Source organism: Sphaeramia orbicularis, chromosome 1 (assembly GCF_902148855.1).
Source record: "Sphaeramia orbicularis chromosome 1, fSphaOr1.1, whole genome shotgun sequence".
Lineage (NCBI taxonomy): Eukaryota > Metazoa > Chordata > Actinopteri > Kurtiformes > Apogonidae > Sphaeramia > Sphaeramia orbicularis.
The window spans coordinates 34,553,961-34,626,049 of record NC_043957.1 but is presented as its reverse complement, the minus strand read 5'-3'; the positions used below and the strand labels follow the sequence as shown (position 1 = coordinate 34,626,049).

At 35.6% G+C, this 72,089-nt stretch overlaps 4 protein-coding genes across 4 annotated transcripts; 2 read left to right on the top strand and 2 right to left on the bottom strand.

Annotated features, from left to right (window-relative positions):
- Window positions 1–656: 656 nt before the first annotated feature.
- On the bottom strand, window positions 657–8,319 carry ftr84 (finTRIM family, member 84). Its single transcript, XM_030135087.1, has 7 exons — window positions 7,635–8,319; window positions 5,899–5,994; window positions 4,807–5,040; window positions 4,503–4,659; window positions 3,750–3,806; window positions 3,606–3,659; window positions 657–1,237 (listed from the first exon to the last, which is right to left on the bottom strand). Exons 1-7 carry the CDS (start codon window positions 8,205–8,207, stop codon window positions 699–701), a joined length of 1,710 nt encoding a protein of 569 aa, XP_029990947.1. The 5' UTR covers window positions 8,208–8,319; the 3' UTR covers window positions 657–698.
- Window positions 8,320–19,359: 11,040 nt separating this feature from the next.
- Window positions 19,360–24,919, top strand: tppp2 (tubulin polymerization-promoting protein family member 2). The gene is made up of 4 exons (XM_030149261.1): window positions 19,360–19,566; window positions 21,842–22,033; window positions 24,338–24,491; window positions 24,576–24,919. The coding sequence occupies exons 2-4, from the start codon at window positions 21,843–21,845 to the stop codon at window positions 24,765–24,767; spliced, it is 537 nt and encodes a 178-aa protein (XP_030005121.1). The 5' UTR covers window positions 19,360–19,566; window position 21,842; the 3' UTR covers window positions 24,768–24,919.
- Window positions 24,920–39,389: 14,470 nt separating this feature from the next.
- LOC115429631 (cerebellin-3-like) lies at window positions 39,390–45,797 on the top strand. Its single transcript, XM_030149248.1, has 5 exons — window positions 39,390–39,460; window positions 40,095–40,200; window positions 42,014–42,193; window positions 45,143–45,274; window positions 45,404–45,797. Exons 2-5 carry the CDS (start codon window positions 40,107–40,109, stop codon window positions 45,703–45,705), a joined length of 708 nt encoding a protein of 235 aa, XP_030005108.1. The 5' UTR covers window positions 39,390–39,460; window positions 40,095–40,106; the 3' UTR covers window positions 45,706–45,797.
- A 16,646-nt stretch (window positions 45,798–62,443) lies between these two features.
- Window positions 62,444–65,075, bottom strand: LOC115427366 (NAD(P)(+)--arginine ADP-ribosyltransferase 2-like). Its single transcript, XM_030145899.1, has 3 exons — window positions 65,042–65,075; window positions 64,779–64,894; window positions 62,444–63,257 (listed from the first exon to the last, which is right to left on the bottom strand). The coding sequence occupies exons 2-3, from the start codon at window positions 64,851–64,853 to the stop codon at window positions 62,511–62,513; spliced, it is 822 nt and encodes a 273-aa protein (XP_030001759.1). The 5' UTR covers window positions 64,854–64,894; window positions 65,042–65,075; the 3' UTR covers window positions 62,444–62,510.
- Between the last annotated feature and the right edge of the window lie 7,014 nt (window positions 65,076–72,089).

The window sequence follows — 72,089 nt, the reverse complement described above, 5'->3', positions numbered from 1 at the left end:
ATCACTTTTTTTCTTAATATTAAACAAACACATTAACACAGTAGTTCCCAACCTTTTTTGGCTCGTGACCCCATTTTAACATCACACATTTGTGGCGACCCCAGAACAGAGACATTTTTTTTGTTGCTCAAATTTATTTGTTTTTGATCATGTAATAGTTTGCTATACTGCGTTGCAAATAAAGTTAATTTTAGACGACATTTACTCTATATAATGTATATTATTAAGGATGGAGGCAGAAAAGCCAGGTGTAGATTACTGCACAAAGTGAGAATTGGATTTTCCTTGGTCAAGATATGTACAGTCAGTCCAGCTTGGATTTACAAGGCTGACAATTAATACTGAACAAACAAGAACTCAAACTATGAATTATGAAAGAGCTGCAGCATCTGAAACTGACCACAATGAACATTTGAAAGATAAACAGTACCACAGTGCTTCAGTTTCAGCTTCACAGTTTGTCATTTCTTTTATGGATTGGGATTGTTTCTGTCAACTCACCATATATTTTTTATTTGTAAGTTTTTCAAATTTTTTATCAATTACTAGACATTTCAGGCAACCCCATTTGAATTCCAGGCGACCCCATGTGGGGTCCCGACCCCAAGGTTGAAAAACACTGCATTAACACATTTACTGAATATTCTGATTACTGATGCTACTGGTGCTACCTCTGCCAGTATCCCTATGTGTTAATGCTAGTTTGATAAAGGATTCTTCAGCTGGCAAAGGGAAACAGAGGAGCCCACACCAAACCCAGCAAACAAAGGTTCACTAAACTGGGCTTTGAATCTGTGAATAAGCTCCATGGTGTCTGACACTGAGTAAAACGCCAACGTGTTGCCTGCATAGTCCAGGTACACACCAACCCGTGAAGCCCTGGGAGCATCAGGAAGGTCACGATCTGTTTTGTTGTGCCAGGCAGAGTAGCCCGAGTCTGAGCACAGCAGACTCCATGACTTGTCGTTGTAGCCCAGCAGACTGTGGGAGTTCTTCCCCTTTCGACTGATGCTCCTGTAGGCCACCCCAGCGGAGAACTCCCCGCTCCACTCGGCCTCCCAGTAAAACCTGAAACCGGTCAGAGGCTCCTTGCACAGGACCTGGGAAAAGCCATCAAAGCGGTCTGGATGGTCCGGGTAAAACTGGACGGTTTTCTTCCGGGTGACCCTCTGGTTCCCGTCGGACAGAACCAGCTCTTTGTAGACGGTGTTTGGATCAAAGGACATCTTGCAGGAGTCTGTGACAAAATATACACTTCTTAATGGGTATTCTGTTCAAAGAAATTTACTCAGCATGTCAAAGTGTTATTATTTCCTTTTCTAGGTAGTACTTGTGATGAAGTATAGTGCACCATTATTGTTAGTATTTCACTAAATTCTCTTGTCAAATTAAAAAATTACCTTTTTCAGGCACTGAAATATTAATTACTGTGAAGTCCACATATCAGTATGTGACTGACTACAGCTGACCTCAGTGCCAGTCAGCTGATTCTTTTCTGTGCATCCTATTGGTTAATCTCATTGAAGATGCCAGATTTAAACTGTTGAACTCTGACCGCCACTTCAGCCTGTTGGCTTACTAGGTCTACTTCACACTATCCACCTTCACCTTTAACTTCATTCTGTATCTGATGTAATCGTCCCGTGCACAAGCGTCAAACTCTGGTCCTTGAGGGCCGGTATTGAGGTTTTGAACATACGTCACATGATCACGTGTTTTGCTGTTTACAACGCCATATTGGTAGGCGAGCTTTCCTTGGATCGTACAACGTGTTAAACGATGGACCTGCTAAACTCGTGTGTGCCGTTTATTACTTAGCTTTCACCAATTATAAATTAGGCAGAAATACCGCTGGGTTCCATTGGTGGCAGAGGTGGTTTTGTTCTGTTTATAGTTATTACCGCAGTTAGCGTAGCTTCTCAGTATAGTTAGCCTGCTTGCCTATTGCGCTTAGCGGCATGGAAAAAAAGAATTGTCATCATGTGGTACAGTGCTGAAGACCCCTTTAAACCTACCAGGAGGGCTTCCCCTGGCCTATCACCCTATAAAGAGAGAGTGATTGTGGATCTACCTGCTCCCTTTGCCGGAGATGGCAGCCAGAGTTTCCTCAGCTGGGTGAAGCAGCTGGAAGTGGCAGTCGGAGCTACAGCGGGCGACACCGGTGAGTTCAGCGGGGAGCTGGTGACAATACTCCCCACCTGTCTGTGCAAATCTGCTTTTCTACTATGGGACAGCCTTCCTGATGCGGCCAAGTCAAATTATGCGGCCGTGAAAGAGAAGATGGGATCGGCTTTTGGACAGAGACAGTTAATGGACCGTTTTAGAGCTAACATATCACGAGTTCCGGGGGAGAGTCTGGAGGTGTACACGGCTGATGCGAGCCGGCTGGTAGCTACTACTACTACTACTAGGGCTCTTGCGATGGGGTGGGTGTCCCGTCCCGGTGCGTTGAGCCGACCAGGTGAACCAATGTTTTCCATCGCTGGCGGTCTTGTGCCAGCTGCTCTGCGTCCTCCATGGTAACTCCATATTGTTGGAGGTCGCCTGCAATGACGTTGAGCCATCGGGTGCGGGGCTTGCCTGGTAGCTGGTACTCGTGTTTTTGCCTCCGAGTTGCACGCGTATCACTGTTGTTAGTAAACATTGAAACTCATCTATGGTGCCTTTATCACAAGCAGACATACTTGCAAATAACAAAACACGCAAACGCAAGTCCAAAGAAAAACACGATATAAAGCAACAGTTCTGACTTTCTGGATCCAGATAGCGTGCCTACCAATATGGCGGTGTAAACAACAATCACATGACCAGTGATGTCAGCTGCAAGTCCTCACTCCTACGTGTTCTCGATATTTCCCTCTTCCATCACACCTGGTTCAATTAATGATCACCTCATCATCAAGCTCTGCAGAAGCCTGATAACGATATAATGGCTTCCAGGTGTGATGGAAGAGGGAAATATCTACAACATGCAGGATACCGGCCCTTGAGGACCGGAGTTTGACACCCCTGGTCTAGTGCTTTAAGACAGAGGGTTCCGGTTCTGGCTCCATTCTGGAGTCTCAGAACCTTGGTGCTTTCTGTAGAACCAGAACCACATTCACACCAGAATGTGGGCTGGTTACGGAATCAAAGTAGGAGGATGTTTCTCCCTTGTCTTTGTCAAATCCCCACTTGTCGTCACAACCGCGAGGAAGAACCAACTTCCTTTGATTCCATCTGAGAAACAAATTTTCAGCTTCCGACCCATGCAGCTGCCATTTCAAAATTAGGTTTGGGAACTAAAATAAATGTCCTGTGTTGTCATTGCGGCCTGCTGTGTTCTTTTTCCTATGGAGGGTCTGGTTGCTGCGCTCCCTGCCTTGTCTTCCCTGTACACTCATGGAAGAATCAGGAAAGTGTGCATTTCCTGCTTTGATTTCCATCATCTGCACATGGAAGGGCAGGAAGCTTCCAGAAAGTGATGAAAGTGATTCTGACTGAACTGTGTTAATGAACAGTAAACTGGCAGACAATAATAACAGATTACACTTTCAATTCCAAACCATCACCCACTGCCCACCTTATTACAATACAGTGCTGTTAAATAGATGCATCATACTCACATCTCAAGAAGTCTGTTCTGGTTTTTGGCTCCTGAAAGTCAACTCTGGAAGGAACTGTTTGGATATGAAATGTCAAACACATTGTGTAATAAACTGGCTTTTGTTACTAAACTCTATATTTGTGTTTTTTAAGAATTCATTTACCTTTCAGCCGTTTGTCTCCATTTCTTGGCAGGAGTATGTAGACGGGGGTTTCACTCACTGTTGAAGTGATACAATGTTAACTTACGACAAGTGGTTCCCAACCTTTTTTGGGTCATGACCCCATTTTAACATCACAAATTTCTGGCGACCCCAGACATTCAAAACAGAGACTCGTTTTTTTTTTTTTTTTGCTAAAATGAATTTGTTTTTGATCATGTAATAGTTTGCTATACTATGTTGCAAATAAACGTTAATTTTTGACAACATTTAGTCTATATAATGTATATTATTATGGATGGAGGCAGAAAAGCCAGGTGTAGATTACTGCACAAAGTGAGAATTTAATTTTCCTTGGTCAGGATATGTACAGTCAGTCCAGCTTGGATTTACAAGGCTGACAATTAATACTGAACAAACAAGAACTCAAACTATGAATTATGAAAGAGCTGCAGCATCTGAAACTGACCACAATGAACATTTGAAAGATAAACAGAACCACAGTGGTTCAGTTTCAGCTTCACAATTTGTCATGTCTTTCATGGATTGGGATTGTCTCTGTCAACTCAATATAATATTTATTAGTAAGTAGGGTTTGTTTTTTTTTTTGTTTTTTTTTGTCAATTTCAAGAAATTTCAGGTGACCCCATTTGAATTTCAGGCGACCCTACATGGGGACCCGACCCCAAGGTTGAAAAACACTGGGTTACTATGATGTGATGACAGGATGTTTAGTGACTACCCTCTGGAACAAACCTGTTTTGGAGATCTTGCTCAGTTCCTTCTTACAGATGTCATCCAGATGTTCCTTCATCTCTGTGGCTGTCTTGCTCATCTCACCAAAGGAGAACTGAGGGTTGATGAGAACTTTGGGCACCATGGCCTCAGGAGGAACACAAAGGGTTGGAAAATTCTGTTCGCAAGAAACATGAAATGTCATGTCAGAAACAAAACAATGATTATCTCTTATGATTAAAAACATGGATATCACAAAAAGGACTGACGGTATCGGACTGCGTATTCTGCATGGACTTTCTGTATGTGTGTGATCATTCATTACCTGTAGAAAGTGAATGTTGTCCTCTGTTTCAAGGATCTGCCTCAGCTCAGCATCTCTGCGCTGTAGCTCCAGTATCTCCTGCTCCAGTCGGTCCACGTAGCCCTCGGCCTGTGACATCGCTGCCTGCATGTTGGCCGTTATCATCTGATGGATTTCAGCCTTCCAGCGCTCCACCGCCTGGAGCATTTCATGGAATGTCTTATCACTTTCTGCCTGCGCTCTTTGGGCACAGCTCTAAAAGAAACAAACAAAAGAAAAAAAGCACAGTCTGTGAGAAGCTTTAAACATTATTATATCACCGCCAGATGGAGCCAAACACAGGTTTTTTAAAGTACACACAGTGACTTTGAGCTTTTCTGGAATATATAAAAACAATGACTGATGTCTATGTGCACTGGTCGACAAGTAAAATGCTTCCAGAATAAAAGTAATGAAACTTAACCCATTTTGTCAAAAATGCTGGTTGGCTGTAGTTTTCAACATAAAGTCTTGAGTCAAAATGTGAAATTAATAAGTAATGATTATCTCAAAACTACTGATCTACTTCAAATCACTGCACATTATAATATATTCACTTCACTGGTTCTTCCTAGTGAAAGATTTATGAATCTATTGTATAAATGTATATAAACTAATATATATGTGTGATAACACTATCATATAGTTAGTTAGTTTATACTTCTTCCTACTCCTTTTTGACCATGCAAAATACAGACTTGTATGTACTTGAAGATAGATTCTGTTCACATAAATATTATTTTGTTTTTGTCTTAATTTACTTTGTTTTGTTTTATTTTGCTTATTTGCACATTGGAAATAAATAAATAAGTAAATAAACAAACAAACAAACAAACAAACAAACATTGAAAACATCAGCTAACCAGCACTTTTGTCATTGTCATTTTTTTCCGATTCATATGTAAGATTTACAACTTTAATCTCTGAGGCAGATAATTTCTGAAAAATAAATAAATAAATAAACAATAATAATGTAGGCCAGTGATATCTTTTGTATCTTAACTGGTGCATTTGTCATTCTAAATTGTCTGAGGTCTGAATGTGAGAATGACTTTTCTTTTTTCTTTGTCTTACTTTGAGAACATCCACATTGTGCTTGAGTTCCTGCAGCTCCTTCATCCTCTCCTGGATAATGTGCTGGACCTCAGACTGGGTCACCACCAGGACTTTCTGATAAATCAAAATGATATACAGTTATTTCAGAGTATATCAGTGTGGACGTTGTAAAGAATGATTTTTCCTTCAAAAATAATAAAAAACAAAACAAAAAAACCCAAAACAAAACAAAAACTTTACAGTGCTTTACAATATGCCAGAAACACAAGAGGATATTTTAAACAGTGGAGACTTAATTAACTGAGAACAGATGCAAATGCAATTATTATTATTATTATTATTATTATTATTATTATTATTATTATTATTATTTGATGATCTGAGTGTTATCTTTCACAGATTCATTTCTACGTTGACTGAAGAACAGACTAATGTGTTAGTCAATAACTGCTATCGCTTTCTTGATCAGATACTACAGTTGTTAAGGTGCCACCTGTACGCTGGCATGGCACTTTTATTGTCTATAAATAATAAGAGGAAACATCCTTTTGTCGTCCTGTGATAATTAAGGTGGATCATCATTATCTTGTAATAACTATTCTCATTTCCACAAGGTCAAACAACTGTCAGTACATGACAAAACAACCTTTGTTATTTAACCCTCCGGTATCCCGTCCAGCTAAGCCCTTACTAAGCACCAAGTGTGCCATTTTGGCACACTTGTGGAATAATGTCCAAAAAAATTTCATACAGTTTGTTTTTAATTCTTTTACACTTTTTTCTATTTCATCAATTTGAGCCGTAAATAAAAATACCAAATACTCCAAAACTGTCACATTTTTAACCCTTTAAATGCCGTGTTTGTAATGTAAACAATCCATTTTTTTGGATGCAAAAAACACAAAAAATTAATATTTTTCAATATACTACATAAAAAGTGGATTACATTTTATTTGATTTTTGCAGCCTGGCATATGTCAACGATTAACTCCAACATTGGTTAATTTGTATTATTATTTTTGGCGCTAGGTCAAATGTACAATAATACTAGCATCTGTCACCAAGTGTGCCAAAAAGGCACACCTATAAATCAAACTATTAAATATTATAAATTGATTTATTTTTCTGCTCTAATTTGATTTTATTTTTGTAAATCAAAGTCAGCCCTAATCATACATATCAAATGATTATTCATTTTACATTTTTTAAACCTTTTAAACGATCTCTTTTCATCATGATATCACTACATTTTTTGATGCAAAAAACACAAAATATGTTTGTTTTTTTCAAAATACTAGATAAAAATTGGATTAAATATTATTTGATTTTTGTAGCCTGGCATATGTCAATGATTAACAGCAACATTAACAACGTTAATAAATTAATTTAGACCCTCACCTCTCAAATGAAGCCCAGATATCAGTAAAAGCAGGATTTATGCTTACGGATCAAAAACAGTGGTTATAATGGAAGAAATAGTGCGTTTTAGGCACACTTGGGAGACAGATGCTAGTCTTGTCATTTTCTTTTGTTTCAATGTGCAAATTTTAATTGGTGGCCAGAATTTTAAAGATCATGCAAAAATGAACAACTTTTGAATTCTAACTGTATTTAAATTGTGAAAAATAATATGAAGTTTTTTAACACGTAGTGCAAAGTGTGCCTAAAAAGTGCACCCGGATACCGGAGGGTTAATGATCAAATGAGTAACTTGTGATCCCGAGCAGCTGCTCTAGGCATCAGTACATAATGACCTGTTTCTCAATGCGTTCTTCTTCTGCTGAGGTGATGTTGTGGCTGCGGTGTTCTCTGACCGTACACAACACACAGATACACATCTGGTCTGAGCGACAGAACAACTCCAGGCCTTTTTCGTGCTGAGGGCAGATCTTCCTGTCCAGGTGTCCTGTCTCATCCACCAGCTTGTGCCTCTTAAACGTGGACGACTCATAATGTGGCTTGACGTGCGTTTCGCAGTAGTAGGCCAGGCACATGAGACATGACTTGACAGCCTTTTGGCGACGGCCGACACAAAAATCGCAGAAGGATTCTCGGTGCATGTATGGAAATGGAGTGAGCTCCGGAAGCTGGCGCCTCGGCTCGTGGTTGACATCTGGGAGGTTGCGTCTGAGCACCGGCCGTGGGGTGAAGGTGGCACGGCACTGTGGGCAGGAGTAGACACCCATGTGGTCAAACTGGTCCCAGTAGATCTTGATGCACTCCAAGCAGTAGGTGTCACCACAGGGGATGGTGACCGGGTCCCTCATCACATCCACACACAGTGGACAGAACGTATCAGGTGGTAAAGGGAAACCAGACTCAGCCATGTTGATGAACGCAATAAAAAACTACAAATCCAAACAATTTGGTCACTTGGTGTCACTGGAGGATGAGTAAATATCTAGTCAAGGTCCAATAACATGTTCCTGTAAACCTTCAGCTGCCTTTCAAACAGAGGAGTCTGCTCTCATCAGGTATTTAAAGGGAAGCCTTTGTTTCTACTATAAACAAAAAATGTGATATTTCCCAGAGAACCCGGTTCCAGCATGTGGGTGAAAGTACTGAGGTCTGCAGCCATGACACAGTCTGCTTAACAAGCAGGAATGTCTGGTAAACAGACACCAAAGGTCAACCTGTCAGCAAAATGAAACGCTTTATCAAAACTGTGGTTTTAAAGAATAGGTTTAATCATCTCTGACTTATATTAGCTGATGTTGGAAAGTTCAAGAAGAGGAGGGTAAACGTTCCTTAACCTATAAAGACCCAGTGCTAACTTTTATTTCACTTCCAAAATGAATTTTTCTCACTATTGAACCTTTCTTAAGTGATTTATCACCATTTATTATATTATCTTCTGTTTGTTTTTTTTCCCCAGTGAAAATCAGGTATTTTTCTGTATTTAATTTACTGATGATGTGGATCAGGGGTGTCAAACTCATTTGAGTTCAGGGGACACATTCAGGTAAATTTGATCTGCAGTGGGCCAAACCAGTAAAATAATAACAAAATTATATATATAATGTCAACTCCAAACTATGTTTTAGACCAAAAAAAAGTTGATTTACATTATGAAAAGGTTTACATCTGCAAACGATCTTTTCAAAAGATGTGAATAACACGAACAAACTGAAAAAATAAGTGTAATTTTAACAATATTCTGCCTCAGTTTATCATTTACATGCATACGTTATAACTTACAGATCACAGTGGATCTACAAAGACACAAAACATTTAATAACAGACAGAATCTTGTTAAGATTGTACTTACTTCTCTTAAGACATTTCAGGTTGTTCATATTTGTTCAGGTTATTCACATTTTTTGTGAAAATATACTTAGTTTTAGTGTAAATACATGAAAATATTTACATTTACAAAGGGAAAAGTTTCGAATTGGCATTATTTATATGTTATTATGATAGTATTTTACTGGCCCTGCCCACTTGAGATTGAATTGGTCTGAATGTGGAACCTGAACTAAAAGGATTGTTAATATCTTCAGTGTAATTTTTGCATTTCACAAATTCATCCCAAGGGCCGGACTGGACCCTTTGGTGGGCCGGATTTGGCCCCCGGGCCGCATGTTTGACACCTGTGATGTAGATGTTCATAAAAGCTCAGATTAAATGTTAACATGTTCTTTTAATGGAAGCTCTAAGGATGAGTCTGGATTCAGATTGGTCTCAAAGTTGACAAAATTTATTCAAATCACAAATAAGGTGGACACTCAGCGCTGAGGACTCAAAGCCAAATGCGCCCCGAACATTACATGAAATATACATTTATTGACCCAATGGGTGGGCTCACCCGTACAAATGGGTTGGTCTTTAACTTAGCGTCATCTAAAGAGATCAAACAGACGTGGGGCCTTAACTCTCAGTAAACGTATGCCAACAATCAGTTTACCCTTATCACCTATATTTGACAACACTTTGTGTGTGAATGTGTCTTTAGAAGTGTATGTAGAAGAAGATCAGAACCTACTTAACTCTTGTGCAGACAGATGGTTCCTATCTTAACAAGCTTAACCTAGTGACACTTTCAGACATTCCATTTTAAATATATTAATAAGGTTTTCCCAGGATCATTTCTGGTCCTGCCTCTCTCCTGCCTCCATCGTCAACACTCACTTATCCTCAGCTGCATCCATGTGTCTCCCCCTACTTCCCCCCTTCTCCCCCAGTCTCTATCGCTCTCTCTTTTTCTCTTCCTTTACTCTCTCTATTTAACCCTAACTGGTCAAGGCAGATGGCCATCCTCCAGGAGTCTGGGTCTGCTCCAGGTTTCTGCTGTTAAAAGGAAGTTTTTCCTTCCACTGTCACCAGTCACAAGTGCTTTTGTAACTACTAGACTTGACTATTGTAATGCACTTTATGCCGGGCTGAGTGAAAATGCACTTTCCCGACTGCAGCTGGTCCAAAATGCTGCAGCTTGGCTTTTAACAGGGACACGGAAACATCAACATATTTCACCGGTTTTAGCTTCACTCAATTGGTTACCAGTGCGTTTTAGAGTTGATTTTAAAATTCTTTTATTTGTTTTTAAATGTTTGAATGGCCTTGCCCCCTCCTACCTGTCTGACCTGATCCACCCCTACACCCCCCCTCGTGCTCTCAGGTCAGCAGATCAGCTGCAGCTTGTGGTTCCAAAAACTAAAAAGAAGCTTTGTGGGGATCATGCCTTTTCTGTTGTCACCCCAAAGTTGTGGAACCAGTTGCCCTTAGTTGTTAGACAGGCTCAGTCTGTACCTGTCTTTAAATCACATCTAAAAATGCACTATTTCTCATTGGCTTTTAATCAGTGAGTGACATGTCTGTTTTTTTGTGGGGTTTTTTATGCTGTTCTTAACAGATTTTAATTTGTGTTTGTTTTTATGATGGTTGTATTTTGTAGTTCTAAGCCCACTTAACACCCTGTGTTATCACTAGTTTTATTTACTTATTTAATCCCTTGTTTTATGTTTGGTGTACGGCACTTTGGCCTGCTGTAAAGTTCTTAAAGTGCTTTATAAATAAAGTTGGTATGGTATGGTATGGTATGGTATGGTATGGTATGGTATGGTATGGTATGGTATGGTTTGCTCCTGGAGGATTCTGCGGGTTTCTGTAAACTGGTTTAGAGTCTGATTTCGACCAACTCTATATAAAGTGTCAGGAGATAACTTTTGTTGTGATCGGCCGCTATATAAATAAAATTTGATTGATTGATTGATTAGTTTTCCCCTGAAAGTCACTTTGGAAAAAAGCGTCTGCCAAATGCATAAATGTAAATGTAGTGATAACATACTTAAACTACAACAGAGTACTAGTACATAAATCCTGGTCACAAAGAACTCACTATTCACATTATTGAAGTAAAACAGATTAAACAAAAGAATCCTATGTTAAAACAAGAACTACTTAATATTAAAACAATTCATCCTAAAACTTCAATATCTAAAGTAAAATATGTTTCAAGAAAAAGAGAAAACTGAAGGAAAAAGTGACTTTTTCAGCAAATATATAAATAACTGAGTATGAACCCAGTGTCTCCATCCACTGTCATTGATCCAACTCCATGGGTTTTACTGGTGAATCAATGTTGTAGAAGATGACGGTGTTTCCACGGTGAACATCCAAATGGGTCATATCTGATGACAATGAAAAGATGACAAACTGTATTTTACACCAAATATTTACATGGATTGATAGGATTAGTGGATCAACAGGTATTAAACAGTTTAGATCAGTAGATGGTTTCAGGATCAGCAGCCGTTTGGGTCTTAATAGGTTAAAATAAAAAGGATTTGACCCCTGTTAACATTCATATTTCTTTACAAAATGTAACATCACAGCACATGCACTTTACAAAGACTTTACTATTTCTTCCAACCATCATTTATTCGATACTTAAGCCCAAGTGCATTTTCTAAAGGGGACACAAAGTCCTTCACAGCTTTCAACTTTCCATTTGACCAAGCACTGAATTTCATGGAGGTACGTGATGTCAAAACAACCTGTCCTCGTTTACCCTGTAAACACAACAAAAGCGTTGGTATCATTATGAGGTTACTGACATTTCAAGTAGATGACAATGTCCCAGAGGAAAGGAGAGAAAAAAAATACATACCAAACTTCAGTTCATTTGTATTTATGTATAATGTAAAGGTGACGTTCTGAACATCATTAGAAAGAAATGTAACCCTCTAAGACTGAGACCAGCACCTGTGGACTGAAAGGATATATATGTTTTTTAAATAACACTGATAATACTTTTCTGACCCACTAATCCATACATATACTTTAAAACAGTAAAGTGCAGTTCCTCAGTTTTTCAGTGATATTACAGAAGTCTTATCTGGACATGTGAATGTGTGTAATACCTAACATTGTGCATTTCCTACTATGAACTCTATTACTGTATTACTTATATTCTCTATGAACTCTATAATGGCTGTTTTGTGCTTCCTTAAGGTTAGATGCCAGTAATTTATTAAGTAATCTAAAACATTTACATTCAATCTTCTTAAACAAACAAACAAACAAACAAACAAATAAATAAATTGCAATACTTTCTCTCTGACTTCCATAACAATTATCTCATTGTGACACTATTATTATTTTTCAAGAAAATTGTGGCTTTAACCCTTTCATGCATGAATTATAAGAGCCTTAATCAAGATTTTTATTTGTGAGTGTTTTTATTCCTCGAGGCATTAAAAAAAAACAGTGCGATTGAAATAGTTTTTATGAACCCATTTTTCATGGAGTTGCAAAAATGTCCACTCAGCTGGACACCATGCATTAAATTTTTGAAGCAAAGAAACGTATTTACTGATAAACTGTGTGAAAACTATGAAATGAAAGCATGTTTAATGCTGGTAATCTGATGTTTTCTCATCTTTTATCATATACTAATACTAGTCATTACTCACTTCATGGAGATAATATGCAAAAAAAAAAAAAAAAAAAACACACACAAAAAAAACACAAAAACCTATTAATTACAGTTTAATAACAATAACAGGCAATTGATTTACTCTCAAACATGTTAGTGCAGATCAGGTTTATCAAGAACAGCAAAGGTACAGTAATGGTATGAATTGCAGTGTATGGGATGGTGCATGCACTGCAAAAATCTGAATCTTACCAAGTGTATTTATCTCATTTCTAGTCATAATATCTCATCACACTTAAAATAAGATATAATCACCTATAGAGTAACATTTTTTCCCCTTAATTCAAGCAAGAAAGTCTGCCAATGGAAAAAGCAAAAATTATCTTGGCAAGATTTCTTGAAATAAGATTTTGCAGATCTATTGTCTAAAAAAAAGTTCTTATATCTCACTGAAAAGTTCCTCTATAGGTGATTGTGTCTTATTTTAAGTGTGATGAGATATTTGGACTAGAAATGAGAAAAATACACTTGGTCAGATTTAGATTTTTGCAGTGTGAGCGTCCACTGTGTTGACTGATATAGAACTAAAACAACTAAATCCATGAATATACAAGAGAATAGCTGTCCACTGTAGTGACCACTATGTATGAAAGGGTTAAATGAACCAGGTGAGATGAGGTTTGACTCTTGATTCTAATTAATACAATAGAAATATTACATAAATAAAATAGTATAGGTCAGGTACGACAAAAAACATTCTCTGAGGGTCATCAGAAAAAGGTTATTTAGAATTATTATGATTATTAAAATATAATCTGTCTAATCTAGATCAGATCATTGTATTTATATTGCATAATGATTAAAACTAATGTGCTATTATTCTGTTTACAGTGAAACACATGTGTATTGTATTATATAAGAGTACAACACTGGAAATGGAATCCATTGTCAAAGAATTATGCATCCCAACATTTATTCTGCCAAAAACATATTTCATGCTCAAAAAACATTAAAGATTGTTTGATTGATCGATAGCTCAGTGAATCATAGCTCAGGAAATATGTTACTTTTTGTAGACAAGCCACAAACTAAGAAAATAGGTCAAAACGTCAGATAATTAAACATCTTGAAACTGAAATCATTTAATAAATTAGTTACAACATATTTATTTAGTTTGGAGAATATGTTCTATTCCTTCCTCTGTAGATTTAACAGAATTAAATATGAAAAGTGATTTAACAATATATTTTTCCAGCATTTGGACATTTATTCCAAATGCTGTAAATATATATAATATATATTTTTCTTTTATGAATAGTTATTTATATTTTTAAAAATACTTTTGATGCTCTTTTTCTTTGCATGCCATTTTTTGAATGCCACTTTGTTTTGGTTGTTTTAATTTCCTACTTAAGTTATTCTGTTTCAATTTTTATGCTTATACTTTTATACTTGTCTTAAATTCTCATGGCATTCAGTGTGGACGGCAAAGTAAGATTTTCATTGCACAGGGAAACCTGTTTCTTTACTGTACGCATGATAATAAAATTCTTTGAATTTATTCATGTACACTGACAGTCAATAGAAACTTTGTGGTAGAAATGTCTGCATATTTCTAATTGTAGGGGGGTTGTAATTATTAATTGTGGATTTATTGATGACTTAGTGCTCGGGTAGTTGAGATAATGATGAGTTGTCATGTTGTCGCGGTTCATTGCACATGGGTTGGTCTCTTTGCAAAAGTGGACCAAATACACATTGAGCAATACTCAGTGGGTATCTGCACAATTTGAGGATTGGTTTTGAAGGCCTATATAAAGGCCCAAAAAAGGCCACCACTGTTAGTCCAGTGAACAGCATCATGCCATGTCTATCACGTGAACAACATCTCCAGGCACTGGGTATGGTGGAGGCCGGTTTGAGCTCCAGTGATATAACCAGGCCTATGTACGGGCTGTTCCCAACCCACAATCAGAAACCTGGTTGAACGCCACAACACGACAGGCTCTGCTGATGATAGACCGCATCCAGGGTGAGAGAGAGTGACAACTCCTGACCAGGACCGCTACTGTTGTGACTTTGTGTTTGGCAGGTGCCATTTTCTTTTGTTAAGTTTTTTGTTTTGAAATTATTGTTGAAACTTTTGAATTTTATTTCTGTATGCCAATAACCTAAACAAATGATTCATATGAAAAAATTCCAGTATAGGGTTTCAAAATAAAAATTATGTCGAAAAATATGGTCTCAAAGTTTTCATTGACTGTGAGTGTATATCAGACTTTCAATCCCAAGTGAGTGGAAACTCCTTTGTTTCATAAAAGATGCTTTCAAGAGTGATTTATAGTTTTATATATATATATATATATATATATATATATATATATATATATATATATATATATATATATATATATGTTAGGGATGCACTAATACCGATACGAGTATCGGCATCGGCTCTGATACTCAGTGTGTGTACTCGTACTCGTAAAATATATCCGATACAAATGCACTGATACCACTTACGGCCGTGTGACATTCACAGTTCAGTAAAGCAGGTACGAGGAGGAGGAATAATGTGTGTGGAGTGTGAAGAGTGTGGAGATTTTTCAAAATAAATGAGTAAAATGAGTAAAAGTAACGCTGACTGCAAGTAACGTTAAAGACACAGACAGATACGGACCCAGCGTTCTGTCCGTCCTCTGCGTACATTCCATCCGTTTTCCAGGCGCTGGCGGATGAGTACCCAGAATGAGAATACCAGCGGGAGTACAGAGTGGTGCGGACCACTGCCAGAGGAAGTGAAAACGAAACTTATCACTCATTTCTCTTTTCTCTACCTGCTGAAGCTTTGCTTTTAAACCTTACCAGTGAAAACGCTGCAATATTAGTATCACATTAGTGTTACCTCTGTCGTCTCCATGTTTGTTATTACTGACTTTCTTCTTCTTCTTCTCAAAAAACTTTGCTCTTCTTCGTGGTATTTGTCCAGTATGGTTAATTAAGAGCGGCGCCCCCTGGTGGATTAATTGAGAAACACTCATTCCAACACATTAAATGTCAGTAGCAGCACTTTGTACCAGTCAGACTAATGACAACGACAATAAAGCACATTTACAAAAGGAACTAAGAACTGGAATGGGATTATTAAGTACTCATATCGGTACTTGGTATCGGCAAGTACTCAAATGTAAGTACTCTTACTTGTACTCATACTTGGTCTGGAAAAAAGTGGTGTCGGTGCATCCCTTACATATATATATATATATATATATATATATATATATATATATATATATATATGTATATATATATATATATATATATATATATATATATATATATATATATATATATATATATATATTTAACCCCTTGAAAATGTAAATGAGTTTACTAAGTGTAATTTAGTTCTAACATGTTCATTTTTGTGTGAAATCATGACGTTATGCAGATGTAATTGCTTTGTGTGGCCACAGGAGGGCACCTCATGTATGCTTGGTGGAAAAAAAAATCCTCCGGTAGTACGGCATTGCATGTTGGGAAGAAGAGACGCTAAGCTAGGTCAAGTACAGAAGCTACCACGAGATACTTACGAGGAAGATAAAAAAGTTTATGAGAGACTGTTTTATAGTCATGGTTACAAGTCTGTGTTTTGAGTTTCACAAGGAAGCGCCTGCAATCCGGCGACTGGGGCGATTGTTTTGTTTCGTTTTTTTCCGACCGAAGACTCCGGTGAGTGATATGTTGATAATATGGTGCTATGGTTGATTATGTTAAGCTGCTAACATGCTAATGGACCCGTACATTTTCGGTTGTTATAAATGCGAAATATCGAACATTCTTTCATAAAAAAAACAAAAAAAACCAAAAAACAATCGGAGTCGATAGTAAATGTTGCAAGGATGTTGTTATCTGTCAAATTATTGAGCTGAGTTGGAAATTAATTTGTTTTAAATGATCGATGGTGATTTCCATTGCGTCAATTTGGACGCCATGTTCAATGTTGTAGAAGTGAAAAGCGCGTGCTGAAGCCCACGGGCACGTTCAGTTTTGATATAAATGTGTTGGATTCATTTTGAGACGGTTGTAGATGTATTTATAAGTTTATCTAAGAGTCATGATTGATTAATGGGAGAAAAGAAATGTTTTGTGTTACATGATTTAGATGATGCTGTTTAAAAAACGACACAAACTAATGGTGACTTGAGATATTTTATTTTTATTTGTCTCATGGTACAGTTGCTTATTTCTCTGTGGTCAGTATTATCAGTTACATTTGAGTAAAAGAGAGAGAGATGGATAATTCTGTACAGAAAGTGATGACTGCTAGTTAACTTTGTGTTCTACTATGCAGATTGTTTTTTTTTTTTTTTTTTTATGCTGAGTTTTTGGATCTACATCGAGCCGAAAGCCAGGTTTTCTTTGTCTGAGACGAGACGGGATTGGCGAGGATGCTGGATCCTTCATCTTCATGAAGAGTCACACCTGGAGGAAACAACCTGACAGCGCGCAGTAACAACACATACACACACTACCCGGGTAGAACTAACACACACAATATACTTGAACTGACACAAATTCAAACTAAACTTTGGACTGGACTTTGAACTTTGATATTGGTAGCAACAGCTGTCGGAGGACACTTTAATTGTTGTTGTTTTGTTTATACTGGGGATTTTTGGATTCTGAGTCGATTCTGCTCTTATTGTTGTAATAAACACAATGTTGTTCACCGTAAACTAACCATCCCTCACTCCTTGAGTCGAATCGGTGTGAAGTACTATTAGGGCTGCTCGATTATAGGAAAAAAAAAAAATCACGATTATTAAAAACGATTATTTGTTAACCTTAAAGTTGTTTAGTTTTTTCTTGCAAAACAATGTAAAATATACTCTTTAAACAAAAATAAAGCTTTTAACCACTAAAACAAAGTATGTTCACTTTTGTAGGAAACGAAAAAATCTTTGAATGCAAATAAGTGTACTGTAAATTCAAGTATGTTTCCTTTTGTAAATAAATAGTGCACTGTAATTAAACTGCTATAGACTTGCCATAGAACTGTAGCAATAAAAAAAAAAAAACCTCACGTAAAGTGCAAATTATAAATTCAGGTATGTTCAATGTAGTATGAAACAGTAAATTCAGTGGTGTGCCGTGAGGTTTCAGTTCAGGCTTTCTGTATACATCAGCCATCTAGAATACGTACGTTAGGGTTATACAGGTTAGGTCAGGTTAGGTTAATACGGGAGTTGCAGCGTAAAGAGATTCGGAGACTGAAGATTGCATTGCGGGCGAAGTTGTAAACGGAGTTGTTTGTAAGTGTTTTAGTTTTTCATAAGATTATGATAACGGTGGCGGCGGTTAAACTTTAGATGGTTTAAAGGTTTGTTGTGTTAGCGGTCAGTGCGGATACAACTACGAAACACTTTTTGCACGTGATGTGTTTTTGCTCTTCGTCTTCTTCATCAAACCCAAAGTGATTCCATACAATTGAATTTGACTTGCCTTTTTTGTTTACCAAGGACTTCTGCTGTGATTCTCCTGCCGTTTTTCCAGGTCGCTAGGTACAACTTTCCTCTTGGGGTGGACCTGCCGGCTAGCAGGCAGCAGTAGCTTAGAGGGGGGCGGGGCAGAGCAGCTCATGGGAGCTTGCGTGCACGTGAATTAAAACAACTCAAAATTAATCATCGTTTTTTCTCGATTACATAATTTTTGTAATCGTTGCGTGTAATAATCGAAATCGTAATCGAATTTCGATTAATTGCACAGCCCTAAGTACTATCATAGGTGTCATTACCATGTTACATGTCTATCTATCTATCTATCTATATATATATATATATATATATATATATATATATATATATATATATATGTATATATGTATATATATGTATACAGGGTGTCCCATAAGTCTCCATACATAGGAAAAATAAACGTTTCTTGACATAAAACATTTTTATTTATATAATATGCTCTATATGACTGCCATTTTGTTGGGAACACATTTCAGTGCGTGTCCTCCACTGCTGAAGAACTATAAAGAAGAAATATAAAGAAATACATGTTAGAACCATATATGTACGGAATGTATTATGTCTCCTATGTATGGAGACTTATGGGACACCCAGTGTGTGTGTGTGTGTGTGTGTGTATATGTGTGTGTATATGTGTGTGTATATGTGTGTGTATATATATATATATACATACATATTCATATGACATGGAGGAGGGGGGGGTTACAGTCCAGCTTTATGTTGTTAGTGCTCTTTGTCTTTTCAAGGACCACTCTCTCACACTTGTGCTCAGACAACAGGGCTCTTGTGACAACGACAGGCAGAGAAAAAGCATCAGAGGCTGGAATGAGCTGTACCAGAAAGAATTAAAGGCAGAGAGAGGACAGAGCTCATGGCTGTCAGTGGTCAGTGGATGATAGAAGAACCAGGAAATGGAGATAATTGCTATGTATTAGGTAGTATCATAATAAAACCTGATCCAGAGTACACAGTGTAGTCCGTAGGCAGAGAACTAACAGGCCTGAATAGACACATGAGAGGCTGAGTGGCCATGATGTCATTGACTGTGCTGGCTGGTACTCTCTCCCTCCTCCCATCATCCCTCTCTGCTCCTGCCTCTTTGTTTCTCTCCATCTGTGTCGTCATTGTGAGAAACTCTGGGAGGGGCAGGAAGGAGGAGAGGCAGAGGAGAAAGAAGAAGAAAAGAGGAGGCGGAGGACGAAGAAGTCAAGCAGTTGTAAGCGAATCAGGATCTTCCTGAATATTTGCGCAGCATCCTTCTATTTACGGCAGCAGGTATACTTTACTTTTTGAGAATTTTCAGTGTCGCTGTTCATTCACTGCTAAAGCATCCAAAAAAAATTAGGAAAGAAAACAGTTAGAGTAGCAGAAACATGTCTTACTTTGTGCTCTAGTGATGATATACTACAGAAATGACATGTTGCTTTTAAAGGGTACAGCTGAATGGTCATGTCTGTCATATGTTTGGTCTCTTCCTGGCATTCATTTCAACATGCAAAGCCTACATTTATGTAACTGCTAAATGGTAATTAGGCTGAATGTACAACAGATTGTTTTTTTTTCTTTTGTTTCTTTTACATATTAATAGTTAAGGTAAAGAAGACAGAAGTGTTTTAGTGTGTTTACTGTGCACAGATCAGCAGATCAGCCATTTACAAATGGAGCTGATTGAATTAAATTGGCCTGAGAGCAGCTCCAGTCACAGGTCAGTGATGGATGTGAAAGTGTGTATTAGCATCTTTGTGCATGTGCCAAAAAGTATAAGAGAAATGATTCACTTAGATTCACCATCATAGCAGCTATTTCTTGGCAGGCACACAGTCAATTAGCTAATAGAGTTATTATGAATTGGTGTTTTTTATTTCACAAAATAGGTTATAGAATAAAGTGGTAACCATTCAAAGTAAACGTACTCTGTCATGAGGACATTTATAAGATTATGCAACCATAAGCAGCTGTTGTACTGATATTTAAAGCAGCGTATGACTTTCATCACTTTTTTTTTTCAAATTTGTAACACCCCAGTGATAATTGTCACTAATCCATTAGTCTTTCCGTCCTTCTGAAATTTTGTCGCAAAGTGCATTGTGGGAATGGGAATTCCACGCAGCAGCAATTTCACTGTCACTTTGTGAGTGCTGAACCCAAATCAGTGGCGGCTGCTCGTCTTTCAGAGAGGGGAAGCTCATTGTCAGCTTACATAAAAAAAAAAAAGTCAAGTTATTTAAACATAAATTCGTCCCTCTGTTCATTTTTAAGAAAATGGTCGGTGACCTTATTGTACCAACTATACAAGAAAACGTTGAAATTATGTAAAATTGAAACAAGGAAGTCCAATGAGTGTGTTTTATTTACAGTGCAAGAAATGAACAAGTAATTTCATAGTGGTTTCTCTCTCGATTTCACAGCAGAATGTGTGACGGTATTAAACTGAACTGTCAGTGAAGGAGTAGATCTCAAAATAGCTGTCAATCAAACGGGATTCAGCCTTTCGACTGATCCTCCAATCAGCATGTGGAAGCCCGGCGTCCAGCCCAGCCGAGCTCCGCCCACAGCTCCACTCACCCCCAGAGACGCCGAGCATCCGGGGGCGGGACAGCATCGTGGCATTTATCCAATTGCCATCCAGTTTTGAGGCAATGAAAAAAACTGTTCCACTCACACACACAAAGAACAACAAACTACCGAAACTCTGGACGACACATGCAAACACTGGACAGGATGGATGTGTTTATTTGTGGTTGCAGTCCCATTGAAGTGCATGGATGCCGAGCGTCTATGGGCAAATGCACTGAGCAGAGATCGCATGAGAAAACAGCGCAACGGGAATGGAGGAGAAGTGAACATCGAGTCTGTTGATTTGTGATAAAGCTGATTTTGAACGAACTCATCTTTGAGATGAACTTGTTCTAACACATTTGTAGTCAATGAAATGTCAACACGACCAAACATATTTAACCATTTAATTTTCGAAATTTTAGGGGAAGCCGAGCTTCCCTTGCAGTCTGTGAGAAATCGCGTCTGACCCAAATGTGGCCTTTACCTCCATCCAACAACTATACTCATTCTTTAAAACAACCCCGAAGGACTGTTTCATTTTATGTTGTAAGGATTTGGCTCATTTTCTTGCTGAATCTTCCCACAATGCACTTCATGACAAAATTTCCGAAAAGGCCCGACTGATGGTTTGGTTTGTTATGTAAACAAACAGACTGTGTTTATGATGGAGTCATCTTTGAAGTTGTTCACCATGAGGGAAGTGATTCAGGTGCATAAGTACGGAAAGAGTAATGGATTAGTGATAATTAGGCAATCACTCATTTCTACCAATTAAAAAAAAAATTTGTGAGGAGTCATACGCTGCTTTAAAGAAATGGTCATTGCATTTTTGTGTATGCATGCTTGGATTTTTGTCCTCATAAAACCCCTTTTGTATTGACGATTGGGCTTAACAAGTAATCACATACAACATCGACTACTAACTGTTTCCAATAAAACTCGTAGATCTGACACTAATACCATACAATGATACTGGATATGTGTGTTTCAGCATGGCTGAGGGCTCAGTGTCTGTAGCAGAGGTGGAGACCGCCTTCCAGAAGTTTGCAGTGCATGGTGACACCAAAGCCAGAGGGAAGGAGATGAATGGCAAGAACTTTGCTAAGATGTGCAAGGACTGTCAAATAATCGACGGAAAGAATGTCACCACCACAGACGTTGACATCGTTTTCAGCAAAGTCAAGTAAGACTATGAAACAGAATAAGTCATTTCACTTTGCGCTGCAGTGTTTAAGATTATACCGGGTATTTTATTCTGTTCAGAACAGGGTGTCATTTTAGTTCAGGGCCACATAAGCCCAGTTTGATCTCAAGTGGGCTGGATCAGTAAAATAATAGTATAACAACCTATAAATAATGACCATGCACCTCAGAGGAGGACTAACAGATATTCAAAATCTTTTATTCCTTCAGCTATCACACTTTTAAACTCTAACAGTCATTTTAGTCATTTTATGAGATTTTTTTTTTCTAACCCTTTCATGTATGAATTATGAGAACCTTAGTCAATATTTTTTTCATGAGTGATTTTATTCCTCTTTAGGCATGAAAAAAACAATGCAATTGAAATTTTTCTATGAACCTATTTTTCGTGGAGTTACTGAACCCCTGCACAGAAAAAGAACACATTTTCAACAATATGCGCAATACCCACAATGCAATGCAATGCGTACTTTCGACTATGTCTACAAATTAGTAGAATATATTTAACATTTTTTAGTAATGTAATAAAACTTAAATCATTGAAGTACATTGTAATTAAAGCATTTTAGTAAATACAAAGTCCGGGCTTTCAGTGTATTGAAATGTGTCAAGTAAAGATGTATTTCTATGTATTTCTCTATGCACAGCTTGTGGTCTCAGTTCATCGTGGATTCAATTAGAATTTTCCTCCTAGATTTTCTGAATTTTCCTTCTGGATTACAAACTATCACACATTCTCCCACATGGTGAAAAAACAGCTACTCTCAAACCAAACCTGTAGCCATAATGTAATGTAATGTAAACATGCCCCGACTGTGTGTGACAGACTGGAGTGGGACATAAGAGTGAACACAGCAAAAATTGGAGAGTTGAAATTTCAGGGTTAAACATTTGAGAGTCAATTTTCACTCTCAAAGTGTAGTTTTAACTCACTGTGAGTTAAATGTCATTCAGAGTTGGGGTTAATGAAAAGAGTTAGTCAAGCCTGTGGAAGTTAACTCAGGAGAAGTGTTGTTTTGTCTCTCCATAGTTCATTTGCCTGGCCCCTGCATTTCAAACCAGGTGAACCTGTGCAATTTCTATCAGACTGTCACTGTCAGAGAGAAAAAAGAGGAAAAATAAATGTTCTAAAAAAAATGCATCAGCTTTCTTTGAATCATCCTGTTTACAATGAATTTTAAGTCATTTTTAATGGATTCACTTTTTTTATGATTAAAATTAACACTACTTTCAGAGTGAACATTAAGTAAAATAAGTGTTATTTTTGTTACTTTCATGGTGTTAATTTAACTCTGTTTGAGTTAAAGGGGAAACTCTGTCAGTGTAAATAATAAATCCATATGGGTTAATTTAACCCAGGTCGGTGAGCTTATGAAGGTCGGCTGTGGCTCAGTTGGTAGAGCAGGTCGTCCAATGACCAAAGGGTCAGCAGTTCAAGTCCTGGCTCCAACTATCCATGTGTCAAAATCACCTGCTGGTGTATGAGTGAATGTGAGGAATTGTAAAGCACTTTGGACATCATGAAGGTGTAGAAAATACACTATATAAGTTCAGTCCATTTACCATTTATTAACTCTTGTGAGTGTTAATAGTTAAATCAGTCAGTGTTAAGTTAACTCAGTTTTAACTTTTTCTGAGTTAAAAAGGCAACTCTGGCATAGTGTTAAATAATTAACTCCAATGAAAATGTTAATGTAACTCTGTAAAGTGTGGACCTATATAAACTCTGAAAAAGAGTTAAAATCAACTCTGTAGGAGTTGATTCAATTCTCCAATTTTTGCTGTGAGCGGTTGGATGTGAATGAATATTTTATACAGATGGAGTTAGAAATATACATTTTTTACTGTTTTTTAATGTTTTACTTTTTATCAATGTCTGTTTTTAACCTCCGCCAAGGAGGTTATGTTTTTGCCAGGGTTTGTTTGTTTGTCTGTCCGTTAGTGTGCAACATAACTCAAAAAGTTATGGACAGATTTGGATGAAATTTTCAGGGTTTGTTGGAAATGGGATAAGGAAGAAATGATTAAATTTTGGTGGTGATCGGGGGTGGGGGGGGCCACTGATCAGCCTTGGCGGAGGTCTGCGCTCTCCGAGTGCTTCTAGTTTAATGATAACATCAGCCTGCCCAGGGACTACAGGTGGAAATTAGCACTAGTGCTAAAACCTGGTACACTACATCTCTCCTTTTTAAGGTTAATGTATTTTGTGCATTGTCCCTGTCTAAATAAATAAATAAAATGAATTGAAATGAAAATTTAATTTAGCAAATTGTTGTTTCTCCAGGGCAAAGTCAGCCCGAGTCATCACATTCGATCAGTTCAGCACAGCCCTGGAGGAGTTGGCTCTCAAACGCTTTAAAGGCAAGAGCAAAGAGGAGGCGCTGCAGCAGATCTACGGCCTCATTGCAGGGAAGGAGCCTGCCAACGCCGGAGTCACTGTGAGTCTACCGTAAACGACAAACGCAGCAAATCCTCTGAATGCCAATGAAGTTAAAACAACCTGTTTGTTGATGTGGTTTTAGAAAGTGGCGAAGGCTGCTGCAGTGGACAGACTGACCGATACCAGCAAGTATACCGGCTCACATAAGGAGAGGTTCGACGAGACGGGCAAAGGAAAAGGAAAGGCGGGCCGTCAGGACGTTCCAGATACCAGCGGATACGTGGCCGCTTATAAAGGCAGTGGCACCTACGACGACAAAGTTAAACAAGCGTAACATAACGAGTTGTAGAGATTATTACAAAAAATACAAGTTATATATTGGCTGCTGTATTTTTAAATATGAAAGTGTTTAATTTCTATGCGTTCGTTGCTAGCCTTGCATTCACTGATGTGTTCACCCATAGGAAACTATTCAGCAATATGTAGTACTTTAAATAATAAAAAAAAGATAAACAAATACCTACATTATAATGGACTGTAGCATGCACAGCTGGTGTTCTGTATAATTGATTAATACCGCAGGGACCAAAGAATTAAAGAAAACATTTTACTTGTAGCCCAGCATGCTTTGTGCTATAGCTTTGCACTGTGCCTTACTGAAATAGCAGCTATGCTCTAAACCAGGGGCGTCAAAGTCATTTTAGTTCAGGGGCCACATTCGGCCCAGTAGGATTTCAAGTGGGCCAGTAAAATAATAACAGTGAAAAAAGTCAAATTAAATTATGATAATGTTAACATCTACAAAAATCTGAATAACATGAACAACTGCAAAAGTCTTAGGAAAAACAACTGCAATTTTAACAATATTATGCCTCAGATTATCAGTTCATGGGTGGTGCAGTGGTTCACACTCGTGCCTCACAGCAAGAAGGTCCTGGGTTCGATTCCGACACCAGTTGACGGGGGGTGGGACCTTTCTGTGTGGAGTTTACATGTTCCCTGTGTCTGCGTGGGTTCTCTCCGGGTACTCCGGCTTCCTCCCACAATCCAAAAACATGCACTGATAGGTTAATTGGTTAATCTAAATTGCCCATAGGTGTGAATGTGAGAGTGATTGTTTGTCTCTATATGTTCAGCCCTGCGATGAACTGGTGACATGTCCAGGGTGTACCCCGCCTTCGCTCCTATGTAGCTGGGATAGGCTCCAAGCGACCCCCCGTGCCCCTAGTGACGATAAAGTGGGTTCAGAAAATGAATGAATGAATTATCAGTTCATCACACAGGCGCATTACAACTTACATTACCATTACAAATTTGTAATGGGTCAGGGTTATTTATACAAATACATGGCTCAGGTGGTAGAGCAGGCCATCCAATAACCAAAGACTTGGTGGTTCGAATCCCGCTCTGTCCTACTCAGTCCGTTGTGTCCTTGGACAAGACACTTCCCCCTCCTTGGTGTACACTGGTGCATGAATGTTTGGTGGTGGTCATAGGGGCTGTAGGTGTGAAGTGGCAGCCACACTTCTGTCATCTGCCCCAGGACAGCTGTGGATACAAACATAGTTTAGCACCACCAGTGAGAGTGAATGAATAATGGGTCAATAATTTAAAGCGTTTTGAGTGGCCACAAAAGTGCTATAGAAATCTAATCCATTATTATTATTAAATACACAAAACATTTAATAACAGGCAGAATATTGGTAAAATTCCATTTACTTATTTTAAGACATTTCAGGTTATTCACATTCTTTAGCCCTATCGGTCTGCCCGCGGGCCGAAAAAACATTATATTAATATTCATCTACTATAAAAATATAATAAATCAGGACAATGGATGTTTTTTTCAACTTTTGCTCAAAGTTTAGACCCTAATGTTAATAAAAGTTCATCACAAGTGTATTTTAGTGCAAACTTTAATGTTCAAACACGATTTTTAATCTTTGTGGGGTGAAATATACGCTATTAAAAATCTCTGACACGAACAGTTAATTTATGCATATCATCATCAATCCAGCCGAAAAAAAACAGTCGAGGATAAAAAATTTGGTGACACTTTACTTGGAGGTCTAGTTTATAATGCATTAAGTGCACATTCATAAGACATTATAATGCATTTATAATCCATTATAAAAGTATTTACAACAGTTTATGATCATGTACAACAACTTATACCAAGGTTAATAAAGTATTATATGCCAGATATTATAACACAAGTATGATGACTTATGAGCAGTATCTGCTGGCTCTAAGTAAAGTGTAAGTCAAAAATTATACATCAAAGTGTTCTTAATAACTCTATTTTGCAAAAACAAAACATTAAAAGAACAGAAACAGTAAATAGAAGTGTCACATGTTGCTTTATACATAAATAAAAAATAATGAGGCAGCTCTAAATCTTTGTTTATTCAAATACATACTTTTTTTTTTTTTTTTAATAAATATGAAATCCCTAAAATAGATGGGTATAGGGACCAATGAAAAAACCTAACAAAAGTTCTCCACCTAAAAAAACAAATTCTTTCACACTGCTCTGGTATGGATGTATAAAACATTATGAAAGCTGAAATTATAATACATTATGCCTACACTTATAATACTTTTTTAACCTTGGTGTAAGTTGTTGTACATGATCATAAACTGTTGTAATGACTTTTATAATGCATTATAAATGCATTATAATGTCTTATGAATGTGCGCTTAATGCATTATAAACTAGACCTTCAAGTAAAGTGTTACCAAAAATTCTAATTTCTCTTTTAGTTTGTTACAGTTTACTCAGGCATAGTAATAGATACAATATTTTAGACAATGGCAATAGATTCTCTGAGGTCTCTAAATGTCCATAGACACCAAGAACATCCATACGAACCTTATTATTGTGAAGTAATTCTTCATTTACTTTGGGTATGTCTTTTTAGGCATTTTTTCCCCTGAAAATATGGTCAGGGTTAAACAGGTTAAATAAAGGCTGTTTTCATTATTTATAGGTTTAATATGATAGTATTTTACTGGTCTGACCCACTTGATATCTAATTGGTCTATATGTGGAATCTGAATTCAAATGATTTTAACATCCTCGATTGTTAATATCTTCAGTGTAATTTTTGCATTTCACAAATCCATCCTACAGATTAGATTGGATCCTTCGGTGGGCCGGATTTGGCGCCCGGGCCGCATATTTGACACCTGCGCTCTTAACTAATGCGCTTCTGTTCATAGTTACCTCAGTACAATGGATTAACAACCTCAAGGAAAAATACAAATTCTGTTGTCAACTTCTTAGCTGTTCTGCTTGTCAATTCAGTGCCTTTTGCTTCATGACCAATCATTGTCTGCAACTGTATTAATGCCATTTGATGTCAACAGAACTTTGTGAAAATAATAAGCGATGAAGAACAAGTTGTAACATTAAGAATAAGAGATGCCTAAAGATATATATGTAACAATAAAATAGATTTATAAACATATATATTGTTATATTCAGTTAAATGGGTTTTATTTTACACATCATGAGAACAGAGTGCAATTTCATGCTTTTATTCATAGTCTGGTGAAAAAATAACCTTGGTTCAGATCATTCCATTGGATAATTACTGCAGTGATTAACCCTTTCATGCATGATTTATAAGAATGTTAATCAAGGTTTTTTTTTCTTTATTCCTCTTTAGGCTTTTAAAACAATGCAATTAAATTGTTTTTATGAAGCTGTTTTTCACGGAGTTGGAAAAGTGTCCACTAGGCTGGAAACAATACGTTTAATTTTTGAAGCAACAAAACGTGTATTTACTGATACACTGTGTGAATACTATGAAATAAAAACATTTAATGCTGCTAATTTGATGTTTTCTCACATTTTAACATACACTACATAAAAAAAAGGTATGGATATTTAAAATTTTTGGGCTATTTTTTTTTTCAGTTGGGATTTTTGCACAAGACTTTTTACTCTTTTGTGTGTGAATTGAAACACATTTTTTTAATGACCAGACATAATTTTATTTACAAATGGCAAAAATGACAAAAAAAGTAAAAAAAAAAAAAAAAAGAACTATCCTTAACTTTTTGTTTGTAGTGTACTGTAATACTAGTCATTACTCACTTCATGGAGATAATATACCAAAAAAAAAAAAAAAAATCTAATAACAATGACAACGAATTGATTTACTCTCACACAAATAAGATCAGGTTTATCAAGAAAAGCAAAATTACAGTAATGTTATCAATTGCAGTGTATTGTGTTGGCCGATATAAAACTAAAACGACAAAATCCACGAATATGCAAGAGAACAGCTGTAGAATAGCTGTCCACTGTAGTGACCACTATGCATGAAAGGGTTAATATGTTTCTGCTGCAAAAAGTTATTCATTCCTAACTCATGCAGTGAGTAACTTCTAATTTCTTCAACAACCATCACTTTGCAGTAGAGGACAATACCAGGTGTTATTGTCCAACAGTTATTCATTGTGACACTGCATAAACATTGCATAGCTTAACCCATAAAGACCCAGTGCTGTTTTTGAGGCAGTTCCCAAATGATTTTTTTTTTCTGTTTCTACCTTTCTTAACTGATAGGCCTGGACAAGCAGTTACAGACTTACAACGTCACTGTTCATTGGGCAATAACTTTTAAACCAGATAACTTACAGCAACTTGTAATACATATTTCTGTAGGCTTTTAGAAATACTTTAACCCTTTCATGCATGAATAATGAGAACCTTAGTCAATATTTTTTTCTTGAGTGTTTTTATTCCTTTTTAGGCATGAAAAAAGCAATGCAATTGAATTTTTTTTTTTTTATGAACCTATTTTTCATGGAGTTACAAAAGTGTCCACTCAGCTGGACACCATGCATTTAATTTTTGAAGCAAAGAAACATTTATTTAAAACTCATCATCAGAAAGTGACATACTGTGTGAAAACTATGAAATACAAAATTTTTAATGCAGCTAATCTGATGTTTTCTCACATTTTATCCTACTCAGATACTAGTTATTACTCATTTCATGGAGATAACGTCCTCTGAGGCCCAGGAAATTGACAATTTTAGCTTTTTTACACTAAAAAATTATCTTTTTTGGAAACTGCATAATGCAACAGTTTTTTCAGATATATTTTTAAAATAATTTTTATTTATTGATTTTTTTAATGGAATGTCCTTTGCAATGGACAGTGTTTAAGTTAAACTTTCGAACTTTTGTCCCCTATAGAGGAGAAAATGCATTGCTGGGTCTCAGGAGGATATGCAAAAAAAAAAAAAAAAACTTTTTGTTTCAGAAAACTGTTAATTACAGTCTAATAACAATTAGCAATTGATTTACACTCAAACATGTTACTGCAGATCAGGTTTATCAACAACAGCAAAGTTACAATAATGGTCTGAATGTCAGTGTATGAGATGGTGCATAAGCGTCCACTGTGTTGGCTGATACAGAACTAAAACAACAAACCCATGAATATACAAGAGAACAGCTGGAGAATAACTGTCCACTGGAGTGACCAGTATGCATGAAAGGGTTAACATGGTTAAATGAAAGGCTTGTCTTAACCCTGTCATGCATCAATTCTGAGAACATTAGTCAAGAGTGTTTTTTCCCTCCTTAGGCATGAAAAAAACAATGCGATCAACTTTTATTTATTTTTTTTTTCATGGAATTACAAAAATATCCACTCAGCTACACCATACATTTAATTTTTGAAGCCAAGAAACATGTATTTAAAACCTAATATCAGAAAGTGATATGAAAACAATGAAACAAAAACATTTTTAATGCAGCTAATCTGATGTTTACTCACATTTTAACATATTCTAATACTAGTTATTACTCACTTCATGGAGATAATGTGTATAAAACAATCTTTTTGTTTAAAAAAAAAAAAAAAGCTGTTAATTAGCCTATAGTCTAATAACAATTTGCAGTTGATTTACACTAAAACATGTTACAGCAGATCAGGTTTATCAAGAACAGCAAACTTACAGTAATGGTATGAATGTCAGTGTATGGGATGGTGCATAGGCGTCCACTGTGTTGGCTGATATGGAACTAAAACAACAAAACCCATGAATATACACGAGAACAGCTGTAGAATATCTGTGCACTGTAGTGACCACTATGCATGAAAAGGTTAAATAATTTTAAAATATGAAATTAGTAAAAAAAAAACATGCTCAGTTATGGCACTGCGAGAAAAGAACATCACTTTGGACAAGGTTTACGCAAACATGCATAACATACCGTTCTTGCTCAAATTTGGTGCAAATAAAGTCTGGATATGATAATGAACATGTTGAACTATACTGAGACAAAAAATGGTAACAAAATACTGAACCTCCCAGATTTTAGAACTAAAAGAATATAGTTACAGACTTCCATGCTGTATTGGTTACAGACTTACAGATGCCAAAATCTGAAGTGTCAAATTTCAAGAGTCGTAAAAAACAACTTTTACTTAGAGTATGGGAAAAATAGGTAAATTTATTCAAAAAAATGAATAATTAAAGGAATTAAATGCAGGAATCAGTAAATTTACATAATTTTAGGCAAAGAAATTATTCAATTGATAATGAAGTAAAAACAGGTTTCCAAGACACTTCAGAAGTTTTCAGACTTCATACACTTCAAACGGTTGTACCTTTTTCTTCAATTGTTGTATTCAAAAAGCAACATTAAATCCATAAACTAGACAAATTAAGCTAAAAGATGAGCCCATTTACTCTGTGATATTAAGAAATATGATTTTGACCCATGATGTTCACTTTTTTTTTTTTTGTATTACCATTTTTTTTAATGATATTATCCACTGTATTTTGCATTTTTTGGCATAAATCATGTAATTTCCTATATTTAATTCACAGATCATGTAGACGATCATGAAAACTCAGAGTAAATTCAAAGTTAGTTATATCAAAACACAGAAAAATGAAGAAAAAGTAACTTATTCAGCAAATTTATTGCTAAGTGAATGTAAAAACAAGTGTGTCCATCCACTGTCATTGATCCAACTCCATGGGTTTTAGTGGTGAATTACTGCTGTAGAGCAGGGGGGTCAAACTCATTTTAGTTCAGGGGCCATATTCAGCTAAATTTGATCTGAAGTGGACCGAACCAGAAAAATAATAACATAATAACTTATAAATAATGACAAATCCAAATTTTTGTCTTTGTTTTAGTGTAAAAAAAAACTAAAAAACAAAACAAAACATTAAATTATGAAAATACTTACTTTTATAAACTATCCAAAAAAAAAAAAAAACAACCCTAAAAAAACTGAAATTTAAATTAAAAAAACGTAAGAAAATTTAGTGCAATTTTAACAATATTATTCCTCAACTTATCATTTCTCCATGTGCGTTATGGATCAGATCTACAAAGACACTAAACACCGAGGAACAGGCAGGAAAATTATTAAAGTTGTGCTTAATTTTCTTTAGACATTTCAGGTTGTTCATATTTATTCAGGTGATTCACATTTTAGTGTTACAGGATAGTTTGTAAATATAAACATTTTCATAATTTAATGTTATTTTTTGTACTAAAACAAAGAAAAAAAAATTAAGTTGTTAATTCTAGATTTTTTTTGGCTTAATTCAGGATTTTTTTACTTAATTGAAGATTTTTTTTTTTTGGGTTAATTCAAGATTTTTTTTAACTTGAAGATTTTTTTTGCTTAATTCAAGATTTTTTTTTTTTTTTTTTTCTACTTAATTTAAGATTTTTTTTTTTTTTTTTTTTTTGGCTTAATTAAAGATTTTTTTTGCTAAATTTGAGAATTTTTTTTGGCTTAATTCAAGATTTTTTTTACTTAATTGAAGATTTTTTTTGGCTTAATTCAAGATTTTTTCCTTAATTCAAGCTAAATTTTTTTTTGCTTAATTCAAGTCAAGACTGTGGAATTTTTGCACTTGGCAAAAACATCCCAGAGGCCAAACTAGACCCTTTGGCGGACCACATTTGGCCCCTGGGGCACATGTTTGACACGCCTGCTGTAGAAGATGACGGTGTTTCCACGTTCACTACGGAGCCTCTGAACATTCAAATGGCTCATATCTGATGACCATGAAAAGACGAGAAACTGTATTTTACACCAATTATTTACATGTATTGATAGGATTGGTGGATCAACAGGTGTTAAACAGTTTAGATCAGTAGATGGTTTGTGTCACGAGTGGCTCTTTTGGTCTATATGGGTTAAAAGATGCCACGGTGAATGTGTCCTGTAATCAATACTGAAGACAGCCCAACAAAATATTGCATGTGCGACTTCTTTGTCATCTTTTCCCTTATCATTCATTATACATATCACAAATGTGGAACATGACACACATTTTGCTGTACACGATTATATAATGGGCTACATTAAAGCCATAAAAACGGTAACATGAGATGCACTCACAGAAATAGTTTCTGTTCCCAGAATAGTAAATCACACAAAGCAAGTTATGAAGTTTTTTTTTTTGACAGAAATAGGTGAGGCATCCTTAGGCCTGCTGACTGACTTCCAGAAATAGTACAGATACAGTTTCACAACATAAAGAGTCCTTGTATTTATGGAAACAATAACAGCAAAACATACATCCGACCTATCTGTACCCTACTTGTAATGTGACACGAATGCCATTTATGAACATTCATAGGAGGCATTTAACCAAAGTACACTTGTTTAAAGATACTTTTCATTTTTCTTATCTCCACACCAAAGGCCTGGGCTGATAACCATCATCTAGTAGAGAGGATACCGGCATTGAATTTCATAATAGTGGGACTATCTTCCCTGCATTGTCTCTATCACTGTAAATGTTGAAATCATTTCTTAGATATTTTTAGACATTACTTTTGATTTAGATTTGTGTTTTCAGAATCTTTTAGCTGATAGAAGTAAAAATAAAGCTTCAGACAATACAAATAAATAAACACAGTCAACAGTAAAAGGCCAACATAAATGAAAAACATCAAGAAGAATTTCAGTGCAAAATTTAGAAGTGGGAACATGACAGAAAGTATTATTTTCTCCATCCATTTAAATAGACGTAACCCCCATTTATGTATTAATTTATTCAATTTTATTTTATTTATTTATTTATTTGTATGTTCAGCAAAGGTAAGACAATGACAGAGATTAGATGTTTCCTTGCAAAAAAAGACAAACAGAATTTTTCCTGAGGTTGAAATCCAATTTAACTTTCAGTATATGATCTAATCCCTGATGTTTAGTTTAAAAGACAAGTTCTGTTCGATAAAAACACCTTAACCCATAAAGACCCAAACACCCGCCGACGACCAAAATCATCAACGGATTTAAAATGATTAAATAACTTCTGATCCACTAATCCTATCAATACATTTAAATAATTGGTGTAAAATACAGTTTGTCGTCTTTTCAAGGTCATCAGATATGACCCATTTGGATGTTCAGAGGCTCTGTAGTTACCGCGGAAACACTGTCATCAGGGCTCGTGACTGCGACTGAATTACGGTCGCATGCGCCTGAGAATTTCGGTAGTGCGACTGTTTTTGAGATTACGATCACACGGTGCGCCAATAAAAAAATGAGCGAAAATTAATACGTGCGCCTAGAATAATGGCTGCAGAAGTAACTCGTCAGCTGAAAATAAACAAGCTCCACGCCCCGCTGACTGAAGCGGAAAATCTAGTCCCCGCCCCCTCGTGTGCACAGGCGGCATAAACAAAGGGATCAAATAACTCCACCGACGTTTGAAACAATCTCCCGCCAAACCCGGTTAGTAGCGCTGGCGTTGTTCCAAGTATTTTCCCATGACGTAATGTATCCTGCAAGTCAGATGATCATGTTGCGCGAATCAACTTGCTACACGATCAGCTGACCGTAACCAGCGAATCGAGGGGCTAATGAATAAACAACAAGCGGTATCCAGACCTGTACATGATTCGTCAAAAGTTTCTTCCTCAAAAGTTGGTTGTTGCAAATAATGGTGTGATTCGTCTTTCTTCTCCAAGAACCAACTAAAGTATATACCACACATTGACAATTGTTTTGCACCTGTGTCAATGTAAGCTTTTTCTTTCATACTCTATTCAAATACTTTATTCGAGGTTGTTAACATTGCTTAAATACATATAGGAATATTACTTGGTATGGCCAAGAGTTTTGCTTGTTCTCCAAATTTTTTATATAATAGTGGTGCACCTAGATTTTAGCCTGTGCTCCTAACTTTTTAGGGTTAGGAGCACAGTGCTCCTAGATCAAAAAGTTAATTTTGAGCCCTGGTCATCTTCTACAACATTGATTCACCAGTAAAACCCATGGAGTTGGATCAGTGACAGTGGATGGACACACTTTGTTTATGTTCAGTTAGTGATAGGTTTTGCTGAAAAATCACTTGTTCTTCAGTGTTCTCTGTTTCTTACATAATAACCCTCAACTTTAATCTGAGCTTTTATGAACATCTACACGATCAGTGAATTAAATACAGGAAAATACCTGATGTTCACTGAAGAAATGCAAAATGCAAAGGATTATGTCATAATAAATTGTGATAAATCACTTAAAACAAGTTGAATTTAGAGATAAAAGAAAATATTTTGGAAGTGCCACAAAAGTAACATTGGGTCTTTATTGGTTAATACTAACCAGTAACCATCTGAATTTCAGCTCCTTTATCTGGTTTAATCTTTTGGCAGATTGGATGTTGTCTGTTTGTAATTTGAGAAACCATGAATTTGGGTTTATCTGCATTCAACCCCAGTATAATCTGAATTAAATTACACTGAACAATATCATGTGCAGACTGCTTTGTTCAATGGAAGGGGATGAACAATAGATAACAGTATCATCAGCATACAAATGGAAAGTGGCATTTGATACGTTTTCGCAGAGGTTATTAACATAAATGGAGAACAACTGCGTACCCAGAATGCATTATTTTGTAATTTGTGGAAAATGCCTTCATATTTTATATGTCTATGTTTATGCATTTGGCAGACGCTTTTTTCCAAAGCGACTTACAGGGGAAAGCCAATCAAATCACTCAATCAATCAAATTTTATTTATATAGCGCCAGATCACAAAAAAGTTATCTCATGACACTTTATATATAGAGTTGGTCAAAACCAGACTCTAAGCCAATTTACAGAAACCCAACAGAATCCTCCAGGAGCAAACACTTGTGACAGACCAATATGTACCTCAGTGTTTTGTGTTTTTAACCCATAAAGACCCAAACGGCCAGGAGAGACCAAAAGCATTTACTGAAATAAATGTTTAATACCTGCTGATCCACTAATTCTATCAATACATGTAAATAATTGGTGTAAAATACAGTTTGTCATCTTTTCATGGTCATCAGATATGACCCATTTGGATGTTCAGAGGCTCCCTAGTTACCGCAGAAACACCGTCATCTTCTACAACATTGATTCAAAAGTAAAGCCCATGGAGTTGGATCAATGACAGTGGATGGATACACTTGTTTGTGGGTTTAGTTATTGATATCTTTGCTAAAAAAGTCACTTTTTCTTTAGTTTTCTCACTTTCTGAGATAATAACCCTCAACTTTAATCTGAGCTTTTTTGAACATCTACAGGAAAGGAAAATACCTGATTTTCACTGAAAAAAATGCAAAATACAGAAGATGATATTATAATAAATAGTGAGAAATCACTTAAGAAAAGTGAAATACAGAGAAAAAGTATTCTTAAACTGTAATAAAAGTAGCAGTGGGTTTTATGGATTAAAAAACTGTAAAACACTTTGTGAGACATCAAGAGTGCAAACACTTACAAATATGGATTTAACTGGTGCTTAATTTACCCAGATATGTTCAGATCTGAACACCAAAAACATCAATGGAATGTGAGTATTTTTGTGCAATGCTTTTGGTTTGTTTCTCAAATGAATTACAACAACACAAATGTCTTCATGCTGTTGCTATCATTGCCTCAACTAAGTTTTTGTTTTTATTTTTATCAATTACTAGAAATTTCAGGTGACCCCCATTTTCCTTTATCGGGCAAGTGACTATTTTTGGTCATTTCCGCAAACATTAAATATGAGGCCAATTCCGTGCCTCAGTGAGGTCTAGAAGCTCGTTGGTTTTTTAACACTATACAGTAATTCAGAAAGATTTTATTGAAATTTTGAAGCTGTAAATAGTGGCGACCTGGACATGATTTGAACATGCAATCTTCTGATACAAATTGTTGGACAATGGTCTGGTTTCTTTGTGGAGAACATCAATCATCACAGCAGGGGATCCAAGAGACATCAACTGATAAAGACAATAGTTTCGTGTTGCTTTTTCTTTTCTTTTTATTTTTCACTTCTCTATAGATACATATATTCTGCTAAAGCTAAGATATACACATATAGTTTATATATATATATATATATATATATATATATATATATATATATATATATATATATATATATATATATATATATATACATGTATGGACGTGAGATTTATAGGATTTATGTGGTTTATTACTGAAATGTGAACCAGTAGAGTATAGATGGTTTGAAATTTTTAGTATAATGGATAAAATAGACTCTTGATTAAGAATGATATGCTCATATTATGATGTGAGATTTTTATATATAACTGTTTCTGAATTCCATTGCTCTGTGTTATGAAGAATTGCTGTTTGTATGTTATGAAGTAATTCAGCTTACACATATGGCATAAATGGAGGTAATTTTTTTATGGTTGTTATAGTAAGGATAGAGATAAAAAGGGGGATAAGAAAAACAGACATTTCATATAGTTATTGACATGATAAAATCATGTCAAAAGGGGGAATTGAACTATATTTTACATTAGATATTGAAATTTTATGATGAATTGTTTTAGTATTAAGTAGTTATTGTTTTAACATAGGATTCTTTTGTTTGATCTGTGTTATTTCAATAATGTTAATAGTGAGTTCTTTGTGACCAGGATTTATGTAGTACTCTGTTGTAGTTTAACCCTCCGGTATCTGGGTGTGCCTTTTAGGCACACTTTGCACTTCGTGTTAAAAAATGTCATATTATTTCTCACAATTTAAATAAGGTTAGAATTCAAAAGTTGCTCATTTTTGCATGATCTTTAAAATTCTAGCCACCAACTAAAATTTGTACATTGTAAACAAAAGAAAATTACCAGACTAGCATCTGTCTCCCAAGTGTGCCTAAAACGCACTATTTCTTCCATTTGATCTGTATGATTAGGGCTGAACTTGAGTTACAAAAAATAAAATCAAATTAGTGCAGAAAAATAAATCAATATATAATATTTAATAGTTTGATTTATAGGTGTGCCTTTTTGGCACACTTGGTGACAGATGCTAGTATTTTTGAACATTTGACCTGGCGCTAAAAATAATCATGCAAATTAACAGATGTTGGAGTTAATCACTGACATGTGCCAGGCTGCAAAAATCAAATAATATGTGATCCACTTTTTATGTAGTATATTGAAAAAAAAATTTTTGGGTGTTTTTTTTGCATCCAAAAAAATGGTTTGTTTACATTACAAACACAGCATTTAAAGGATTAAAAAATTTGACAATTATTGAATATTTGGTATTTTTATTTACGGCTCAAGCTGATGAAATAGAAAAAAAGTGTAAAAGAATTAAAAACAAACTATGAAATTTTTTTTGACATTATTCCATAAGTGTGTGAAAAACGCACACTTGGTGCTTAGTACGAGCCTTGCTGGATGGGATACCAGAGGGTTAAGTATGTTAACAGTAAGATAAGCTTGTTTAGATAGGAACCATCTGTCTAAACAAGAGTTACTTAAGTTCTGTTCTTCTTCTAGACACACGTCTGAACAAACACATTCACACACATAGTGTTGTCAAATATAGGTGATAAGGGTAAACTGATTGTTGGCATAAGTTTACTTTGAGTAAAGTTTACTTAGAGTTAGATCAAGTCAACAATAAATTTATAACTAGAAGCACTCGGAGAGCGCAGACCTCCGCCAAGGCGGATCAGTGCCCCCCCCCCGTGGGTCCCCCCACCCCCGATCACCACCAAAATTTAGTCATTTCTTCCTTATCCCATTTCCAACAAACCCTGAAAATTTCATCCAAATCTGTCCATAACTTTTTGAGTTACGTTGCACACTAACGGACAGACAAACAAACAGACAAACAAACCCTGGCAAAAACATAACCTCCTTGGCGGAGGTAAAAATGAGACCTAAAAGAATCTGGACTTATTCTTGGAGCTGCCAACAAAAGAACACGCTAACAATAGTGAATATTAGTGATTTTTGTTGGTTTATGACCTTATAACAGTTGTTTTATTACATGTGTTTACTTTTTAGCAAGTACTGCTCAGATGTGTTATGGTAAGAGGAGGAAGACTGTTGTCATGCCAACTGACAAGGAGGTACATGTAGTTCAATAACACACTATGGTTGAAATTTGGAATTTCACAGCATTTCAATGAGTGTCCTATAAAGTGTCAAATTCTAAAAGCCACTGTTTTTAATTGTCATTGTACACTTGTTAAACGTGCACCAAATGACACTGGTTAAATACTTTCAATTTCAACTTAACCTCCAATGGTCACACATACGGTACACACCAACACACACATGTACAACCACCCACTCACACACAATAGAAACCATAACGTAAACTAGGCCTTTCTTTGATCCAGCAGGTCCAGATGGATAATGCAGAAGCCACGATTTACACCAAACTGAGCGATTCTATCAGCTAACCTGACACCTCTGACCTAATTATCAACGTATACACACACTGGTTCTATGAGATACAATCTGTACACTGTACAGTATACACTGGGGACCTCAGATGGACCCGGCTCAAACATGTCACGGGTCACACCTTCCCTCCTGAGTACAGGGACGATTTAGGGGGAACTTTGGCCACATGTAAAGATCTCTCCGCCCATTTGCAAATAAAACTGAAAAATAACAACAGCATAGACAAGCTGTCGCTTTGTTTGCTAGCGCATAACGTCCATCTTCTAGCTCGTGTTATTTTCCCTGTTGGACTGAACGAGGGTTGATTATCCCAGCTCAACAACAGTGAGTCTTTGCAAAATTTTTCTTGGGTTTGGGAATGCATTCTCCTTATTGTTACGGTTTTCTGATTTGATAGCCATTATTCAGACTGATGCATTCATACTGCAACCTTTTCTCTCTTTACATAATGCTAATTGAGCTTGAAGTCCACTACAAACAAAAAGTTAAGGATATTTATATTTTTATTATTATTATTTTTTTTTTTTTTTTTTGTCTTTTTTTTGTCATTTTTGCCATTTGTAAATAAAACTACTTTATATCTGGTCATTAAAAAATGTGTTTCAATTCAGTTCACACACAAAAAAGTAAAAAGCGCTGTGCAAGAATCCCAACTGAAAAAATAGTCCCAAAATTAAAAATATCCTTAACTTTTTGTTTGTAGTGTATATCACAGACATTGCAAAGTAGATGCACAGAATTCTGGAATTAATCAAAGTTTATATTCATCAGAAACATATCTGCTATTTATTTTATTGATGTTTTTCTTTTTAAACATCTATATTCTTTGAGAGTAATTATTCTCAGGATTTTCATTTACAGAAATAACAAAATATATTGGATGCAACTTATGTTATATGTTGAAAAAAAAACTTCTAAAACATTTTATTCTCACAGTATTTTTTTATGTTGTTGACAGAACTCCAGTGGGATGAAGACCATAGTTTTCTCTCTGTTTGTCTTGGGTGTGTCATGGGACTGTGTGAGACCTGAAATCAGTCTCCAGGACCTTAAAGCGGCTGCAGGTAAAACTGTGATTCACCTAATGCCGAATTTCACATGGGAACTGATAGTGAGGAAGTACAGGAGGTGATCTGATTACAAAGTCACGAGCAAAGGGAGGGTGTGAGTCAGCTACGGTTTTGCAAAAGGTGGATGGAAAACGAGCACAAGATGCTTTTGTTTGTTGTATTTTGTCCCCATTTCACCTTTGTTTACCTTTATTTTACAATGGAATGCTGAAATCCCCTTCCAGTGTGCACCATGGGACCTAACTTCATGAAAAATATGAATGGTTTTCAATGGAGAGAGACAGTTTTTTGGTTCTGTTGGTATTGTGTCACCATTTACAAATATTGTTTGACAAGTTAAAAGATTATTTTACGAAAAGTCACAGTTTGTGGTAAAGATAGTGAAGTAACATATAATTTTGTGTAAAAACAGCTCAATGAACTGCATCTCTCATCGCATGTGATACACATCAACAAACCAAAATGGTCGTTGCCTCAGAATATTCCACCTCATTCTTGGAGAGGGAGCTAACAAAAAGTATTAAAAGAGTGATATTTTGCTTTTTTTTAAATGGAATTATGCATTTTAAAGCATTTCCTTGTGGTCTACATAAACTGTAATGCTATTCTTGGGTCTGAATTCTTCATTATTTAAACCTTAGGGGTCTGACCCTATTTTGGCCGTTTTTGAGTACTTTTGATTTTGCCTTTATATACTATACAAAGACATGTTTATTATATCCATGTTTGGTATCTTTTTTTTTTCAATACAGCGTCATCTATCTCATCTGCCTGTTATTTTTTTCACTTTAATCTACTAGATTAACACAAAAGGACAAAAAACACACAAAAAATATTAAATCCGATTTGAAAAATTTACATAATTTATTGCATAAATAACACAAAGATGCTTAACGAACCTTTTCAAAGACTTTAAAAATGAATATTGGTTCCAAATATTAGGTGTATAAAATCAAAATTGTAATAAATTAAAACTATACTCAAATATTTGACATAAAAGCATATCCTGCTGCTGACAAACAATTATGTCGTACTCGGAGAAATGTTCGTCTGAAGTCTTGACCTTATATGTCCAAATGTCGTGACGTAACTAGTTATAGATGTAACAAATTAAGCAGGAATTAAAACAGGTTGTAGAAATCCACTCGATTTTGCCAAAATGAATATAAAGATAGCTTTGCAGCACCTGGAGGGTTCAAATTCAAACTTTATGAACTATTAGGGTCCAAATACACAAATAAATGTACCAAAGACTAATAAAAGTGGGTTTAGCAAAATATGACCCCTTTAAATGAGCTAAATGTCATTGGAATCCTGATCATGTTAAAGCTGCAGAGACTTCTTCAGTTCTGGATAGATCATAGAGACAGTTTGATGGCGTCACCTGCGTGACTTTTGGGTGTAAATTTTTCAATTTGTGTATTTTCACAGTCTGGTTGTCCAACACTTTTACAACTGCAACTTTTTTGATTTGTAAAATGATCCTTGAAATTGTAAATGATAGCATAATTCAAATGGGATTAAAAAAAATTATCCTCTCTCAATTTTTTTTCTGAAATGAGGTCCATGGCATGAATTCACCTTTTTATATAAATCAACTTCTTGATGGTTATATTATGTAATATTTTATATGTATATTATCATACAAATGAAGTTAAACAAATGAGATTATTTAGAACATGTCCATAAATGAAAGAACACATTTCTATAGTAGTACATGCATGTCAAAACATGTTATGTATTGTAACCAATCAGTAAACAGCATTTGGACCTGTGACACAGTCAGCCCTTGCTTCCATCTCTGCAGAGGTGTTTAAGGGTGTGTTGCCGTGTGGAAAGTGGGACTGTGAGTGTGCGTTCAGACACCAGAAGGGCTGCTGCTGCGCCGGCCTTGACCTCCACGAACTGGAGGTTAAAATGTTTCGCAAGATGATGACCCTGGTCTCAACAGTGTCCCAGCTGGGAGACAGCATCTATGATGTCATAGGTACTTTAGGATATGGACACTATGAGACACACACTACCGGTCAAAAGTTTTAGAACACCCCAGTTTTTCCAGTTTTGTATTGAAATTCAAGCAGTTCAAGTCCAATGAACAGCTTGAAATGGTACAAAGGTAAGTGGGGAACTGCCAGAGGTTAAAAAAAAAAAAAAAAAGGTAAGATTAAACAAAACTGAAAAATAATGTACATTTCAGAATTATACAAAAGGTGAACAAGAAATGGGTTAACAACTTAAAGCAGTTCTGCTGCAATGGAGGTTGATCAAGCCTCGAAAGTTGGTGCTACCAATTCCTACAGATGTCCCAACGTTTGTGAATTCCTTCCAACCCCCTGTGTCTGCATAAAAGTAGTGTTGGAACACACTTTGGTACCATACCATTGTGAGCATTACTTGAACAGTACTGTACTGCACAAAGTAGTGTGTTACTATAAAAATGGAAAAGAGGAAAAGGCAGTTAACAATAGAAGAGAGACAGACCTTAAAAATGTAGGTCTGTCCTACAGAGAAATTACCAAGAAAGTCCAGGTGTCAGTAAGTCCAGTTTCCTTCACCATCCAAAGGCACTCAGAAACTGGAGGAAATGCTGACAGGAAGAGGTCTGGCAGAGCCAAAGCCAGCCCCAGACCATCATACTTCCTCCTCCATGTTTGACAGTTGATGTCACACACTGAGGAACCATCCTTTCACCTACTTGACAGTGTACATAAGTCCTGCGGGATGAACCAAAGATTTCAAATTTGGATTCATCAGTCCATAACACCTTCTTCCAGTCTTCAGTAGTCCACTGGTGGTGTTTCATGGCCCAGGCAAGCCTCTTTTTCTTATTCTGCAGTCTCAGCAATGGCTTTCTTGCTGCAACTTGACCCATCAAACCTGCAACTGGAAGTCTTCTCTTCCCAGTTGAAACTGACACTTGCTTACTACGACCACTATTGAGCTGTGCTTGAAGCTGTTGTCCTGTGAGTCACCTATCACTCCAGCTGTTGACTCTCAGAAACTTGTCTTCTGATTCTGTTGTGGCTTTGGCTCTGCCAGACCTTTTCCTGTCAACATTTCCCCCAGTTTTTGAGTGCCTTTGGATGGTGAAGGAAACTGGACTTACTGATGTTGCTCCTCTGGGGTTCAGAGAGCGTACAGGTTGAAGAAATCTGTGAATGAATAGCAAGGGCATGCGTGTGTTAAACTCCGTTTAATCCACACAAGAGGATGTTTTCTTCCTCTGTACATTTTTACAAATAATATTCTCAGTAATTCAGATATTCCACGAATACCGAATGGCCTTAAAGAGTCCAAAAAAAAGAGTCCAAATGGCCATAGCTTTGTAAGCCACTCTATTACCAATTTATAATTGCAACACGTCATAGATTCCACAAAATACACACAAATACAATAAAATGTACCTTGTTTTTAAACCAAATGATTTTTCCATATTTATGCTTTTAACCCTTTTAATAATTCTCTTTGTCATGAAATTAATTACTCTTTTAAATCTCTTTTTTACCATATGACTTTTAACATGTATAGATATTTCTACTCTTATTTAGTTATTTATTTAACAATAACTCCATGAAATATAACTATGCTTCAACTATTATGCTTTAAGCTACTTGCTGTGGTAGCCTTCATACATCAAATGGCTGCCGAGTACTAAATACATTTTACAATAGTCTTACTGTTACTTGGTAATAAACAATTTTTGTTACACACGAACTCAGCAAGTTACCTATTGTATGAAACATATTTCAGAATGGTCTCTAAGTTTTCATTTCATGTGGTTCCTTCACCAAAAACCGGTTTACTCTGGCTCATGCCACGCTGTTGCTCCCTTATGCTAGCCCAGTAGCTAGCAGGTTAGCTTGCAACACGCTCACATTTTACTTGTGTACCTTAAACAAATATCATTTCTCTGCATCTTAACATGACATATTATCATTTCACACACCTTCAGACACAGATAAAATACACTTCACTGACAAATTTTTTTAGTGGTTACTAACCTGTGGATGAATAGCAAGGGCACGCGTGTGTTAAACTCCGCTTAATCCACACAAGAGGATGTTTTCTTCTTCTGTGGTGCCTCAGCTACTCTCCAGCAGTGCGTGGCATGCGCCATCTACTGGACAGCGTAAGGACTGCATTCGACTCAAAAGAGTTTGCATTAGGGCCACATGAATTATTAAGTGAAAATAAAAGAATTCAACAAGAAAATAAACATTTTTAGGCGTGTCTTTTTTTTTCTCAGTCTTACATTTTCAAGCCTCTACACTGACACCTGGACTTTGTTGGTAATTTCTCTGTAGGACAGACCTACATTTTAAGTGTTATGATGGTCTGTCTCTTCTATCGTTAACTGTCTTTTCCTCTTTTCCATTTTTATAGTAACACACTACTTTCTGCAGTCCAATACTGTTCAAATAATGGTATGGTACCAAAGTGTGTTCCAACACTACTTTTATGCAGACACAGGGTTGGAAGGAATTCACAAATGTTGGAACGCCCTTAGGAATTTTTAGCACCAACTTTTGAGGCTTGATCAACCTCCATTGAAGCAGAACTGCTTTAAGTTGTTTACCCATTTCTTGTTCGCCTTTTCGTATAATTCTGAAATGTGCATTATTTTTCAGTTTAGTTTGATCTTACCTTTTTTCCTTTTTTTTTCTTTTTTTTACCTCTGGCAGATCACTGCTTACCTTGGTACCATTTCAAGCTGTTCATTGGACTTGAACTGCTTGACTTTCAATACAAAACTGGAAAAATTAGGGTGTTCTAAAAACTTTTGACCAGTAGTGTGTGTTCACAGACAGAGCTGCAAATCGAGTTTAGGATATTTTTTGGAAATATTAATGAATGCATGTGCTGTAAATCAAAGAATTAATTACATATAATGACTGACATGAAAGCCTGTTATTCTCTTCCATGTGGCTTTTTTCAGGATCTAAAAGGGTTGCGTTCACAGTCTTCCTTGGGGCCAATGTAAAGTGTATTGGACCTTTTCCCAGGAATACCACCATTCCTTATGATGTTATCATTCTGAATGACGGAGATGGATATAAACCAGCCCTGGGTGAGTGGTCACAAGCAGTTATTAGAGCAGGGCCAAGGAGTTCAATCCAACCTGTGGGATGAATGTGTAAAATGCTGAAGATAAAGTAAAATTACATCAAAAACAAAACACTGTTCTTGTTTCTCTCAGGTGTATTCACAGCTTCGTGTTCGGGCCTGTACTCCTTCACATTCACGGTTTACTCCAAAGTGGCCAAGCCCAGTGAGAGGATGTTCTACAAAGTTCAGCTCGTCAAAAATGGGGTTGTGGTGGCATCAACTGTAGAGAACAACAAACAGGATTCAGAGGACAGCGCCACCCAAGTGGTACTGCTGGTCCTACAGCGGGGAGACCAGGTCTACGTAGAGCTGAAGACCGGCAGGCAGCTTTGTGGGAACATCCAAGGCCTCAACATCTTCTCCGGCCACTTGGTTTATCCAATCCCAACCTAATATTCATGTCACCTTCACTGTCTTTCCACTGCCAAGCTCATGTGTTTTACCTTAAACTTGATTTTCATAGTAATCCAATCATTCACTTCATATCTCACTACAGGTGTGTGCGGTGTCAGCACACAAAGCTAGATTTATTTACTCAGTTTTCTACTTCACTTTGTCCATGTCACAGAATCTAAAAATGTAAAAAAAAAAATAATAATAATTATTGCTCTGTGTGGCTGAAGGGTAGATTTTACTCATTAACCCTTTAACCCCTGTGACATTATTTCAGGTAAACGTGCTGCTGTGAATTTGCATGTGTTTCAGTGTCATAAAAGCTGCTGTGAGTATGAGCTTGTGTTGTTTTTCTTCAGTGGTTTTGATTTACTGTGTGTTTTAGGGTCAACACAGGTGGAATAACAGAAAAAGACAAAGAGAGGATTTGAAGTTTGACAGGTTTTTACTAAATAAGGCACTCAGAATGTCCATCAATAAGGGATTTAGGATGTTGAACACTGATTGATTGATTTTTACAACAACTTACAGATAGCATAATACCATAACTGAACTAAAACATACAAAAAGAAAAACAAGCAACAACAGACAAAAGCAGGGGGACCAAGGCAGCCACCAAGCATGAACTGATTAAGGTTTGCACACGAATTATATTATAAATATCCCATTGTTGCTATTACACATGAACTGTGAACTGGAACACACTGAGCAAGTATTTGAATTTTGGCACGGTAGTTTTTGTTTTGGAGCTGCTTTTTGGCGCCTGTTTAAACACCAAATGCACAAACACAGTCAAAACTCAGCAAAAAAAAAAGGAAAAAAAAAAAGGAAAATCACCACAACACTGCAAAGAACAGTCAAAACAAAACAAACAAAAAACACAAGCAAAACAGCAAAAAAAAGACTTTTTTTTATAGCGAGTCTGTCTCACTCACTGCTCTGTGTGTTGCCCCTCATTACATAGGTGGTGGGGGTGTACCTATATATATTTGTATATATATATATATATATAATGCTATTTTAAACCATTATTAAGGGCCTTTAATCTTTAGAGAAATATTGATTTATCCTGATAACTATTGATAACAACTGACATGAACATTTCCATCATGATGATATATCAAATCGGCTCAAAAAAGAAGTTCTACAAACAGTAGGTGTGATGTCTCTCCCTCTATTTTTGTAAATATACTGCATTTCTTGTACACTGAAGGTGTAAAAATACTGATACAGATTGAGTAATGCATCTAAACTGTCATAATAATCTTGCTAAATCAACAAATGTAGTGGTTACTTCAGATGTCTGCACAGTGCTATATGTTTTATTTCAGTGATATAGGTATTTTAAGGCTGTTATAGTTTTTAATGTATCCTGACCAAACATCATCGATACTTTAGTGTAGTGGTCCTGATAAGGGAGTGTGTGGTATGAATAAAACAAGGCTATCTACCAGACTTTACATTTTACTCACAAATTCTTTGGGGTTTTTTCCCCTTATTTTAAAACCAAAGACAACTGAGACCAGGTGTGTGTTTAGTAAAAGAAAACATGATTTATTTTGACAGTGAGGTCCACAGACACCATATATAATCACACAATTAATCTAACTAAATTATCAAGTCAAGCCTTTATCACAATAGATGCAGCATCAGTACTGATAGAATGAAAGGAGCCTATAACCTATAACCTTTATTTATGTGTGTGATATTGAGTTGCATCTACTAGTGGAGTTGCAGATTTCACGCTATTCCTAAAATATGAAAATGAACCAGTTCTGACTCTGGTTCCTGCTCCAAAGTAAGCCACCTGCTATAAAAGTCAACTGTAGCACTTCTGGAACACGGTGTACATCATCCACACATTTACATGACTCACTCTAATGAAATGAAAATCCTAAAATTCTCATTCTCTGATAATTATATACAATTGAGAAAATAATTATGAATACATTCTATACAATGTCTGCTATTGGATCCTTCTAAATCTTATACAATGAACCTTTCAGATTGTTAAATTGTCAATATCTGTCTTGTATGTATTTTATATGATGATAAATTTAAGAACACATTATTAAGACCTAGGTACATGACATTCAGTGGTGGAAAAAAGTTTATGGACACCCAATACATTTGTGATCATGATGCATGAAAAGTCACTCCGAACTCACAGAACTCTGCCAAGTGTTGTTCTATTCTCCAAACCCACATGCCCCCTTCTGCACATGCTCTGTTCTGTCAAGATGGAATTTCAGCACAATAATGAAACAAATTTAGGACATGACATGTTGAAACTGTCAAGAATTTAGTTTTGTTATTTTTTCTTCTTTTTTTTCTTCTTCTTTTTTTTCTTTCTTTTTTTTTTCTTTTTCATTTTTTTTTGTTATTTTTTCTTATTACCAATTTTAAAAAACAAATCAACAAAAGAAGTGGTTCCAGGCACAACAAACCCCGCCCCTCACACATATTGTAGCTTATTTTGGCATCGATCCAGCGGATGTCATCATGTCTATGCATGTGCTGATGTCAGCATATCAACTGCCTCCCTCTCTCTCTCTCTCTCTCTCTCTCTCTTTCTCTCTCTCTCTCTCTCTGTCTCTCTCTGTCTCTCGCTCTCTCTCTCGGCATATATATGTATATATGTACACTACCAGGCAAAAGTTTGGACTCACCTGTTTTTTCTTTATTTTTATGGCTATTTCCCTTGTAGATTCTCACTGAAGGCATCAAAACTATGAATAAACACATATGGAATTATGTAGTTTAAAAAGGTGTGACAAAACTCAAAGCATGTTTTATATTTTAGATTCTTTAAAATAGCCACATTTTGCTTTTATTACTGGTTTGTGCATTCTTGGCATTCTCTCGATGAGCTTCATGAGGTAATCACCTGAAATGTTTCCCAAAAGTCTAGAAGGAGTTCCAAATGATGCTGAGCACTTGTTGGCCATCTGTGGTCCATATCATGTCATTTAAATACGATGGTGAGTCCAAACTTTTGCCTGGTAGTGTATATATATATATATGTGTGTGTGTGTGTGTGTGTGTGTGTGTGTGTGCCAAGTTTGAAGTAAATTGAAACAAAATTGATGTTATTATACACATTTGAAATGTGGCCAATTATAAGTAAATGTGAGAAGAAAAAAGATTTTAAGATTTTAAAAAATATTAATAAATTTGAACTTTGACATAATTTTTCCAAATTGTAATCACATCTATTGTAGGCCACTGGTTATCTATAAACCTAATTTGGTATGAATTCAACCAATAGTTTTGCTGCTACAGATGTGTGAAATTTCACCATTTATAATTGAATGGGGGAAAAAAAAGATTTAAATGGTTAGATGGTTTAGGCCCAAAATACATCAGAGACCTTCTAGTCCAGTATGAACCATCCAGACCACTCAGGTCATCTGGTGCAGGTCTGCTCTGTGTTCCAAAAGTCAGAAGTAAATATGGAGAATCAGCGTCCAGTTTCTATGCTCTGTATATCTGGAACAAACTACCAGAAAATATCAGGTCTGCTGAGAGTCTGAGTTCTTTTAAGTCGAGGTTAAAGACTCACCTGTTCACTGCTGCCTTTGACTAAAAGGGTTAGAAACTTTCGAAACTCTGCACTGCAACTCTTACTTTAATATGTGTGTTTTTATATTTTTGGATTTTATGTATTGTTTTCTTACTTGCTGTTTTTAATCACCTTTTACATGTTTCTTTTATAATATTTTAAATGTGTTTCTTTTTCCCTGTCGTTGTATTTCAATGTCCTGAGTGAAGCACCTTGAATTGCCTTGTTGCTGAAATGTGCTATACAAATAAACTTGCCTCGCCTTAAACAAATTCATGAAAAATTTGACCTTTGACCTACTGTTCCCAAAATGTAATCTGATCTATTCTGGATCACTGGTAATCTATAAACCAAATTTGGTATGAATTCAACCAACAGATTTGCTGCTCGAGTGTTACTAAACAAACAAACCAAACCAAAAAGAATACCCCTTGCCTCCCCTTTTGATGGGTGGGGCAAAAATTAAAAAAGAAGTTTTGCATATGATTCTGTCTGACATATCCACACCTTTTGACACACAAAAAAGATTTTTCTGCAAATATTGGTGTTCAAAAACTTTTTTCCACTACTGTATAACCTGTCATCAGTTTGAAAGACACTAGACAAACAAACCTTATCCTATTTCTGTATCTATTAGCATTTACACCACACTCTTTTTTTTTTTTTTTTTTACTAGATCTGCTCTTTTCACCCACTTTTCCATTGTGACAGTTGTGGTAAAGTGCAGTGACAGGATGGCATGACAACAGCTCCATCATTTACATTCAGGAAAACAGGGAGCAGCCTCACACAGAAACAAAGCATGTGTATTTTAACCTTTCTTGCTCTGAATCTTGCGTTCATTTGAAACTGGTATTTTTCCAGACCTGTGCAGGTAGTGAAGAGGATATATAGCCCCGAGCCAAACAACTAAAGCATAAGCTAAAGGCTGCAACACACAATATACGCTCATATTAACTTTGTTCATCAAGAAGAGCATGATGAACAACGGTACACAGCCCACAAATGTGGTCACCTGGAACAGTAGGACTATATTGAAAGCCCTTCTCTTTATCATTTTGGACCCCTCTGTCTGTTTTTTCCCCGGTGAGGGCTGTTTCAGAACCCAGAGAACTGATAAGCAGAAGAAAGAGTCAAGAATAAAGACGATAAAGAATAAAGATATATACATATACATTGTTACTGGATTAAAAATGCAGGATAATATTTGGACTATACCAAACAGGATAGACTGCAGCCAAACAACGCAACAAAATGTCATTCTGTACCTCAGGGGTTTGAACCTGAGGAAACACACCGGGTGTACGACTGCTACGTAACGTTCCATGCACACACCACACTGGAACTGGATCCTGGCAGCAAATAAAATGTTGACAATGTCTGTTGCGGTCCTTTTCAGCTCAGGTATGGAAAAGCTTACAAGGATTGTCAGAAGCCCAAGCAATCCAAAAAACAGCTCTGTAAGGACCAAGTGGAATTCAGACACTTCCATCTTGTCTGTCCAGAACATAGGAGATGATTTCATCAGCCACATCACCCAGCAATTAACCGGAAAAAAGGCAACGATGTAAGACAGGACTATTGGGAAAAAGACAGGAGAGTGCAAACAGAGGACGCATTCTCCATTCGACTGGTTGTTTACTCCTGATTGCAGATTTTCCATGTTTTCTGCAAAAAACTTGAAGGAAAAATGAAAAAAAAAAAAAAAAACAAGTTCAGGTCAAAAAGAGTATGGATTCTTTATTATTTCTTGTTTAGTTATCAGAGAAACACCTTAAAATTGTTACTTTGAAGGTTGAAATTAACTAAATTTAACCACAAAATGTCCTGAATTTGGGCTTATTCTTGTATGCTTGATAAAAATAACATTTTCTATAATCATGAACAGGGGTCTCAAACATGCAGCCCGCCAAAGGTTCCAATCCGACTCGTGGGATGAATTTTCAAAGTGCAAAAATTCCACAGTCAAGGCTGTTGAACTCATTTTCGTTCAGGTTCCACATACAGACCAATATGGTCTACAGCACAGGTGTCAAACATGCGGCCCAGGGGCCAAATCTAGCCCGCCAAAGGGTCCAGTGGATGAATTTTGCCCTTGGGATGAATTTGTGAAATAAAAAAATTACACTAAAATATTAACAATCCTTTTAGTTCAGGTTCCACATTCAGACCAATTCAATCTGAAGTGGGCGGGACCAGTAAAATACTATCATAATAACACATAAATAATGACAACTCCAAATGTTTCTGTTTGTAAACGTAAGTATTTTCATGTATTTACACTAAAACAAAGTATAATTTCATAAAAAAAATGTGAATAACCTGAACAAATATGAACAACCTGAAATGTCTTAAGAGAAGTAAGTACAATTTTAACAATATTCTGTCTGTTATTAAATGCTTTGTGTGTTTGCAGATCTACTGTGATCTGTACGTTCTAATGTACATGTGCAAATGATAAACTGAAGCATAATATTATTAAAATTACATTTATTTTTTCAGTTTGTTCATGTTATTCACATCTTTTGAAATTATAATTTGTAGATGTAAACCTTTATATAATGTAAATTTACTTTTTTCACTCTAAAACAGATAAAAGTTTGGAGTTGACATTATTTATATATTATTATGTTATTATTTTATACTGGTCCGTCCCATTTCAGATCAAATTCAGCTGAATGTGGCCCCTGAACTAAAATGACTTTGACGCCCCTGATCTACAGTAAAATAACAGCATAATAACCTCCAAAAAAATAATGATTCCATATTTTTTTCTCAGTTTGATGTGAAAAAATATTACATTATGACTGTAAATAATGACAACTTCAAATATTTGTCTTTGTTTTAGTGCAAAAAATAACATTAAATTATGAAAATATTAACGTTTACAAACTATCCTGGAACAATAAAATGGGAATAACCTGAACAAATACGAACAACCTGAAATGTCTAAAGAAAATTAAGCACAATTTGAACTATTTTCTGCCTGTTACTAAGTGTTTAGTGTCTTTGTAGATCCGACCCATAATGCACATGTAGAAATGATAAGTTGAAGTAGAGTATTGTTAAAACTGCACTTATTTTTCTAAGGAAATTTCAGTTTTTTCGGATTATTCACATCTTTTTTGTTTGGATATTTTATAAAGGGAAGTATTTTCATAATTTTGTGTGGGGGTTTTCACTAAAACAAAGACAAAAAATTTGAGTTGTCATTATTTATAGATTATTATGCTATTATTTGACTGGTGCGACCCACTGGAGATCAAATCGGGCTGAATGTGGAACTTGAAAGAAAATGAGTTTGAGACTCCTGATCATGAACACAGAACAGGATTTATAGTTGGAAATGATTCAATATAAAAATAACTATTTAAAGAACTGACCATCTCTTCTATTGGTTATTTCTTTCAAGTAGGAAAAGATGAAAAGTACAAACCTTTGTTGTCTGCTGATGGTTATTTCATACTGATGAAGCTCTGGCTTTCATCAAATCACTTACAGTAATTTAGTTTTTTTATATATATATATATATATATATATATATATATATATATATATATATATATATATATATATATATATATATATATATATATATAAATATATATATATATATATATATATATATTAAGATGATCAGTAACCAAATAATGTGTGTGCAATGTGCTGGCATGCAAAAACTGTAGATTTGACTAAACAATACATGGTGTTTGTAATGTGTGGTGGACATGGGGTGTGTGATGCATGGGGCAAAGTCATATGAACAGAGATAAGATAAGATAAGATAAGATAAGATAAGATAAGATAAGATAAGATAAGATAAGATAAGATAAGATAAGATAAGATAAGATAAGATAAGGAAATAAAATGTAAGAGAAGAGAAGAATATACAAGATAAATAAATATAAGAAGAGATGAAATAAGAAAAGGAAAGGAAAGAGAAGAAAAGAAAAGAAAATGAAAGAAAAAAGAAATGAAAAAGATAAGAAAAGGAAAGTAAAGATGAGATAAGAAAAGGAAGAAAAGAAATGAAAATAGATCAGAAAGGAAAACAAAAGAAAAGGAAAGATAAGAAAAGAAAAGGAATGATAAGAAAAGAAAATGAAAGGAAAGAAAAGGAAAGAAAATATAAAATAAGAACAGATAAGACAAGAAAAGATGAGATAAGAAAAGGAAAGACAAGAAAAGAAAAGGAAAGGAAAGATAAGAAAAGATAAGAATAGAAAAGATGAGATAAGAAAAGAAAAGATAAGAAAAGGAAAGAAAAGGGAAGAAAACAAAAGATAAGAAAAGATAAGATAAGATAAGAAAAGGAAAGATAAGATAAGAAAAGGAAAGGAAAGGGAAGAAGAGAAAAGATAAGATAAGGAAAGATAAGATGAGAAAAGATAAGAAAAGGGAAGAAAAGATAAGATAGAAAAGAAAAGAAAAGAAAAGGGAAGAAAAGGAAAGAAAAGATAAAATAAAATAAGAAAAGATAAGAAAGGAAAGGTAAGATAAGAAAAGGGAAGAAAAGGGAAGAAAAGAAAAGATAAGAAAAGGGAAGAAAAGATAAGATGAGAAAAGAAAAGAAAAGAAAAGGGAAGAAGAGAAAGAAAAGGAAAGAAAAGAAAAGATAAAATAAAATGAGAAAAGAAGAAAGGAAAGGTAAGAAAAGAAAAGGAAAGAAAAGGGAAGAAAAGAAAAGATAAGAAAAGGGAAAGAAAAGATAAGATGAGAAAAGAAAAGAAAAGAAAAGAAAAGGGAAGAAAAGGAAAGAAAAGAAAAGAAAAGATAAAATAAAATAAGAAAAGATAAGAAAGGAATGGTAAGATAAGAAAAGGAAAGAAAAGGGAAGAAAAGAAAAGATAAGAAAAGATAAGATAAGATGAGAAAAGGAAAGGAAAGATAAGAAAAGATAAGAAAAGAAAAGGAAAGAAAGGGGAAGAAAAGAAAAGATAAGAAAAGGAAAGATAGGATAAGAAAATTAAAGGGAAGAAAAGGAAAGATAAGAAAGAAAAGGAAAGAAAAGATAAAATAAGAAAAGATAAGAAAGGAAAGATAAGGTAAGAAAAAAAGGAAAGAAAAGGGAAGGAAAGGAAAGAAAAGGGAAGGAAAGAAAAGAAAAGGAAAGGAAAGAAAAGGAAAGGAAAAAAAAGAAAAAAAAGAAATGAAGCAGAATAACACACACACACACACACACACACACACACACACACACACACAGATCTACTATATTTTTATCTTTTCAACACTTTCTATTATTTCCTGTTTCATGTTACATTTCTTGAAGTAAAACACACTGCAGTTTGCTCATGTATTGAACTGTATTCATAAACTTGTCTTGTCTCAGTTGTTCTAAACTTTTGAAGGTAGGAGGTTCTTGGTGAGACTGTTGCTGTGGTCACTAGTGGAGCACAGGAGTGGAGCAGTGGTGCTCAGCTCATTGACTGTATGAGGCTGTGTGGTCTCTGTTGCCCCCTTGTGGTGGAAGAGGGTAGTAACACTGCAGCCAGACTGAACCATGCAGTTTACAGTCAACATTCAAAGGGTTTGTTGTTCTATGCACAGAGGGAAAACATGTTCCTTTAAATCTTTATTCCCCACAGAATATAGAATGTATAAAAACAAGTGTAAATAGATAAAAATGTAAAAAAAAAAAAAAAAGAAAAAGAAAAAAAGAAAAAAAAAAAGAAAAAAAAAAGAAAAACAAGAGGTGAAGGAGTGGGATTAAATAAGTTCTACTTCCTCCCACTCCTTTTCGAATGTGCAAATGAAATCATGTATATGTTTTGTTTTTGTTTATTTGTTTTCTTCCACGACTTCTTTCTACCTGTTTTATTTCTAAGGATTAAGTAAGATTACTTTGTCTTGTTGCATATTTGAAATAAACTAAACTAAAAAATAAATAAAATTAAATTAAATTGTGCATAAAATAGGCAAGTACAGTTACATGTTATTGTTCTATTCATATGAACTTACTGATACTATTTAGTTGTCAACTTTTTGTTAAATGAGCAACTCTGGTCACAAAGTAGTCTCTCACAAAAATAAACGATAAATAATAATTTTTAAAAATATGTGAACGGTAACATTTTTTGTTAACTTGACACCTACTCTCTGTGATGACTGTATGTCACAAGATGAGTTTTAAGATCCTTTTGACAACAAGTGTTCAGAGAACGCAAACCTCCGCCAAGTACCCCGAATGGTATGCATGTGTGGATCGACTCTTTCTTTGTAAATTAAACAGTTTCAAGGTTGTTCCATACAGCAGAAACAGTTGAAGCTTGGTACCAGTCATGTGTATGTCAAATTATATTAGATTCCAATCAATATTTGTTGAGTTTTAATGAAAAATGTGGTAAATGGGATTTTCAATGTTAGATTGAAAAGTCCGCAGAGTCCACATTCCACAGTGGATGTGGACAATTTTGTGCCAGATACAAGATATTGTTATAAGCTACGGGTGGATCAAATTTTAGGCTAATCGGAGTCATTTTGAGTTTTTTTTTATGAATCTTTGAAAATTGCTCAATGATGACAGATAGGAAAATTGGAGATTTTGTGACCTTGCTGTGACCTTGAAGTTTGGCCGACTTGGCCCAAAATTTAATGGGTTTGTCCCAGGGCCTAGGCCTATCTGTGGGGAAAATGTGGTAAAGATGGTTGGAATAGTTTTCCCGTAAAGCTGCTAACAAACAAACAAACAAACAAACAAACAAACAAACAAAGCAAAGTGGTCACAATATCTCCTGGCAGAGGTAAAAACAAAAATATTGGAAAAGAACCACATCCTGGTTTCTCTTTGCTTTAATTTCTACTTCATTTATTTATTTATTTATTTATTTATTTATTTATTTATTTATTTATTCGGCTTCTAACTGCTTTTATAACTGCTTGTGCATTTATTCTTGGCACTTTACACAGCATAAAGACAAAATTTCATTGCATTGTACCATTATATTTTTGCAATGACACTAAAGCTTATTCTATTCTATTCTATTCTATTCTATTCTATTCTATTCTATTCTATTCTATTCTATTCTATTCTATTCTATTCTATTCTATCTGCTAAAATGTCTTTATGCATTATATTTGTATTTATTTATTTGGTTACAGGACAGTGTTTATTCTGTTAAGATATGTTTATTAAATTTCAAATACATAATACACAGAATACACACAGGCATTCAAACACATAAAAAAACAAAAAACAAAACAAAAGGCAAAAAAAAACAAACAAAAAAAACGCTTAACCTTCCCAAACCCCTTGCTGTCACCAGATCTATATGTATATACAATATGGCACTGTAAATAAAAATAAATTCACATATCAGAGTGTTACATACATGCATACATCTGAACTTGTTAAGGACCTTGTACATGTGTTGTAGGATTGTCAAAAAAGATTAAAAAAGATTTCCACTCTTTATGAAACTTCTGTTCAGATCCATGTAATGTATACCAGATTTTTTTCAAGTTTAAGGTAGGAGATCACCTGTCCAACAGAGGGTGGGGCAGGTTCCTTCCACCTTATAAGAATAAGGCGGCATGCCAAAAGAGGACAGGGTTTATTGGCCTTAGTTGCAAAGTACAAGATGAATGCACCAGATTTACTAGAGAAGCTAATTTCATCTGTTATCCTGGACAAATGACCGACATAATAATACATCACATACAGGGTGGGGAAGCAAAATTTACAATGAACATTTAGTTGTTTTTTCTCAGCAGGCACTATGTCAATTGTTTTGAAACCAAACATATATTGATGTCATAATCATACCTAACACTATTATCCATACCTTTTCAGAAACTTTTGCCCATATGAGTAATCAGGAAAGCAAACGTCAAAGAGTGTGTGATTTGCTGAATACACTCGTCACACCAAAGGAGATTTCAAAAATAGTTGGAGTGTCCATAAAGACTGTTTATAATGGAAAGAAGAGAATGACTATGAGCAAAACTATTACGAGAAAGTCTGGAAGCGGAGGAAGCAACAAAAAACGTACCAAAGCTTTTATTAAAGCTCTCAAATCCAAAATCCTAAAGGATCCAACCAAATCCATGAGAAAAATGGCAATTGAACTTGAGGTAGACAACAAGACCGTTAGAAATGCAGTAAAATATGATTTGAAGTTAAAATCTTACACAAGAACACCAAAACACTTGTTGACAACAGCAACAAATCCAACTTTAGCAATTTTTGGGAATCATGTTTATGGCTGCCTTCTAGCCCAGATCTAAACCCTCTGGATTCTGCTATTTGGGGCGTTTTAGAACATGCTACCAATAGAACATCACACAGCAATGTCAGCTTTCTTAAAGATACTATTAAAGAAGAATGGGAGAAGTTGTCACCCGAATATTTGAGGAACACTTGCGCAAGTTTCAGGAAGCGTGTGAAGGCAGTTATTGAGAAAGAAGGAGGACACATAGAATAAAAACATTTTCTATTATGTACATTTTCTTGTGGCAAATAAATTCTCATGACTTTCAATAAACTAATTGGTCATACACTGTGTTTCAATCGCTGCCTCAAAATATTGTAAATTTTTCTTCCCCACCCTGTAGATTACGAAGTACTAACATACTGGAAGAAAACCGTTGAATGTGACAGATATAGGAAAGTACGCTCAGGCTGAACAGTTACAGTCAAATACATGAAAAGGAGTTTACATTCTAAAAGTACAATAACATTTCCTGGAATAAGAATAAGATATAAAAGAAAGAAGAAGGAGAGAAGAAGAGAGAGGAGGGGGAAAAAAAAGGTAATTATGTTCATGTTAGCCCTTTTAAAACATTTTTTTGTGGATTTCGGTTGGATTTTCGCATTTGTTGGGAAGACAAACAGTAAATAAGCCACGAGTTGTAATTTAATTGGTCTTCCACCAGTGGAATTCTGGGAAACAAGACATGACAGAACTGACGTGTACAGCATCTCCACCAGCAGATGGCAGGATTACTCAGGCCAAAACAAGTAACGAAACTGTTAAATCAGGGGTCTCAAACCTGCAGCCCGGGGGCCAAATGCGTATGTGAATTTTCAAAGTGCAAAAATTCCACAGTCAAGGTGTTTTCTTTCAGGTTCCACATACAGACCAATATGATATAGTGCAGGGGTGTCAAACTCCTTTTAGTTCAGGTTCCACATTCAGCTGAATTTGATCTGCAGTGGGCTGAACCAGTAAAATAATAACATAATATATAAATAATGTCAACTCTAAACTTTTCTCTATGTTTTACAGCGATAAACGTAAATTTACATGATGAAAAGGTTTACATCTACAAACTATCCTTTCAAAAGATGTGAATAACATGAACAAACTGAAAAAAATAAGTGCAATTTTAACAATATCGTGCCTCACTTTATCATTTACACATGTATATTAGAACGTACAGATCACAGTGTTACTAAAAACACACAAAACATTTAATAACAGACATAATCTTGTTAAAATTGTATTTACTTCTCTTAAACAAATTTCAGGTTGTCCATATTTGTTCAGGTTATTCACATTTTTTTGCAAAATTATACTTTGTATTAGTGTAAATACATGAAAATATTTACATTTACAAACAGAAACATTTGAAGTTGTCATTATTTATATGTTATTATGATAGTATTTTACTGGTCCTGCCCACTTGAGATTGAATTGGTCTGAATGTGGAACCTGAACTAAAAGGATTGTTAATATCTTGTTTTTGCATTTCACGAATTCATCCCAAGGGCCAGACTGGACCCTTTGGCGGGCCGGATTTGGCCCCCGGGCCGCATGTTTGAAACCTGTGATCTACAGCATAATGACCTAAAAAAAAATAAATAATGACTCCATATTTTCTTCTTGGTTTGATGTGAAAAAATATTACACTATGCCTATAAATGATAACAACTTCAAATATTTGTCTTTGTTTTAGTGCAAAAAATAACATTAAATTATGAAAATATTAACATTTACAAACAATCCTGTAACAATAAAATGTGAATAACCTGAACAAATATGAACAACCTGAAATGTCTAAAGAAAATTAAGCACAATTTGAACTATTTTCTGCCTGTTACTAAATGTTTAGTGTCTTTGTAGATCCGACCCATAATGCACATGTAGAAATAATAAGTTGAAGTACAATATTATTAAAACTGCACTTATTTTTCTAAGGAAATTTAAGTTTTTTCAGATTATTCACATCTTTTTGGTTTGGATAGTTTATAAAAATATTTTCATAATTTCATGTTGTTGTTTTTTTCACTAAAATAAAGACAAAAATTTGGAGTTGTCATTATTTATAGATTATTATACTATTATTTTATTGGTCCGGCCCACTGGAGGTTAAATCCAGAGAGATCAGTTGTGTTCTGCTAATCTGCTTTTCTGTCCTATTCAAAGACTTTATGCAAAAAGGTCAGTATTATCTTAACTATGCACTGTCACATATAGTTAAGACTTTTAGCTGGATTTACATGTAAAGGATGGAAGGTGTATATCAGGGGTCTCAAACTCATTTATTTTCATTTATTTATTATTATCTATTTTTATTATTATTTATTATTATTATTATTATTATTATTATTATTATTATTATTATTATTATTATTATTATTTATTTATGTATTTATTTATTTATTTTTAATTATTTATTTATTTATTTATTTATTTATTTATTTATTTATTATTTATTTACATTCAGCCCGATTTGATCTCCAGTGGGTTGTACCAGTAAAATAATAAATAATGACAACTCCAAATTTTTGTCTTTGTTTTAGTGAAAAAAAAACAAAACAAAACACGAAATTATGAAAATACTTTTATAAACTATCCAAACAAAAAAGGAAGAAAAAACTGAAATTTCTTTAGAAAAATAAGTGCAGTTTTATCAATATTCTACTTCAACTTATCATTTCTACATGTGCATAATGGATCGGCTCTACAAAGACAGTAAACATTTAGTAACAGGGAGAAAATAGTTCAAATTGTGCTTAATTTTCTTTAGACATTTCAGGTTGTTCGTATTTGTTCAGGTTATTCACATTTTATTGTTACAGGATTGTTTGTAAATGTTAATATTTTCATAGTTTAATGTTATTTTTTGCACTAAACCAAAGACAAATATTTGAAGTTGTCATTATTTACAGGCATAATGTAATATTATTTTTTTCACATCAAACTGAGAAGAAAATATGGAGTCATTTTTTTGTAGGTTATTATGCTGTTATTATTTTGCTGTAGATCATATTGGTCTGTATGTGGAACCTGAACTAAAATGAATTCGACAGCCTTGACTGTGGAAGTTTTGCACTTTTAAAATTCCTCCCATTGGATTGGAACTTTTGGCAGGCCACATGTTTGAGACCCCTGGTGTAAATGGATGTGAATGACTGCTATTTCAGGTATGGTTGAAACAACAGTTTATATCTAATTTTTTCACTTTGGGCTTTTTACTCTGGGTAATTTGCTCCATCCATAATAAACAAACAAACAAATAAATACATGCAAATTCTCTTTTTTTTGCAGCATCAAACATTTATTGATTTTGACTCAAAACATGTTTTAGACATAGAGCAGAAATGGACATAATTAAATCCAACAAAAATACATGAGATGTTTTCTAGATAAATGGAACAAATACAGCTGTAACTCTACAACACAGGTGCCAAACATGCGGCTCGGGGGCCAAATCCGGCCCGTCAAAGGGTCCAGTCCGGCCCCTGGGATGAAGTTGTGAAATGCAAAAATTACACTGAAGATATTAACAATCCTTTTAGTTCAGGTTCCACATTCAGAACAATTCAATCTCATAATAACCTATAAATACTCACAACTCCAAATTTCTCTCTTTGTAAATGTAAATGTTTTCATGTATTTACACTAAAACAAAGTATAATTTCGCAAAAAACCTGAGTAACCTGAACAAACATGAACAACCTGAAATGTCTTAAGAGAAATACATGCAATTTTAATAATATTCCACCTGTTACTAAATATTTTGTGTAACTGTAGATCAGTGATTTTCAACTTTGGGGTCGGGACCCCATGTGGGGTCGCCTGGAATTAAATGGGGTGGCCTGAAATTTCTAGTAATTGGTAAAACATGAAAACTTACGATTAAAAATGTACATTATATAGCCTAAATGTTGCCTAAAATGAATGTTTATTTGCAACATATTATAGCAAACTATTACATGATCAAAAAGATTAATTTTAGCAAAAAAATGTCTTCATTTTGAATGTCTGGGGTCACCTGAAATTTCTAATAATTGATAAAAAAAAAAAATTAAAACTTACTGATAAAAATTTACATTATATAGTCTTAATGTTGCCTAAAATTGATGTTTATTTGCAACATATTATAGCAAACTACACACGATCAAAAACAAATTAATTTTAGCCAAAAAATGTCTCTGTTTTGAATGTCTGGGGTCGCCTGACATTTCTAATAATTGATAAAAAAAATAATTAAAACTTACTAATAAAAACTGACATTATATAGCCTAAATGTTGCCTAAAATTAATGTTCATTTGCAACATATTATAGCAAACTATTACACGATCAAAAACAAATTAATTTTAGCAAAGAAAAAAGTCTCTGTTTTGAATGTCTGGGGTCGCCTGAAATTTCTAATAATTGATAAAAAAAAAATTAAAACTTACTAATACAAATGTACATTATATAGTCTAAATGTTGCCTAAAATTGACAATAATTTGCAACATATTATAGCAAACTATTAGACGATCAAAAACAAATTAATTTTAGCCAAAAAAGGTCTCTGTTTTGAATGTCTGGGGTCACCAGAAATTTGTGATGTTAAAATGGGGTCAGGAGACAAAAAAGATTGGACACCACTGCTGTAGATCCACTGTGATCTGTACGTTATAATGTAGATGTGGAAATGATAAACTAAAGCATAATAGTGTTAAAATTACAATTTTTTTTTTTCAGTTTGTTCATCTTATTCACATTGTTTGAAAGGATAGTATGTAGATGTAAACCTTTTCATAATGTAATTTAACTTTTTTCACTGTAAACATAGAGAAAAGTTTGGAGTTGACATTATTTACATATTATTATGTTATTATTTTACTGGTTCGGCCCACTGCAGATCAAATTTAGCTGAACTTAGAACTGAACTAAAATGAGTTTGACACCCCTGCTTTACAATTTCCTCTACAAACATTCAAGCATGACACTTAAAACTGCATTGAAATAAGCTCAGGTTGTGTTTACTAAGCACACTTAGTACAGTATAACTGCTCCCATACAAGTCTAAGTGCCCACCGCTTTGCAGTTCTGATAGCTCAGAACTCCTGCGCTCTCCAAGGTATATCTTACCTTACATTCTGGTAGGCATTCACGAGAATTTTTCTTTGTTACCTTGAAAATCTCATAAGGAGGGATAAGTACTTCCTTCTCCATGTCTCCAAATTTCGGATATTTTTTTAGGTCAGCGCCGTAACATGTGTTGATACAAAAACAGGTCTCTTTACCAAAGTGGGCCATATTTTTGTTAAAGGAACTAGAGGCAAAGTAACCAAACCGAATTCTTTCATTAACTTTTCCCTTAAACTTGAGATTAGTTCTGCGGTATGTGCGATAACACTTTTGTTGATTACCTCTAAGGATCTGTATGGCAGAAGTAAGCCAGAAATGGAAGGAGTGGTAGTGGAAGGAGGTAGTATAGGTACTGCCACCAGTTCGGACGGCTTCATTGAAAGTGCTGTAAAACTTCTCCTTGCCCCCATCTGTGTAAAGACAGATTGCTTGCATATGATTTTTGCTTAGAGCCTTGTCAACATCTTGTTTTTTTTTCATATTGTTGTTTGCACAGTTTTCTGCCTTATTCCAGACACTGGAGAATGTTTTGTCCTTCATTTCTTTTGGAAAAAATTTTTTTTCGACGGTGTTTGTCATCTTTTGGAAGCAGCTGAAGTACATATCATCAACAGACTTTCCAGCCATGTCCAAAGGAATATTCTGTGTTGTAGGTTTGGCCTCTCGCGGATGAAAGATGATCTAGAAAAGCATGAAGAAAAAAAATCCTAAATTGTTACACAGTTTTTACAAAACTTGCATCTCACCCTGAATAGTGGAAGTCACAACAGTGCTCAAGTTTCAGGAATTTTACAGTGAGTACAGTACTGTTGTTGTTATTCCAGGGGTGTCAAACTCATTTTAGTTCAGGGGCCATATTCAGCTAAATTTGATCTGCAGTGGGCCGAACCAGTAAAATAATAACATAATAACCTATAAATAATGACAACTCCAAATTTTTGTTTTTGTTTTAGTGTAAAAAAAAACATTAAATTATGAAAATACCTACTTTTATAAACTATCCAAAAAAAAAAAAAAATTTAAATTGAAAAATGTAAGAAAATTTAGTGCAGTTTTAACAATATTATTCCTCAACTTCTCATTTATACATGTGCATTATGGATCAGATCTACAAAGACACTAAACACTGAGGAACAGGCAGACAAATAGTTGAAACTGGGCTGAATTTTCTACAGACATTTCAGGTTGTTCATATTTGTTCACATTTTAGTGTTACAGGATAGTTTGGAAATGTAAATATTTTCATAATTTAATGTTATTTCTTGCACTAAAACAAAGAAAAAAAATTCAGTTGTTAAGTCCGCTTCTTTTTTTTGGCTTAATTCAAGGGTTTTTTCTGCTAAATTTAAGATTTACTATCATAAATACTATCATAATAACATATAAATAATGACAACTTAAAATGTTTCTCTTTGTAAATGTAAATATTTTCATGTATTTACGCTAAAACAAAGTATAATTTTGCAAAAAATGTGAATAACCTGAACAAATATGAACAACCTGAAATGTCTTAAGAGAAGTAAGTACAATTTTAACAATATTCTGCCTGTTACTCATTGTTTTGTGTATTTGTAGATCCACTGTGATCTCTAAGTTATAATGTACATGTGTAAATGATATACTGAGGCATAATATTGTTAAAATTACACTTATTTTTTCAGTTTGTTCATGTTATTCACATCTTTTGAAAGGATAGTTTATAGATGTAAACATTTTCAAAATGTAAATTAACTTTTTTCGCTCTAAAATATAGAAAAGTTTGGAGTTGACATTATTTACATATTATTATGTTATTATTTTACTGGTTTGGCCTACTGCAGATCAAATTTAGCTGAATGTAGCCCCTGAACTAAAATGAGTTTGACACTCCTGCATTATATAGACTAAATGTAATCTAAAATTAATGTTTATTTGCAATATAGTATAGCAAACTATTGCATGATCAAAAACAAATTAATGTTAGCAAAAAAAAAAAAAAAAAGTCCATTTTGACTGTCTGGGGTCACCAGAGATTTGTGATGTTAAAATCGGGTCACAAGCCAAAAAAGGTTGGAAACCACTGCTATAGGTTATTATCAACCAATGGAGCTAACACCCACATCCACAAAAATGGGATTCCAAGTGATGACAAAAACTCATTTTTTATGTGATACTTGGAACAAAACAAATGATCAAATGATCTCAGAAGAAAGTTTCTCTCACCTTTGTAGAAGTAACAGGCAGCACCCAGTGAAGGAGTAAACCCAGACAAGTGAAAATCAGCACGTTGTCCTTCATGGCTCCAGTCACAACAACAGCTCAGGAGATGACAAAAATACCTACACAAAGGTTTTACAGTAAGTGCACCATCATACAACACAAGAATGTAGTACAGACCAGCAACTGACACACCAAATGCAAAAAGAAATGGAACTTTTTTCATTTACAAAATATATTTGCTAATGAGAAAATGTTGCATCACACACAAAGTCAGGCTTCAGACCAACCAGTGAATCCTCTGCATGCGTTTGCAACTGGTGGTCTCATACAGATATATATATGTACCTCAGCCACCTCGTCACAGGTACCACAAACAGCCTTCGCATGCACATTTATCAGCACAAAATATGCAATAAAATAGAGAGTGCATTGTATTTTCAGTATATTATATAATTATGGGTTTTTGAATGTCTGTGCATTAAAGTACGTCATATAAGTGATAGATAATAAGAGATAAACTCACTACATTATAATGCATTAAATTATTGTCAAGTTTGCATGTATCAACCTGAGATACGTTGGTCTGTGGCTTGTCACAGGTTTCTGTTTCTTTGTGTGTGTGTGTGTGTGTGTGTGTGTGTGTGTGTGTGTCTGTGTGTGAGTTGTGAGATGGTTTGACTCTAATATTCTCACAGTTGAATCTTCTGGTTTCTTTGCAACACTAGTTTCTTTGCAACTTGTGCATAAAAATTTGCCTCAGGGAAAAACAACAATTTTGTCAAAACTCTCCAAAAGTTTTTGCGCCGGCAAGAGGTTGTTTTTCAGGCATAGCACAAATGGTAGCTGTATCACACAAAACTTCAATGGAAAGACCTTTTCCCAAAACTAGAGTCACGTGAATAAAAAAAAATTAATGTTGACAGATGTTACAACAAGGGAAGAAGAAGAAGAGTTTTAAAAGAAACATGGTGCGGTATGTGTGGACACACCAGGAAACAAATCATTTTTAAATTTAGTATGATATAGAAGGAAAATCTATAACAATACTGTGTATATCTGTAAATCAACCTGATATTTACATTCGTCGCCATGTTTATGGAATGACTTCTCGTGTCATCTCGCGATAATAAATAAAGAAATGATCGCATTTGTGATTTAATGGAAAGACTGACATTACGCACTTCTGGTTTTTCGACATTTAGTAAATATCGGTAAAGTTTTGTGCAAATGTCCAATGGAAAAGCCCCTACTGTCATCCCAACTTCCCTCTTTTCCCGAGTCACGACCAGGTCCACGTTCTCCTCTGTATAGATACCAATATTGCAGCAGTGTGATAATTAGCTTAGCTTCATGCTTTCTAACTATATCCACACTGACTGACGTCTTGCACTGGTTAGGTGTCATTCTTGTACCATGTCTGGCATTGCAGCCTGTCCAGCTCCACCACTATTTCAGATGTGCTGGCTGTCTGCCCAAGAGGTCCCGTCTCAGCCTGAGGCCTCCAAACCGCCCTCCAGAAGGGTCCTACATCAGCCCACTCCTGCCTGAATATTCAGAGGGTGGTTTGATTTTGGCCCTGTAGAATCCTACTCCTTCTAACCTTCTCAGTATCCAAATCCCACATAAAAGTCACATAAAACATGATTCCTGCTCCACGGAATGACAGACACACTAGTACTAGCACACAGCTTCAGATCCTGATAGGACACATCAGTAATTTTTCATATCTGTCCTTTCCCTCTGTTAGAAAATTATAATATTAGACAATTAGACTATATTCTGTAAATACCAGGTGTCCAGAGCACGAGTCACGGATGGGTTGTGATTAGGGATGGGAATCGAGAACCGGTTCTTTTTGAGACCCGGATCCCAGTAGCTCAATTCCTTGGAATCGTTTGCCTGCCTGCTTAACGATTCAGCTTATCAATTCCACCTTCGTTGCGGATGCGCAATGATGTCACACGTACGCTGCATTGTTTTGGTCAGAATGTAGCCAACATGGCGTTGAGGCAGAAACGGTCCAAAAACATGACACCAGGTCCACTGGAACACTGTCAAAGCTTCCATGTCTTCAAAAGGGTGGAATCCCTCCAATATGTTCAAATATTTGTCCACAGCATGTGATTCATTTACAGGAATGTCATGTATTTGATTCGCTACTCAGCGGCGCTTGTGAATGTAGCAGCAGAATGAACACCGGGCCCAGTTCTGGTTCCGGTTCTGGTGTGGACAACAAATGTCGTACCCAAATACAAGTTTCCGAAGGTAGGGGAAAGGAAATGAGGTGCACAACAACAGGAGACGGGCCAAGCCGAGTCAAACTGGTTCGACGTAGTGGACATGTGGCAATAGAGGAATTAGTAAAGGGTCTTTAGTTTCACTTTCACTGCACGTCTCCCCTGAACTGGGCCCGGTGTCATCTGTTCTTATTATTTGTACATACTGTATGTGTTATATTTTCTGTGCAGAGATGGAAATATAAAAGACAGTTAATGCAAACACACCCGTTTGTACTCTTTTATTCCCTCACCCAATGAGAATTGATAAGGAATTGGATCGATAAGCAAAATCGATAATGGAATTGTCAAATTCTTAACGATTCCCATCCCTAGTTGTGATGACATATCCTGTAAGAATGTCTAGACATATCCACTCAGAGATGAAATGGTAGACATATCCTATCTGCCTGTTTCCCATCCAGTTGCAGACCAGAGCGGCCTGTTGCCCTTAAAGAAGATCAGGCCATAGGGTGGGTGGCAGAGGAGTGCAAACGCAGTCACTGAACCCATGCATCACTGTGTTTTGGATACCTAAGCTAATGGTGAACTTGATCGACATCATTATGTTTGGACACTTGGACCAATGGTTGTAATATTCATGTTCTTTTAGAAGATCTTAGATTTCCTGGTGTTAGTCAGTCAACTGCTGCATCTTGCTGTATGTACTTGACTCCTTCCAAATAAAGTCTTCTGATTCCAGAATCCAGCGACTCCGTCTTTTGTCTCAGCGTGTATCACAGAATTTTTCTATCAGCTTGTTCCTTTGAGCCGGATCCCAACGTCCATTTTCCTTACCCAATCGGGAGCTGAAATCCATGCACGGTGGAATCTGGGATTCCTAACTGAAAGCCCTCCAGCTGAATTGCTGATCAAAAAGAGGCCAGAGCCCGTTGGAAGGGAGGAAAAGGTGACGGGATCCACCGGAGCTGACGACAAACTCGCTGAATTCTCAGGTTCTGATTAGTTAATAAATAATTTTGTATGTTTTGAGATTTCCTGAGAATAAGGGTTTGGCCTTATCCAAGAAGGAATGTTTGGTAATTGGATTTAGGCAAGGCAGGTTTATTTGTACAGCACAATTCATACACAGGGCAATTCACAGTACTTTACAAAAATGGAAAAGAGACAGATTAAAAACACACAATTACAATTAAAACATAATAAAACATAAATAATAATCAATTAAATCAAAGTAAAAGAGAAGAGTGCAGATAGAACCCTTTCAGTTGTTCTATGCACAGTTGAACAGATTCGTTTTCAGCCTGGACTTAAACATTGTCACAGTGGAGGTCTGTCTGACGTCATCATTAAGACTGTTCCAGAGTTTAGGTGTGTAGAAGTGAAATGCAGCTTCACAGTGTTTAGTCCTGACTCTGGGCACCAGCAAAAGACCAGACCCTGAGGTTCTCAGGGTCTGAGATGGTTCATATGGGACCAACATGTCACAGATGTGCTTTGGTACTAGACCATGGACAGACTTATAGACCAGCAGAGCTGTTTTAAAGTCTATTCTCTGAGCGACAGGAAGCCAGTGCACAGATCTGAACACAGGACTAATATGGTCGTACTTCCTGGTTCTAGTCAGGACTCAAGCAGCAGCGTTCTGGATGTACTGCAGCTGCCTTACAGCTGGTTTAGAGGGTCCAGTGAGATTTACCTGTTTTCAGGTTTCCTAAGGATAAGGGTTTTGGTCTTATCCAAGATGGAATGTTTGGTAATTCAAAATTGATTTCAGAGGTAAAGCAGTTTGGGCCAAGTGTGTGATATTCTAAGACCACTACCATCTGATGTCCCAGTTGGGATCAACAGGAGCTCTGTGAAGAGTATTTCCCCCTTTGAGCTAGAATCTAGCAACTTAGACATGTACTGATTCTTGAGGGAATTATTTAGAATTACCTGGGTAAAGTCCATAGTCTGTGTGAGAAGACCACAGGAATAATAACTCCATGCACATGTTAAAGATTATTGTCCCAGGGGTATTGCGTTTTGGAGCAGGAAACTCTGTCTACATGAGTGTGTGTCTGTGAGGAGATGCCAGCGATCGCTGAGTGAGTGAGTGTGTGAAACTGGTCTGTGAAGGTGTGTGTGTAAGCACTGTTATTATCAGAGGAGCTTTGACACATTGTTTCACAGTTTATAACAGCCTTTTAAACCATCATTATGTTTGGACACTTGGACCAATGGTTGTAATATTCATGCTTTTTTATAAGATCTTAGATTTCCTGGTGTTAGTCAGTCAGCTGCTGCATCTTGCTGTATGTACTTGACTCCTTCCAAGTAAAGTCTTCTGATTCCAGAATCCAGTGACTCTGTCTTTTGTCTCGGTGTATCACAGAATTTTTCTATCACCCTCATAACAACCAGATGAACGGTGAGGTGCATAAAAATGATTCAGTGCCAACTAGCTAATTAGATGTTAAAAAAACAAATTAAAAAAAAAACACCCTGAGTCAGCTTTGTATCTCAATGGACACTTCCTGGACTCATGGGATGATGAAGCACTACTGCAACTCACAAAGGTAAAACAATAGACCCTTATTCTATGAAGTAAGCAAAAGTCACTGATATGTCATGTGCCATTTTGCTGTGGTCTGCAACCTTGTAAAACTATGAAATAAGGCAAAGAAAATGGCTCTGGAATATGTGATTAAACAACTGCCCAGATTCTGGATGGTTGTGCACTAGAAGGTGTCCTGTTTGCAGTTTCATCAGGTGACAGATGTCATGCGTCGACGGTTATGTTGATTTTTAAGGAGTTTTTGGTCTCTTCCTGTTTTATTTTGGTGATGTGGTTTGTATTCCTGTTTTTTGTCTGCACACTGTCAGTCTTGTCTCTGTCTTCCCTTTCCCTTCATTGTTTGCACCTGGTGTTCCCCTCGTTATTGTCCACACCTGTTTTTGACCCCTGCCTCCCTTATATATTCTCCCTGCTCCCTTTGTCTCTTGTCAGTGCGTCCTTGTCTGTGATCTTGAGAAGAGCTTCATCTGATAAGTATCTAGAATCTTGAACCACATGTTTTCTACCTCAGGTTTTTAGTTTGTAAAAAGTACGTTGTACTTCTCTTCTAGTTAATAGGGTTTTGAGCATGTTGTGCTTCACCTTTTGTTAATCCATTTTTGTAATTGGAGAACATTGTTTAATAAATCCTTTTTTGACCACTGACCAGTGTGTCTCGCTGTATTTGGGTCCATACCAAGAGTCGTGTCGAAACAACAGAGGGAAAAACAGATACTGTAGTTAGAAGAAACAAAGAAAAAATGAGTGGAAAAAAAATGATTAGATCATCAAAAGTCATTAAAAACAATGGTTATGCAATCAAATACTATCTCCTGTGTGTATCATGTGACTAAAACAGACAGAAAAGAAAACATGGAATGAATAAAAGCACTGTTTTTGGCAGTACAATGCCATAGCTATTAATGTAAGAACTGAAGTGATTTTGGTTATTATCAAGAAAACATGGAAAATGGTTAGATATCAGCTCTGAAATTAAACTAATATGGACTATTTTTCTTATTACCTCCACCAAGGAATGACGGAGGTCATGTTTTTATCGGGGTATGTCTGTTTGTCTGTTAGCAAGATGACTCAAAAAGTTATGGAAGGAACCAGGAACAAATGATTAAATTTTGGTGGTGATTGGGGGGGGGTGGCGGGGTTGATGATGATCTGCCTTGGCGTAGGTCTGCGTTCTCCAAGTGCTTTTCTAGTTATCAATATATTTGTCCAAACAAATGTACCTTTAGTTGTACCAGGCATTAAAATAAAAAAGAAATTGAGGAAAACAAGGGTGGTCTAATAATTTTCCGTGACTATTTCTGACCATCATGTTTCCATGTTTAAGCCTTATTTTCTTGGAACATGTATAAGCTGTGGATCTCTGGGGATTCTAAATGAAGCTGTCTGTGTTTCATGCAGTGCATTCATGTGGTATATGTAAAATCTGTTTATAGATGATTTTACCAACAGTATTCCCTTGTTCTGATGTTAAGGGTTCACCACTTCTCTGTAACTGTTGAAAGTTTCAGTGAACATCTGATATTGACATGAGCCTCCAGTGCAGCCTCCATCATCCTCAACCAGGAAATAGACAGAACCAGAAAAGCACTCGGAGCGCGCAGACCTCCGCAAAGGCAGATCATTGTCCCCCCACACACACCACAACCACCAAAATTGAATAATTTGTTCCTTGTCCCAGTATCAACATTTCCTGAAAATTTCATCACAATCTGCTAACAGACAAAAAAAAAAAACCCTGATGAAAACATAACCTCCTTAAACCACTACTAATAAAACGACATATGGACAGAATATAGAACAGTAAGGTTTAGCTTTAGATATTCTTAGCTACCTTTATGTTGTGGGTGTAAATGACTCGCTAGCTGTTGTGTGGTGGTTTTCATGCTGGGGGAAATGCACACTGAAACAACACAAGATTTTAAGAGTGATAATGACAGAAAAAGCACAGTGGTTATGGTTCTTGTCACTGGTTATGGTGGAAATGCATACAGAAACCACACAAGAGTTTAAGAGTGATAGTGACAGAAAAAGCACAGTGGTTATAGTTCTTGTCACTGCTTATGGTGCAAAGGTTAAAACTCCTTCCAGAACTTCATGACTGTTGTTCTACTTCTCTACTGTGTTTCCTTTGTGACTAGAACCAATAATGTAGCCGAAAGTAAATGTTAAAATGAAGGCTAAAATATGACAGTTTCTATTATATTACATATTCCACCCAAACACAACAATTATTGTTACATTTGGAGATGGACAGTGTGACAGCTGCTAAAATATTAATTCCAAAATAGTGCTTAGTGGAACATACGAGTGCAACATCACGTGCATGTGTTTGAGTTGTATGTGTCAATGTTTAAGTGTTTTTCTACAAAGAATTTCCCTTCGATATCATTATATTGTGTCACAGAGAAAGCCATCAATACATAGAACTTTTTTTTATTTTTTATTAAACAGACAAACGAAGTGAACTATAGATTCAAAATGCTGTACATTCATATGCACAGGGTCAACAGGTCG

Excerpts from the sequence above, each read along its gene's own strand:
- ftr84 (XM_030135087.1), bottom strand. The coding sequence starts at position 8,207 with ATGGCTGAGTCTGGTTTCCCTTTACCACCTGATACGTTCTGTCCACTG. Across the intron at positions 4,660-4,806 it reads ACAACATTCACTTTCTACAG|AATTTTCCAACCCTTTGTGT; the intron begins GTAATGAATGAT and ends TCTTGCGAACAG. Across the intron at positions 3,660-3,749 it reads TGGAGACAAACGGCTGAAAG|TTCCTTCCAGAGTTGACTTT; the intron begins GTAAATGAATTC and ends ATATCCAAACAG.
- LOC115429631 (XM_030149248.1), top strand. The coding sequence starts at position 40,107 with ATGAAGACCATAGTTTTCTCTCTGTTTGTCTTGGGTGTGTCATGGGAC. Across the intron at positions 42,194-45,142 it reads CAGCATCTATGATGTCATAG|GATCTAAAAGGGTTGCGTTC; the intron begins GTACTTTAGGAT and ends GGCTTTTTTCAG. Across the intron at positions 45,275-45,403 it reads TGGATATAAACCAGCCCTGG|GTGTATTCACAGCTTCGTGT; the intron begins GTGAGTGGTCAC and ends TGTTTCTCTCAG.
- LOC115427366 (XM_030145899.1), bottom strand. The coding sequence starts at position 64,853 with ATGAAGGACAACGTGCTGATTTTCACTTGTCTGGGTTTACTCCTTCAC. Across the intron at positions 63,258-64,778 it reads TGCCTGTTACTTCTACAAAG|ATCATCTTTCATCCGCGAGA; the intron begins GTGAGAGAAACT and ends ATGCTTTTCTAG.
- tppp2 (XM_030149261.1), top strand. The coding sequence starts at position 21,843 with ATGGCTGAGGGCTCAGTGTCTGTAGCAGAGGTGGAGACCGCCTTCCAG. Across the intron at positions 22,034-24,337 it reads ATCGTTTTCAGCAAAGTCAA|GGCAAAGTCAGCCCGAGTCA; the intron begins GTAAGACTATGA and ends TTGTTTCTCCAG. Across the intron at positions 24,492-24,575 it reads CTGCCAACGCCGGAGTCACT|AAAGTGGCGAAGGCTGCTGC; the intron begins GTGAGTCTACCG and ends ATGTGGTTTTAG.